At 31.6% G+C, this 64,921-nt stretch overlaps 2 protein-coding genes across 3 annotated transcripts; both read right to left on the reverse strand.

Annotated features, from left to right (window-relative positions):
* Positions 1-4,571: 4,571 nt before the first annotated feature.
* Positions 4,572-5,539, reverse strand: LOC115698896 (sigma factor binding protein 2, chloroplastic). Of its 2 annotated transcripts, XM_061102616.1 has the most exons (2): positions 5,051-5,539; positions 4,572-4,958 (listed from the first exon to the last, which is right to left on the reverse strand). In XM_061102616.1, exons 1-2 carry the CDS (start codon positions 5,376-5,378, stop codon positions 4,948-4,950), a joined length of 339 nt encoding a protein of 112 aa, XP_060958599.1. In that variant the 5' UTR covers positions 5,379-5,539; the 3' UTR covers positions 4,572-4,947. The 2 variants fall into 2 exon arrangements, with proteins under 2 accessions (XP_060958599.1, XP_030481958.1); XM_030626098.2 differs by having other exon boundaries at positions 4,572-5,536.
* A 15,765-nt stretch (positions 5,540-21,304) lies between these two features.
* On the reverse strand, positions 21,305-36,836 carry LOC115720044 (protein FAR1-RELATED SEQUENCE 11-like). The gene is made up of 9 exons (XM_061103253.1): positions 36,786-36,836; positions 35,939-36,010; positions 34,662-35,848; positions 34,430-34,557; positions 33,957-34,036; positions 33,428-33,904; positions 33,279-33,331; positions 21,544-21,695; positions 21,305-21,432 (listed from the first exon to the last, which is right to left on the reverse strand). The coding sequence occupies exons 1-9, from the start codon at positions 36,834-36,836 to the stop codon at positions 21,305-21,307; spliced, it is 2,328 nt and encodes a 775-aa protein (XP_060959236.1).
* Between the last annotated feature and the right edge of the window lie 28,085 nt (positions 36,837-64,921).

Raw genomic sequence — 64,921 nt, forward strand, 5'->3', positions numbered from 1 at the left:
CCTTCGCAAATGATAACCTTTTCCATATTAATCCAGGGATGTTACAAACTCCTGATTCCATCAATAAGTTCTCCATCATCCCGTATGACATGAACTTGTTAATGTTTTGGTCCATTTCTCAGATTCCATCATTATAAACAATGGAGATAAAGTTGAGGCTTTTGCCTTGCCATTTGCTTTAGTTTTAATTGTTTTCCCTTTCGAAACAGCTTCGAGGGCAGGGTCTTGTTGAGGCCCCTTTGCAGGTACCTCAACCCTTACCTCCTTAATGTTAACTCCCTCCAAGTCAAACTCGTCGTTCAAGTCAACCACTGGAAAAGAAAAGAAGGAAAGGAACCTAAGCAATTAAATACCCTATGTCTTAAGGAAAACTAGGGTACCAAAAAGTTTGAATGCAGGGTTATTTGAAAAGTTCATAAATGGAAAAAAGAAAAACAAAAGGCACCTATTTATAGAGAGAAAGCCAACTCATGAAATTCAAAATTAAAGGCCTAGATCAAGTTAGCCCAAAAGCACAAAATGATCGAACGATTGGGGAGTTGGAAAGACTACATTTAATGCTCATTGGAAGAATCAAGGCATCTAATCATCATTCACCTCAGGCCCCATGCATATTAAAGAGTTGTCACTTCATAACTCTACTGCCAGTTGTATTTCTCTGCAACGAACGCGCTTTCCATAGGCGTGTATGACTCACGAGTTTATAGAATACATGACACATAGGGTCTTAGACCTTTCAATTTTTAGGTGTCAAAAGATGCTTCTGCATCTCCAGAGTTTACCCACTTATCCTAGAGCATGCCCTAAAAATCTAGAGGGAGGCTGTAAGCTTTCACCACTCAAGAGTATAAGAACCTTGGGGGTAAATGTTATCCATGTTTTCTAACGAATGACATGTGACAAAAAATTAAAGAGAACAATCCAAATGATCACCGATTAAGTCTCCTTAATCGCAAAAGGTCATAGAGAAATTATGTTTGTTTGGGAAAGGTTTGATTTGGGAGAGGCACAGAGATTTGTTACAAAGTAAATGACCATCCGAGACCCGAAAGCCTTATCATTGCTTCTGGACTCGGAGAAAACCAACTTACCTATAAGTGCAGGCAAATACCAGAGAGCCATGCGAAGAGTCTAAGACGGATGCAAATTGCGCAAGGAGAACCGAAAGCCACTTGGAAGGTGAAAGCTGGATTGCTTTATGACGATTATTCTTTTATGACACGGAATCAGATCTTGTCCCTGTGTCAGAACATGGTAGTGCAGACACCACTCTCTGGATACTCATCTTTGTCTGATGGATCCTCTGAGCACTTTGTCCACCAAGTGCAAGCCTTTGCCCGACACGTGCCCTGCACCAACAATGGTCCCCACTATACAGATGATTCACCACACGAGGAAGAACCATCTTGGGGGCCCAATAGTTAGATATTTTATGTATTTTACCCCAATAGTGAGTGAGCTTTTTGCAGAAACCCTAGACGAGTCATGGTTATGCCCATGCTCGTACTTTATCCTATAAATACCCCTTTATTTCTACACAAAGGGGGGATCAAAAAAGAGATAGTCGAAGCTTTGTCAAAATCTCTCTAAGCTTTCTTCTTCATCAAGAGAAACCAAGAGACTAGAGTTAGTGTTTTTACTGTAAACACTATTGTAATACATTAGACAAGCCTTCTAAGGCTAATATACAGATTCGTGGACTAGGAACAGTTAATGTCCGAATCATGTAAAAATCTTTGTCTACTTCATTTATTGCTTTTATTACTTTGTGAGCTCTTATTTAACTAATTAATTTTTGAAAATCTCGATAAATACCTATATATAGGACCATCCATCTTTTGTAATAATTAATGGATCCCAAATTTCAGTCTAAATGACGCTGTCAAAATCTTTCTATATATTTTATCACTGTAAGAATTTCGATCATAATACAAGTAACTCGTGGATTAGCTTTTATTAACGGTTTGAACTTTAGGTAAAATTTGTGTGTTTATCATTTTTTTTTACTTTAATTTATTTGGGTTCATTATATTTTTTAAGTTGAATAAAAACAATAAACAAAAACTTGCATTATGCATGATTACACTATATCGTCGAACCAAAGTCAAAGAAATTAAAAAAAATAGAAGAAAACAAAAACTAGATGTTTTAGAGAAATAAGATATTTTTTTTAATTGAATAATATTTTCTTAACTTGTCTAAATTATTATGTAATTAAGACACACAAAAATTTATAAATAACTTCACTCAAAAAATTTATATTGTGGAATAGAGAAATGTTAACTGGTAATTTATGGTGTGAAGATTATAAAATATAACATATACTGTTTAATAATTATATAGTGGCAAGTATATGGTATTAGATGCATTAAAATGATTGAATAACAAAGATGATCTTTCAAGTTGTTCAAACAAGTTGACAACATGATGGAGCACATTTCCGAGGATCTGCGGTTTGAAAAGATACTAATTTTTAGATCTTAATCATCACCCACTCATTTATATGTATATATCACTCACTTTAGATTTATATAAATATATATACATAATATATATGGTATAGTTGTGTGGCTGCTACGGCACAAAATGTTGGATAGCTGTTCAAAATGGCAGCTCATACAGAAACGGAGACATATTCAGTTCTCGCGAGTTCTGCGTTGCATCAGCACGAGAGTTAACACATATTATTACTCTTAAATATACATATACATTACACATATATGGATGGTCCTTTCTTTCCAAAATTACAAGCAACATATATCATGCATAAATACGATGACTTCATTAGTTTTGAGTTCTTTTTCTCTTCATGTTAATAATAACCAGAAGTTTGCTCTCCTCGTAGACTGATGTATAACATATAAATAATTAACCTATTTAAGAAATCCCTGTTGCCAGAAAATAAATATACACAGAGACTAAGAAGATTAGCAACTTTAATTAAACACGCACACGAATCTGTGTATTTATGGAGATAGTGAAATAAGATTATACATAGTACTAATCTGTCTCGTGAGAAGAGATCAATGAAAACAGTTGAACGAACTGCTGCGCCATATATAAATATTTATATATAATATATAATATGTCTAGATACGCTTTTCATCGTTCTAATTAATATATAAATATGAATAATTGTTCGACCAATTATAATTTATAAATATACGTACTTGAACCATCATGATTCATATCAATCTTCAAAAGTCGGCCATAAAAATAGGGAATTATTAATTTCATAGTAATCAAATAAAATAAATGAATTTATGTACAATCTACATCAAAAATTACAAGTCATGTACACTAGTACAGTAGTACTATAACTATAGGCCTAGGGCTTTCTAGCTTGTTTTCTATTAAATCCTCATCTCCAACTTGTACATATATATATTTAGAAAAAACCGATATTAGTATACATATATATATATATTAATAAATATATATAGTAGTTATTTGTGTGTCTGACATATAATTTCGGATCATATTCAAAGGACCTAAAAATATCAAGAAATTAGGGCACTCCTAAGCTATATCTCTCTTATATATATAAATATTTATATATCATGATCATTGATCACAACGAGCCAAAACTTAAAGAGAAATGAACTTTGGAAAGTATATCAAGACAAAATGCTATAAATCCAAAAAGTCTGTCTTTCATAATAATTTCATCTTGCAAGTTGGCAAATTACTTAGTTAATAGATGTTATATATATAGAGAAACAAATCAATGAGATGAAAAACTAATTAAATCCATTTTCGATGACTAACCCAAAACTAACTCATAAATTAATAATTAATTAGCACCATATTAATTTATCGATAGACATAAACATTACTTATATATATATATACTAGCTTCTCATAACTATATGATAGATATCTACACATATTAGGACTAGGGCAAGTTACTTTATACGTTACATGAAGAGAATAATTATGAGTTCATAATATCAAAAAAGTTTTAGGCAAATACTCTAGAGTGAAATTCTTATTTATATATCTATATATAGATAATGTTTCAGTTTGTAAAACCTAATATATATAGATGCTAATATATAGCTCTTGGAAAATAAAACTTTTATTTCCTGAAGATAAAAGAGAAGAAAAAAAAGGGGTAAAAAATATCTTCATATATGCGTCCCTGGATTTTTTCCAGAGTCTTCGGTAGCCAGCCATGACAGCCAATTAAAAAAATAAAAAATAAAAAAAATTACTATTATATATACTTTTTCGTACGTATAGAACTCATAAATAATAATAATAATATTACTTAAAAGTAGGTATGAATATGATTGCAGATTTGCAGGCAAATGCAAGTTGGATAACACAGCAATCTTTAACCTTTATTGACATGCTCATTAATTTGTTCCCTCCATTTTTTTTCTATATTTCAATACACACAGTATATTTATTTAATTATCAAAAATAAAAAAAATGAAAGAAAGAAGAGAGATACGAAGAAACATATTTCTTGTTTATGCAAATAAATTTATGGCAAACGTACGAGAGAAGGGGGTGGGTCCCATTTGGATAAATCCATAAAAAATATTTACAATTTTTCTAACAGAGAATTAGGATATAAAACAATCTAATAAAGACCAGACCACATATATTAATTAATTGAGAGATTCATTCAGTTCCAAAATGGAAAAATAATAACAAGGGAGAATAATTAATAGAAGATAAGCTAATTAATTAAACAACATGATATCGATGGTTATATCACTAGAGACCATATATATAATTTTTCATTTCTTCCAAATACAAATTATACTGAAATGGGAAAATAATAATGCATCTGATCAACTAGCACATATATATATATACATAGATATATATATATATATTTAATTTACATCACAGCTAGCATCAAGGGTAGCTGATCTAATAACATCAAGTACTTGAGGAGAGTCATACCAAACAGTAGATGGAAATATCCCGGATAAGCTATCCATCATCTGGGGCATGAAAACGTCGTCGTCAAACATCTCATAATAAGAAGCTGTATTATTATTACTAGTTGGTGTAGTAGTACTAGTAGTAGTCGTACTTGAACTCTCCACCACAAGATCAACGTCATGATCTTCTGATCCCATCTTGGCCGTTGGATCTTCGGTACCATAGTCTTCTTCTTTGTCGGCGGCCTCAAACTTGGTGGGGTCTGGGAACTCAGCATCTTGCCCAGTGAGTTCTTGAACCAAAGCCCTAAACTCAGAGGCACTGGTCTTCACCTTCATTGGATTCGAGATATAAACTACTTTGACCGGTGGCTTTTGCTTGTTGATACTTTTCTTCGTTTTGTTGGGAAATTTTGTTGATTTTTTCCCTTGATGAGCTGTATCACTACTACTGAGTAGCTTATGGATATTATTTTCCATAATAATAATATATTTCCAAAAGGTAATATTAGAAAAATAATGAGAGATAAATTCAACTCGAGAGCTATTTAAGGATGAGTTCTTAGAGATTTCATTTGAGAATATGGTTTTTAAAGGAAAAGTGGGTTTCTCGGAAAGAAAGAGAGAGAAAGATAAAAGGAGAAAATGAAGGAAAAACCCAAAGCTAAGAACAAATTGAAAATAAAAAGAAATAGTGTACGATGTGACATTAATGTCCAATTCGCATCACTCGCGCGTGTTATTTCTTCTCTTTCTTTTATAACAAAAATATACCTAAATAAAATGTTTCACTTTAGTTTATAATTTCTTTTCCATTATTTATATTTATACTTTTTTTTTTGAAAGATATATTTATACTTTTTGAAATACGTAAAAATGCAATGTATTCCTCCAAAATTATTAGAAAATTATATAATATACTCCTAAAAATTATATAATGTAATATATAGTAAGTTTTTTAATTTATATGTATGTGAAATAAATTATTTAAATATTATTTTATAGATTGTAAATTATTTTATTTTTTAAAAAAATTTATCGAATGACCTTAAATAATTAAAACTTATATAAATAGATTAATTTTTTTTTTCTTCTAAATGTCGAAACATTAGTATATTCTTTTTAGGAATGTGCATTGTAGAGGCATTCAAAAATATTTGATATACTATCATTCTACGCTAGTTCACTAGTAACCTAACTCTCTAATACTTTTCTAGCCTCTATATCTAATCCTAATGTTCTTTAAATATTTATGAAATATATAAATAAGGTTAGACAATAAAGAAGATGGTTATTTCTAGAAAAACTCTCTTATGTATAATCTTAATAAAAAAAAATATAATTGATAATCATTTTTATGACGCCTATTAACTTAGATTGTTAAGTGATAACCAAAAAACAAGTAGCATATTACTATTTGTCCACATATTTGTTGACATATTAAAAGCTTAATGAGATGTATTTTTTTTTAAAAAAAAACTAAATAAATATTTAAAATAATAAGACAATATTAATTAACAAAAAAAAAATTATTTAATTAAATAAAAAACAAAAATAAAAATGTGAAAAAAAGCCATAACGCATTTCGTCTCATCTTCCTCACCATTCCCTTTCTAGTAAGTAGATCAACCAAGCTAGGCCAAACTCTTGATCTCCCCATCACCATCTCTAGCGACAATGGGTAAAGACGAGTTTGATAGGGAGTGTAAAAGAAATTGATTCAAGTGATGAGGTGACACAAGGGCATGATGGAAATAATCACACTTGACCTTCCTCAGGCAGTGTGGGATTGCACAGCTTACCCGGTATTTCTCTTTACGAATCACAGGACTACTGACTGTCACAATCAACCCCTCTTATGGGGTCTGACGTCCTCGTCGACCACACTTTCGGCTGGGTCAAGGCTTTGATACCATTTGTAACGCCCCTGCTTCAAGCTCCATTGGGCCCTTACACCCACTGAATGATGGCTGTTATACACGAGTACGTCACTCTAGCTTCTTCTTGGAATGATGACTGACCCTACAAACCAACACGAGAGTTTCTAGCATGCTTTGTCCTTACTCGCACGCTTCCTGAGAAAACTTCACAGGAGGTCACCCATCTTGAAATTACCCCAGGTCAAGCACGCTTAATTGGGGAGTTCTTTTGTGATGGGCTATCAAAAAAATAAGATGCACCTTGTTGATATAGGTAGTACCAATCAATCCATTTAAGCCCTATCCAACAGTGTAGTCCCATACCTATACAATCTTAGAGTCATCCCATTTAACCTTCCCCAAGTGGTATAGGATTGCACAGCTTACCCGGTATTTTCCTTTACAGATCACGGGACTACTGGTTGTCACAGTGCATTTCTTGGGATTCAACTTCATTCCATATTTTGGGTGATGGAAAAAGCTTATTCTAGATCTTCGCTATGCTCCATGGAGGTTTTTTACTTTACCAGCAGTCATCAACATAACCTTTCATGTTCTTTCCCAAAACATCCTTGAATATTTTATTGACCAAATGTTGATACATGGCTTTGGCATTTTTCAATCCCAAAGGCGTGACTGTATAACAATAAATGCCCTTATCTACCTGGAAGCTAGTATGGTCTTGATCTACCACGCGCATCTTAATTTGGTTGTAAATAGAGTATGCATCCATGAAACTGAGAAGCTCATATCCAGATGTGGCGTCAACCATCTAATCTATTCGGGAAAGTGGAAAACAATCTTTTGGACAAGCTTTGTTTAAATATGTGAAATCATTGCACATTCTTCAGGTTCCATTAGTCTTTGGGACCAGTACTAGATTGTCTAGCCAGACTGGGTAAGGCTTCCCAGAGAAAATCTATATTGGTTAGCTTGTCTACTTCTGCTTTTACTACTTCCACTCAAACTGGATCAAACAACCTTCTCTTTTGATGAATTGGATCTGCCTTTGGGTTTACGTTGAAAGCATGGCAGATTACATGATGACTGATTCTAGTCATATCAAAATGGCTCCATGCCAACATACCACTGTTCTTCTTCATGGTTGATATGATTTGTTGCACACTTCTTCTACCTCTTCCATTAGTTCAATGATTCTCTCCACCCCCATGTGTTGATCTAGTACATCTTCTTCCCAAACTACCCCTAGTGCTAGCTAAGCGGGTTCTTTGGGTTCAACTGGATTCTCTTCTCGGACTACGCGAACAGTTTTGGTTAAGACATTATAGCAATTTCTCACACTTTTCTAATTACCCTTGATTGTTGTAATGCTTCCAGTATCACTTGGGAACTTCATACACAAATGGCGAATAAAAGTTACACTTCCAAAGTCTACTAGGACAGTCCTAGGATAACATTGTAGGCAGTGGGACATTCCACTACCACAAAGGTATAGTATTTGAAGGTTGATACTATGTTACTTCCAAAAATGTCTCCATTTAGTGTAATTGGAAGTTGTATTTTTCCTATTAGAATCAATGTATCTCCGTTGAAGCCTTGACGTTGAACTGGACATGATGTTAATTTTGTTTCCACCAGACCTATGGCTTCAAAAGAAGCTTTGAAGAGAATGTTGACAGAACTCCTATTATCTACGAGAATTCTGGACACTCTCTTATTTGCAATTTGAGCTTCTATCACCAATGGGTCATTATGTGAAAAATACACATGCTTAGAATCATCCTCTGTGAAAGTTATTGGAAGATTTAACATCAGAGGATGTTGAGTAGATGTTTGTACAAAATTACATGTTTCATCTTATTCCATTTCATTTAGGTATCATTTTTGTGTGTTTTCGGTGCTTCCAGCAATATGTGGGCCTCCAAGTACTATTGCCATGTGGTCATCTAGTGGTGGTGGAGAAATTCTAGGTGGATATGGGTTTCTAGGTTTGGGAGCAACAACAGGTCTTGTCGTTGGGGTATTTTGTACCCTTTGAGGGACTTGTATAGATGGATCTTATATTATAGGAGCTTGCAGATAACCTACTCCCTAAGGAGGATTTATGGCTTCGGGTTGTCTTGGAATAAAAACCGGTCCATGTGCTACTCCTTGTTTGGGGTAGATAATTGGTCTCCTTACCCAATTAGATAGATTGTCATTCTAGACTAATCTTTTGATTTCATCTTTCAAGTAATCACACTAATTTGTTGTATGTCTAATATCATCATGGTATACACATCTTTTATTCGGGTCCCTTTTGTGTCTTCCACCCTTGTACATTGGCAGAGGCTTTCTGTAGTGGACCATATTACAAATAGCTTTGTACACATTCTCCCGAGTATCGACCAAGCTAGTATACTCAGAGTATCTGGATTCTTGAGTTTTCCCTTTCTTTGAAGATTTATTTTGACTTGGAGCTTTGGACACTCTCTTCCTCCAGGAATGCCTCACGTTCGATTTTAGAACTTCCACTTTTAGTTTATTTGTCTGAGAGCAACACTGTTTTCAGTTTGTGCCACTCCAAAGTTGAAAAAACTAGTTTGTGTAGCTAGTTTTCCAGAAGCACCTGATTCGTATACTAATGGAGTTGTGAACATACTATTCAAAGGATGAATAATGGGTGTAAAAAACTACAGATTTTGAGTTGTTGTAATGTTGGTGGCTGGTGATGGAAGTACACCATAAGCTTAAGCATAAGTGTCTTCTAAATTGATGAATCCCTGGGCTCTGTATAAAAAGTTAGATAAAGAATCTGCTCTTTTTCGTTGAAGTTATCCCTGTAGTAAATATCTAGTGGTTATTCCTGATGTTAGAGCCACCATCTTCATATCATCAGTAACCTTTGTCTTTATAGCAACATCCATCATAAGCTAAATATACTTCTTAAGGCTTTCTCCTGGCTGTTGCTTGATGTTTGTTAAAAAACTAACCTCCAAGTTGAAATCCTTTGCTGTTATAATTTTTTTTCGAACATTATCTGTAAATCCTTCCAATTATGAATAGATCTGGGAGATAATCTTTTCCATCAGTCTTCCACGGTCTTGGTCAGAGTTGAAGAGAAACAAAGGCATTTTTCATCCTCACTTGCCTTTTCCACTTGCATCATTTGCATCATTCTAGTGTATTTGGATAAACGGTCCCTGGGGTTCGTTCTTCCTTCATACAACTCCATATATGGCATTCTGAAGTGTTCTGGCAGTTGTGCTTCTATGATTCTTTCCACACAAGGTTCTGTGTCTTCGTCTTTCGAGTCAAACCCAATTCCATTTTTCTTCCAGGAGATGCTCTCCGTGATCTTAGTTAGCTCTTCAATCTTAAATTCCATGCATTGAGTAGTTGTGTCTTGAGACTCTCTTCTGCAAATTCGGTCATTGATGTGATTTCTTAAATCATCTCCACAAGGCATGACTTTCTCGTTTCTAGCATTTTCCCTCTTGGCATTTAGTCGTGCCCGGAGATTATTTTTTGAGAGACTTCCACTTCCATCATCTAATATTGGATGAACTTCCTCCACATCATCACTCTAACTAGTGGAATTCTCAGGATAATTCTTATCTTTTTTGGTGGAAGACTTTCGTGCTTGTGCATGAGACTTTTCCTTATGCACAATTTTGCCTTTAGAATCAGTTCGGTGACCTTGCTCCGAAGCATTGGTTCTTTTCTTTTTCTTATGACGTTGACTTGTAGGGTTTGCTCTCTTATGTTGATCATTAGGAGCAACTTTTTTGGAGGTTTCTCCTATTTTTCCTTTCTCTTTATCCTTAAGAGGATTATGGGAGTCAGGATCTTTAGGTTTTGTTTTCCCGACATTATTTCCATGAGGATTGGTATCATTAGTTTCCATCAATATTCTTATTTTCTCCTCCAAATATAGCTTCCAACATTACAAATTTATCCAACATCATTCGTGTGATGCCAATTTTTATTTAGCTTCTTCTATTTTTTTGGCCATCCTAACGACTTCAGGATCTGACTCAAGGTGCTCATCTTCCTCATTGGCATCATTATCTTTTGGATCCACAGGATCTGAGTCCTTAGACTCGTCTTCTTTTTCTCCTTCATCGATAGGATCATCATGAAGGTTTTTCTCATCATGCTAATCTTTCCCTTTTTGGCACGTGGTCACCCTAGTGGGATCTTCATCAAGCCTAGTTTTGGTATTTAGATCAACATCATCTTGGTAATGAAGATCAAATTTTGTTGGATGAGTACCATAATTACTAAACGTAATCTTAGATGGTATCACTGCTTTCTTTAGCTCTCAATGAAAGCACTAAAATATTTACCAAGTTTTTTAGAAAACTAATTATTAAATATAAAAGGTAAGGAAAATATAATTTAGAGAGAAATATATGAATAAGACACTCAGAGATTTATGTGATTTGGGCATTAATGAGCCTTAGTCCACGAGTCAATATTATTAAGTATTTTTCTAGAAAAGCTTAAGGGATTACAGTAAGTATGAGCACTCTATTCTTTGCCTGAGCAAGTATGTCAAGAATTTCTAACCCTTTGTATGAAAGATTCAATGAGTAATTATAGTGTTATAGAGATCATATTAGTTACCATTTTCGATCTAATGGGGAGTTTACAAATGATATATTGACTTTGGACTTATCTGGAAAGGCCTGACCTATGAAGCACCTTGTGCATGCTGACGTGGAGGCCTTATCACGAAGTTAACTGTTCATACTATATCCTATATCCATGGGTAATTAATGACATATTAATTATCTAATTTCTAATCATCCAGTTTTTCTTTTTAGCAATATCTTATTCTCTGTCAGAGATTTTGGGAAAGCAATTCATTATTTTGTGCGAGATAGTAACTGGAAAACTATATGAGTCTTCCAGATACACACTGAGGACCTCTTCCAGGTACACAGATATATACCCTTTCAGATGTTGACTTGGCTTGATAGAACCTTACCTGGGCGAGTTGTATATTGATATTTTCCCGGAAATCAGAATGGATCATAAATCTTGCCCGGTTTATGTTATTTGGGCCCACTGTTCCTTACCAGAAACACGGATAACAATATACTATAAGAATCCTAAGTTTTAATGACGACACTATTAGTGACGCACGAAAGTCCTCACTAATGGTGAGGGTATCAGTGAGGACATCAATGAGTCGTCACTAATAAAAACTAATTATTTTTTGTAAAATTAAACATCAATGGAGACATACCATTTTGAATGATGATAATTTCATTAGTAATTATTTTTTATGTTTTGAGAAATATCATTAACGACAAAGTCGTCATTGATGGACTGGGCGAGAACTTTTCCACTAAAAACATTATTGATGACAAAATCGTCATTGATGGACTGCCACATTGTAAGTGAGCAGGCCATCAATGACGACTTTATCATCAGTGATGCTAGGACGGAATGAATTTTAAAGCCCGATCCCCTTCATCATTTTATCAATTTCATTTTCAGTTTTTCTTTGTAAGAATCAATCCCCTTTACCATTTTGTCCATTTCATTTCATTATTTTTAATTCTAATATGCCATTGCAACCTCCTTCCTCGCCCTGACGCTATTGCAGGTGACTCACTTCATTTCATTTCAGCTATTTATTAAACTAATTTACCTTTTTATGTCTCTAATAAGTTGTTCTATCAATTATCAAGAAATTATAATCTAATACTCCGTTGTGGTCGAAGCCCCAGCCGACGACAGACCAATAGTTGAAGCCGCTCGCAAAGTTCCTAAACCACTGTCTGCTTTCGTCGAATTCTGTATCATCGATAAATATAATTTTTTTGCTCTCTTTCTCTTCTCATATATATAATTTTAATATTTTTATGTGTATATTTATTTGTAATTTTATTTATATATATATTTGATATCTATATATTTTGTATCTTCAAAATATTAATGCGCCAAAATTAGTATGTTTGTGTTTTTTTATTATATGTTATTTTTTTTAAAAAAAATAATATATGTTATTAGTATTTATATATAAATATTTTTTTTGTATATTTTTTAAAAAAAACAAATTTATTATAGCTTTGTGTAGTTTTGAAAAAAAAAACAGATAATATGTGATTTTTTTCCTTCTAAGTAGTGTTAATAAGTTGTTTGAATTTTTGTGTGTATATATGTAATTTTCTTGTGTCTGTAGAAATAGTGTGAATTTGTAATGTATTTAGAAATTTTTAGAGTGTTTAGTATAAATTTTAAAAAATTTGGATAGGTTAAAATGTTGTTGTTATGATGTCGGAATTTTGGTAGAATATTGAGACAATTATAAAAATATTATGTTAATTTGATAATTTATAAATAAGTTAGTAATTTTATAAAAAATTATTAAAAAAATTAATTTTAAAATGGATTACTATTAAATAATTAAATATTTAAAATAATTGATGCAAAACTAAGTAATTTAAGTAAGAAAATGTTTTGCATATTTTCTTAAAAAATAACAATAAATAATTACGTAATTAATTTAATATTTATTAAATAATTAGATTTTAATGCAATATTTTATAAATAAATTATTTAATTTCTAATTATTATTAAAATAAATAAAAGTATTATAAGTTTAATTATTTGAATGTTTCTTTGAGATGATGTTGACATCATATGGGTAGCAGATATATCTTGGATGATGGCGAGTTTGCATATGCCACCATACTACTTACATGATGTTCCTCAACAGCAAATTTCGAGAGATGCTAGTGATGATGATAACACTACTACAAATTTCTTTTTTAGTATTTTTGTTTACGTTTTATGAACTCTCATTTTTATATTTATTTATATTTTATGACACTCGCTTTTAGTATCTTAGTTTAATAATATTGTTATGTTTGATTCTTAATATTTGATATGAAATGTTTTAGCTTGTTATTTATGTTTGACTCTTGGTATAGTTATTTTGTATATTAATATTTAATACAAAATTAGTTAAAAATAAATATTTAATATAAATTAATTTTTGTAATAAAATAATTCAATTTGTAATTATTATTATTTAAAATTGATATGTATCAGTGATGATTTTAATATATAATAAATGACGACTAAGTCGTGATTGATAGCTAGTCTAGCATTTTTTTTAAAAAAATATTAGCATATTATTAATGATGATATTGTCGTCACTAATATTTATTTAAGTGACGACTTTGAATGTTGTCCTAAATACTTTTACTCACGAGTTATCACCGTCGACTTTTTACTGACAACATGTCATCATTGGTAGTCATCACTCACGAAAAAGACACCCGTCATTGATGAAATTTGTCCTATTGAAACCTATTTTTTCTTGTAGTATAATAATAGTATAAAAAATCATTTATTTGCATAAAAAATTAATTTAATAAATAATATAAAAAATTGTTATTTAATTATTGAATGTCATGTCGACATAGTATTAGACATCTTATAAATATGCCAAATAACAATACTCTATTAATAATAGTACAAAAAATTATTGAACAACAAAAAAAAAAAAAACCAAAGATCATTCAAAATTTGAAAAAATAGTAAGGATCATTGTTAAAAAAAGAAAACAAAACAAAAATAAAAATATCACAAGGACAAAATAACTTGGCAAAATCATTTATTTAGAAGACAGCAAGTATTTTATATGTATGCACGTACATGCATGCATACGTATATTATACACAAAACCCCATGCAGTACATATAAGGGTGGTAAAACAGGTTTTGACACGACACACGAACATGAATACGATATGGATTTTACGGATTAGGGTCGGAAAAATTCAACGTAGGTCAATAACGGGTCGACACAACTTAACATGAAAATAAAAACTGGTCACACACGACACGCACTGGTGGACCCAATGAAGGACCAGTGTGGGCTTAAGCCCATGCTAAAAAAAAATATTTCTTTTACTTCTTAACTAAAAAAAAATCTTTTAATTATTTTAATTGCCAACAACAAATGCGCAACAAAATGGGAGATCAATAGTTGAATGATAATTTGACAGTATATCTCAAAAAAGATGTATTCAATGCTATTGACAACGAGCTTATTATTCATCGTTTTCAAAACATAAAACTCGTCGAGGACAACTCTAAAAAATATGAGCTCAAAAATTGATATATTTGCAAAAATTGTAGTATATTGAGTATGTTATATATTTGGCTAATTAGGATTTTTGCTCCTTGAACTTTGACATGTACCAAATTATGCCCCTGAATTTTTAAAGTCGTTAAAAATGCACCCTGAATTGTTGAAATTGTTGGATTTAATGACTTTTGTCAAATTTCATTCAATTTTACTATTTCAAAGATTGTTCATGTACTAAACCATACTCCCAAACTTTTATATCTACCAAATCATGCCCTTCGAACTTTGATATGTACTAAATTATGCTCTCTGAACTTTCATCCATGTTAGACTTTTTTACTAAAATTGGAAAAAAGTCCTTAAATCCAACAATCTCAATAATTCAGGGGGCATTTTTAACGACCTTAAAAGTTCAGGGGGCAAAAATCTTAATTAGCCTATATATTTTGAACATCGTTTTAAATTGCTTTTTTTTTTCTATTAAAAGATTTTTAGTGTTTGATGTTTAATATCTTTTTAGTTGGGAATTGAAATATTGAATTGTGTTTTTCTTTATATTTACTTGTTTTTTTAGAATATTTTTACATATGAAAAAAATTTACGCCCACTCTCCAATTAAATTCTGGGTCCGCTACTGACGACACGATCCGCTTAACACAAATTTAACACGTAATTGACACAATTTTTTTAAATATAATAAAATAAAAATTTATTAATAATAATACAATTATATCGAAATATATATATTTAGCGATTTAATGTTAAGTTAAAAAATTTTAAATTTAATTTTCTTTAACATGAAATTAAAAATATTTTAAATTTTTAAATTTTAAATTATATATATAATACTATTTACACATAAATGTATACAAGCTTTCTAATAGAACTTAAATTTATTATTTTCCTCTACAATTTCAGTTTCAATAATAGTTAAACGGGTCACAGTGGGTCGACACGATTTTTTACGGGTCGGGTTAGGGTTGAGAAAATTAGCTACGAATTAAATAATGGGTCGACATGCTTGACACGAAATATAAAAGCATATCATATAAAATATGATCCGAATACGACAAGATGACACGTTTTGTCACCCCAAATAGTACATGACCATCTTCTTTCTCTAAATTGATCATTGCATGATACTTCTCATATATTCCAATTTATTATTATCTTTTAAGGGTATTAAATTTTTTTATTATTATTTTTGTTTTTGAAAGGGAGGGTACTAACTTCAAGTACTAATTTTTAAGAAACTTTTTGAGTCTCATGACTGAAAATGTAAAATTAATTATCTATACAAAGTAAACAAAATCAATAGCAGGAAAAGGTGGGTGTTCACACAAATTGTCTGCACCATACATAAAATATAGTTTAAAATCTTTAACAGTGATTATAAATTATAATTGTATATTTTTCAAATTGCATGGTACGATATAATTTGTAATTTAAATTTAATAATTACAATTTAAATCACACTGCACTACATACTATTATAAAAGTACGTAAACTTTTTTTAATTCATTTATATTAAACATCATATTGGTCAATCACTCATAACTGAGGAATATATATGAATTAAAAGAATTGATTGATTATATTAGGATTTAGGAGCACACGTATAACTTGCTCCGAGTTGATTATAATGTCTTGATTAATTGAAGGGCCAAAATTAAAAGGATAAAATGGATTTTGATACGGTACACGAATACAAACACAACACAAATTTTACGGATCAGGATCGAAAAAATTAGACGCAGATTAAAAATAAGGTCGACACGACTTTATATGAAATAAAAACTAGTCAAACATGACATGATCCGTTTAACACGAATTTAACACGTTTGACACAATTTTTTTAAATGAAATAAAATAATAAAAAATTATTAATAATAATTATGTAAAAAAATATATATTTAATGATTTAATGTTAAGTTAAAAAGTTTTAAATTTATTTTTTTAACATGAAATTAAAAATATTTTTATTTTTATTATATTGCAACTATATATACATAAATGTAATATAAATTTTCTAGCTAATAAAACTTAAATTTTTTATTTTTTTTTACAATTTTAGCTTCAATAATAATAAAATAAGTCAAAGTAAGTCAATACGAACACAATACAATTTTTTACAAGTTGAGAAAATTAGACACAAGTCAAAAAAAACAAATCAATACGTCTAATACGAAATATAAAAATAAATCACATAAAATATGACACGAACACAACACGTTGCGACTCCAAACTAAAATAAATGTTGGATGAAATATAGGAAGAAGCATACTTTATTTTGTTAAACCATAAAGCCAAATAAAAAGATAGTAAAATCAAAACACAATATATATTTATTTGGTAATGGGTAAATACTATTTTGGACCCTCTGTTTTATAAAAGTTACCAATTGGACCTTGTGTTTTGTTAAATGACAAAATAGATCCTGTATTTTCTAAAATAGTACAAATAGGACCCTGAATTGATTTTTTGTCAAAATAAAGTTTAATTATAATCCGATCTAAAAGTGCTATGACAAAACTGTTTACATTTTTTGTATCTGTTTGTATTAAGCATTGTCTTCAAGTTGGTTGTATTAAAAAAAAAAGTTGTCAAAAATTAAGCTCAGGGTCCTATTTTTACTATTTTAGAAAATACAGGGTCCATTTTGTCATTTAACAAAACACAGGGTTCAATCTGTAACTTTTACAAAACACAGGGTCCAAAATGGTATTTACCCTTTGGTAATAATATATTTTTTTGCGGTAGAATTGTGGTTTGAAAAATTACAACATGCACGATTTGACATAAAAAAAAATAGTTAAATTAAAATGCAGTGGAGTTGAATGCGAAACTGATAGCTACTACGAGCCGACTCTGATTAGCCGAGCTGATTTGGGCCGATAGACTGAATTACTTTTTGGTCACATACGTCATCGAGTCACGGATATATAACGTCAGCACATTGCTCTAACCTTTGCTTTCTTAGGAAGCCACGTTGCATATTACTCACGAACTCATTTTACTCTCCATCTTCTAAAACTCTTACATCCACGCTTATCTCAGCGCGTTTTAACACTCGCCAATTTTTTTTAGTATTTTTTTTGCAAAATAAAATCACAATTCACAAATTTGAAAGAAAAATAATTATTCACGCTTTCATTGTATTGTGGAAGCATTTCGGAATAATTTTATGATGTCATCTCTTATAAATGACATAACATAACATAATTCTTTTTCTTTTTTATTAAATGATGTATGATAATGTTATAATTTTGTAAGGGACGTACCATAAAGTTAGACCAACATCAATGATCAATGTATTGTCAAAAATTTAAGTTAGATTTGGCTAAAACAAAAATGAATAGTTTTTGACCCACATTTTATAATTATATAGAGAAAATTGTAATATAAGTTCTAAAAAAAATTATTCTAATGCAAATAAGTTCCTAATCTTAAAAATTAACAATAATAATCCACAAGATCTCCATATTTATAATTCGGTTAGTTCTTTTTCTAATGAATTGTTTACTAATTCAAAATGCTATGTTTTGATAAATAATTAGTCCAAATCGTAATTTTAATTTTAAATAATTTAAAATTAAAAAAAAAACTAAATAAATTATTTTATTTTTCTATTTCTTCTTCTTCACGCTGCCACTAAATTTTCCCTTTCTCTTTCTCCTTGTTCTATCTGTAGCATCCAAACCAAAACTAAGAGGAAGGGTCTCTTCTCTGTTTTATGCAAATGGATGAACCAAATCCCACGCCACAACCCATGTCCGCACCAGGTGCCACCAACCCACCTACCGTACCACCATTACAAGTACAACCCCTCCTCAAGTCCACAACCTTCGACCCAGTAACAACCTCTATCGTCCATGACAACTTCGTCGATCTCTACTCCTGAGTTGCCCTCCACAAACTCAAACCTCAATCCCAGCCTAAACCTCAACCCTAAGCCCTAAATTCAATTTCAATCTCACCAGTCATCGCTTGAACATGCTCACTCCATTCCCAACGCTGTTTCTAACCGTTCTTCGACCACATTTGTTCGAGCTTAGCAACACTCCCATTTCTAGCTCTTCTTCTTCAGTTGTTGTTTCGATTGGGCCTTCTTCTTCATCAACTCCTACGTTGTCGTCAATCTTTGCTCTGCCAATTCCCAATGTTGGGTTTTGGGGTGGTGCTTAGCTTAGCCATTTGCACTCAAACATTACACCAAACTGGGAATGCCCATACATCATTGAAGATGTAGTTGGAATCGGGGTTTATAAAGTAGCTTGGCTTAATGTCTCGCTAATAAAGAATCACTGTAACAGCGAGCACTTACGACCTTATCACTAAAAGTTTATTATGTAAATATTGTATTAATCTTTGTAATAATTGTTCATTATTCTGAATAAAAGTTGAATTTTTCAAGTAATTATAAAGTTTTATTTTCTTTAAAATTACTTGGGGGCATATATGTGTATAATAACTAGATTCTACCTAGAAATATATATGAAAATACTGAAAAATCCAAAAATTAAATTTTTTTCACAAAGAAAAGGATGATTGATTAAAAATTATCTTTGGACAGTATAAAGTCAAGAATTGAAAAATATTTTCTTTAAGAGAAAATTAAATTAGCAGTTGTAAGTGAGATTCTTTCTCATAAAGCAACAAGAAGCTATATGCGATCTGAGTAAATAACGGCTCGCATTATTATAGCATGTATTATAAACGAGATACAAATGTATCTTGAAAAATAATACACAAGCTAAAATATGAATAGGGAATTAACTATTCATACAAGGAATCAAAAATTATTAAAAATAGTTCTTAAAAGAACCATTCAAAATATTTGAAGTTTGCTTTAAACATAACAGATCGATTACAAATTGCTCGCAAAAACATAGCAGATTACAAAGTGCTTGGAGAAAATAAAGCAGATTATTAATTGCTCGCCTATTGAATAACAAGATAATGACATGGACATGCGTATAACCCCAAAAATATCCTAAGCTAAATTGAGAGAGAAAAATATTTTATTGTGAATTAAAATGCAATAGACAAATATTAATAACTCAAAAAAGTAGGATAAAAAGCATAAAAGTATATATATTAACAATGTTGGCCATCCAACAAAGTAAAAGTTTTACAAAAAATACCACAAGGGGCAAACCATTGTCTTAGCCTTAAGGTTATTATTTGAAAATTAAAATAAAGATGACTAAGTCTACATGGTTGGAGACTTAGTTGGTTCGTCTTCTTCTTCTTCTTCCTCGACCTCTTCCTTAGTATTTCCAATCTCATCCTTCTTGGTTTGCTCGCAGAATGCTTGCATCTCTTTAGCCTTGGCTCCTAGAAAACTCAAATCCATCCCAAGGTTGGCAAACCAAGCTCGATAAATAGATCGCTTAGCGATCGTATCAACCCTAGCTTTGGCATCAACTTTAGCTTCTTAAACTTTCTTATCAGCTTCAACCTGGGCCTTGTGGTTTGTCTCTTCAAGTTCCTTGATCTTTTTCTAGGCGACCTCAAGATCTACCTTGAGGATATTTTGTTGCTCCTCAACATCTTTCTTAACTCTTGAGATCTTCGACTGTGAATTGGTCCATTGCTTAGCTAAAACTTTGCAATGTTCCTTGGATTTGCAAAGCTCGACATTAAGAATCTCAATGTGTTGGAGACCTCTTTATTGTGCCATAAAGGATAGAAGAGATGTCTGCGAAAAGTAAAGTTAGAGGAAGACGTACAAGATAGAAGGTGAAATGAGTAAAAAAAAAAGAAAAATAGAAGAGAAACTAAAACTAAGCGACTGCATGAGGTCATAACTCCTTGTCACAAGACTTTGAAAGTTGCCCTTGTTAATTAAATCCCAATCACCTTGCCTAAAAGTCTTGTAATGGTGCCAGTTGTTTGTAGCATGCAGGGAGCATATCTGCGAGCCTTCTGTGCCACCATAAACAGGCAGGGGCAAGAAGGCTCTAGTAGTGCCATCTCGAGTTGAGATCCTGAGAATTTAACTTGATGAACAGACCCTAGGGCTTGTTCACTTGAGCTCGCAATAGCTGGGGGCAGTAGAGTTGCCTAGAGACTTTTCTTGTTCAATGGTGAGTTGTTTCGTGGCACGCTTCTTGTTGGCAGTCTTCTTGATTCTTTTTAAAGGTTCCTGAGTTGATCCCAAGGCAACTCCTATTAAAGTCGCGCGCTTCTTGGATTTCTTGATGGGACATGTAGGACTGCGTAACACGTCTTCGAGATCTAGATCCATGTCTGCGAGACAGATGATAAAATATCAACACTTGAGAAAAATAAACAACAAAAATGTGGAGAGATAATCTCCCACTCAAGAAAATTACCATAGTCATCAGACGAGGATGAAGAACCAAAATAATTACTAAACTCCTTAGAACCAGTTTTCATGAAAAGATCAAAGGGGTTTAGAGGAGACATGTCTTAATCTGGATGGCTTGCCCTATCGAAGTTAGTACCATATTGTTGGGCAATCTTGAAGTAAGAACTATTATAACTTAATTGGACATGGTGCTCAGAATACCAACTGTCAAACCTATGAGCAATTCGATCTACACAATTCCAAATGTAAAAGTTGTACTGAATATCTTTAAATTTAACTAAGGTAGTATGCTCGGCTCTAAGTATAGATGGGGACCTTCCTAAAGTACCAAAGTTTTTACCTCGGGAGGCATCATCTTCAGCTTCTCGAGGGGTTGTGCTCTTCAAATAGTAGGTACGAGCCACATAATCTCTATCTTCTTCATCAGCAGGAACTAGAACTCGTTTCCAGTCTGAATACTTTGGGACCTTGAAGTCTCCAGTAGATTGTTTACTGTCGAGGAGAGCATAAGCTTTCAAGTGTTGGGTTTTATGCCCTAAATAAAACTCTATTTCAATGTAATCCAGATTATTCAATATCAATAAAGTAACAGAAGTATTTTTCATTCATTTGTGTATGTTTTGGTTCACTTAATCAATTGTTTGTCTATTTGATTTATAAATTCATCCAAACCCCTTTCACATACTTGATCATGTTTATTGTGTTGTCAACACAGTGGAAAGTAAACATGACTATGTGAATAAAGTATTCCTAGATTTATCAGAACACTGGGTTTTACTAATATGACAATCTACAACAGAGTTTACTTGCATTTGGAGAAATGCTATGTTCTTTCCCGAACATTGGTTAAAGTAAAGCTCAGGTTGGATGCATGGAGTATGCATTGGAATGGACCGATATTGAACTTTGAAATAGATTTTTGAAACTTACCGTAAATATCTATTCAATTCAATATCATAAGTTGATCCTAGATCACATGATCGAAATCCTGATATGGTTAGGCTCAATTTCAAGAGTGTTATTCGTGTTCTTTGATTTGTTAGTTAAGCCTACTTTTTGGTCAGGGTAATACATACATTTTGGGAACACGGTAGTGCGATTGAGTGGGAGCGCTAACATAAATATGGAATCTATAGCTTCTATCTGGCGAATAGTAAGCAAAGGGTGATTTCCTTCGAGCTTGACCAAATGAGATAAATGATTGAGTACTCATTTCACTTAGTTGAAATATCATTTATACAGGGTTAAGTGTTTTAAGGATAAAATACATTGTAGGGTGTTACGGTAATTTAGTCCCTTTACAGTGTAAATCATCCATATAGAGGATCATTGATCACATTAGGATTATAACAATGGATAACTAATGATGTGTCTATATGGTGGAACATATAGAGCATTCTATATACTGAGAGTGCAATTCTGAGTTCTATGTGTGGATTCAACGAAGAATTAATAAGTCAGTGAATTTAAGTAGTAAATTCTAGATCTGCTTATTGGAAGCTCGGATATATAGACCCATGGTCCCCCCACTAGTTGAGATAATATTACTTGTAAGACTCAATTAATTGATTTTAATTAATCAATTATAATTCTCAAGATAGACTGTGTCTATTTGAGAATTTATCACTTATTAAGGGCAAAACAGTAAATAGAGATTTTGAAGGGCATATTTATTAATTATGAAACTTTAATTAGTTTTATTATTAATAAAATAAATGACAATATATTATTTGATAATTAATTTTAATTATTAATTAATTAGATTTGACATTTATGTGGTTGAACAAAGGAATTGGCAGTTTTTGACAAAACAGGAAACTATCAATGTAGGAAAAGGAAAGTTGGAAAAGTGGCAAGCCTTGTTTCCACAATGCCTAGGCCGGCCACTCAAGCTTCCTTTTCTCATTGATTTTTTTTTCAATTTTAAATGTCAATTAATTCAATCATAGCCCTGGGTGGTCTTCTATAAATAGAAGGCAAAGGCTTCAGTTTTATACAACACATTCACAACATTATTCTGACAGAATTTTCTCTCTGAAAATTCTCTCTGAGCCGCCACCCTCTATCTCTCTATTCCTTCACTGTTTCGAAATCTATAAGTGTTAGAGTAGTGCCCACACACATCAAGTAATACCTCAATCATAGTGAGGAAGGCTGTGTAGAATTCAGAAACAACAAAGAAGGACTATCGGGCTCAGATCTTGATTATACTCTGTGAAAGAAAGGAATCAAGGGTTAGAGATCTGAGTGGGAGGAGACATATATTCCGCTGCACCCAATGTAAGATTTCTGATACTTTTATGTGTTTAATTTTTCATCGTTTTAGAAGTTCATATCTAGGTTGTTAAATCAACATACTTGTGAGTAGATCTAAGTTCCTGGTAAAATAACTTGCAACATCAAGTTGTTCTCGTGCAATAAGAAATCAGCTGCTCGCAACCCAAAAGGAAGGATAAGAAGAATCCTGTGCCTTTTTTCAATTTCAGGAGTTGGATAGGCCTCCTAGTGATCGATGTCAATACAACACATAAACAAAAATAGTAAGATAAAGTCTATATTTATTGGATTAAAACTCAAAACCAAGTTTCTAAGAAAAGACAATACTTACGTATGATTTGGAATTTGATTTTGTTGATAGGAGAGAGACCTAAAGTCCAAAAGAATTCATCCTTGAACTCTTTTTTATTTGGTAGCCATACAATGATCCTATGATCATTGGTATGGGTTCCGAGGTAGTAAAAACAACCTGCTCCTCACTTCCTTGCGGGACAAGCATTCACAGAGTAAAAGTAAATAATTTCTAGTGGGGTTGGGCACTCGCACTTCAGAATATGGTATATAGATTTTAAACTGGCTAATATTCTGTAAGAATTTAGTAACAGTTAGAATGGAGCAATGCCGAGGTAGTTGCAAAATTCCTTGAAATAATCTTTAAGAAGGAGTACTGCTCCAACTCTTATATGTTTGAGGTTCCAAGCGCCTATCTTAGATGGCTCGCTAGTACTACAGCCTTCTTCTCTAGATACACGTTCATAGCAACTGAACTCCCCCTCGGTGACAGATCTAACTCGGAATCCTTGCTCATATCTAATGCTGCATGATTTTAATACTTCCCCAACATAAGATCCTATGGATCTAACTTTATACTAGATCAGTTCAGCCTCGAAGGTGACCGTAGGGTCTTGAGGGGTCTTTAATTTGCGAGCTTTTTGGGCTATAAATTAAAAATCTAAGTCACCTGGTGAAAAAGCAACAGTGACTAGAGGTAAAAATATTGGTCGCTAAGGGAATATCAATTAAATTTACAGGCTCAAGCCAAGAAGCTTCTTGCAAAAAGTGGTATCTACCCTCAATTATCTCTTGTAAGAATCGCCTATAATGGCTAGAGGTTTCATCTGGGCTGGTTCTAACGAGATGATCTCTAATTTTTACATCATTTATTTTAAGAATGGTTTGGGGTATATGTGTTTCAAGTTTGAATTTGATGGCAGAAATTTAAGGACAAAATAATTTTAAGAATTTTGAGATTGTGATTTTGGAACAAATTGAGACATATTTGTAACTAATAAAATCCTAGTTTCTAAAAAAAAAAGAACGCAAGCTCAACCCAAGAAAATCAACGAATCATATAAACTAAAAATTTTCCTAGCCCTAGAGTTATTCTGACAAACAAAATTAAATTTTCCAAACAACAAAATAATGTAGATAGAGAAACATAAACAAGGAAAATAAATTATGAAGAAAGAAAGAAAAATCAATAAGAAAAGAGAGTGTATCACTTACTGTTTTGATGAAAGTGTCTGGGCAGAAGGAAGCTTCGCAATCGAAGTTCTGAAGGTTGTAAAACTGAGTCTTGATGATTTCTAGAACAAGAATTGTAACGACCTAACTTAAGAAATGCCACATACAATGAATAAACATATACTAATCCTACTAAATTGGGATTTACTAAAGCCAAGAGTGAAAATTAAACTTTAAAAAAATATTGAATAAAAATAATAACTTGTAATTATTAAACTTTACAAACATCCAAAAGATCATATTTTATTTTGGGATCTCGTAAAACTTTTTCAAAATATTACAAGTAATTAGTACACGGGCACCTAAGCGACAAAAGTGGAGATTACAAGAATTTTCCCCTGGTAGACCCAACCCTCGTGGTCTAGCTTGGCCTGAACATGTTAAATGCACCAAAAAGCCCTCAACCTCATGGTTGATCAACAACTGACTTACCCCGCCAAGGCCAAGTAAGACAGTATAAAAAATAATATGAATATCAATTAAAATCACTTTAAGTATTGATGCCACTGTATCTATTGTCTATTTGTCATAGACCTATGTGTTACGCTCACATGTCTATTTATAATAAGGCCTTGGATTAGTTTATCTCGGTTTTATTTACCGAGTCTAACCTGATTATGCCTTAACCACATAATTATTTATATCAACATATATAGCACACTATTGCAATCATATTCACTTAAATTCTAGAGTAATAACCCTAGATCACATAACCGCTAAATTTTAGAGTAATAACCCTAATCTCAGTTTCTCACATAGCATATACAAAATAACATACAGGAGCACCATTGCACTAATCTCTATGTGCTAGTTTACTATCTTACCTGCTAATCCGAGTATGTGAAGATTCCAAATTCCCGGATGTTCTTGAGCAAGCGCTGGTCATCCTAGTCACACATTCCTAGGATTATACAAATAGAGTTAATTCCAAATTCATTTTCACACATATACATAATTTGAACTCTAATTATAGATCAACACATAGAGCCCAAAATGAGATTTCAACAAATATCAAGAACGTCCGAAACGGAGTTTGGAATCAAAAGTTATGGCAAAAACTAGGAAAATAGGGCCCTCATCGCGGTGCCTCCAACCTGCTGGAGCTCGCCACGGCGAGCCTTGCTGTGGCCGCAGCGACAGCTCCTGCTCCCCTCACAAAAACCCAATTTTTTCATGCCTTTGATTTTACCCAAACTCAAACCAAAAACCAAGCATAACTCAAAATTAACTCAACACAAAATTAATTCAACTTTAGTAAGAAATTGAGCTTAGCAAAAAGCTCAAAAACAAACCCAAAAACTCATCTTTGGAATGTAATCAAGGAATCAAGAAAGCACATAATCTTCAAGCTTTGAAAGTCAAAATTTCAAAGCACAACCCAAAAATTCAAAGTGTAAAACCCAAAATTTACACATCATAGTTCAATCCAAAGCCTTTCAAAACAACAAAGATGCAGCAAGTATAAACATCATAGCAAAAATATATCAAAATCACCACAATTCATTTAAATTACAATAACATGCAACTATAAACTTAAGAACACCAAGAACACCATAGAAAATCTTTAAATCCAGAAATTAACAATAGGCAAAAGGGATGAAAAAATAACTACATCAAGTTCCTCAAGCTCCAAGCAAGAACATGCACAAAAAAATCACACCAAATCCAAGCATTTTCTTCTAAAATTTAATTTGAAAACACAAAATGGAGAGGGTGAGAGAGAGGCGGTTTGGGGTGTCAAAACCTTGAAAATGACTTTCTATTTTGGCTGAAATGTTATTTTATTGAAAATAGATTATTTAGTTAAATGACTAAATTGCCCCTAAAGTACACATATAGGCATAAACACATTAAAGGGTAAATTTGTCATTTCTACTCACACACATATATCAAATAAATCATATATTCTCATTTAACACATATAAGCCATAATTAAATCTCAAAAATATATTTTGGGCCCCGAATCCGGTTCGGCCCAAAATACCCGATTGTGACTATACCGTGTCAACTTGTCAAAAATCACCTGCAGAAAGACAGAATAAACATATTATATAATAATATAGTCCATAAACACAATATACCATAAATTATAATTTTACCATTCTCAGGTCAAAATTACAAAAATTTCCCTGACACACCAATGGAGTCTTAAAATGTAATAAATCATAATAATTCCACATATTAAATCATATAATAATATAATTTCTCATTTACACTTAATTAACTTAGTTACGGTTGCTAATCCAGTTATTAAACTTTAGGGTATTACAAGAATTGTAATTGGATGATATGCATAGGAAAAATGTAAGAGATAGTCAAGGCATGCAAGATTGGGAAGAAAGTGGTAGAGATTTCGACGAAAAGCTCGAAGGTCTGATAGCTAAAAGTGGCGAAAATGATGTGCAAACTTCAATTTTATACCTAATAAGTGATCATTGTTCGATCAAAGGAAATCTGATCTAATGGGTGAGAACTATGCGAGAATGGAATGGTCAAAACATAAAATGGGTAATGATGTGCCTCGAAGTTTTGAACCGCCAAAAATAAAAGCATGCAATTTTTCAAAACAGGTTAAATATGATTATACCCCTAAGAGCATTTAAAAAGTTGTTTTTAATCAAAAAGTACTTTTTATTGGGCAATTGTTATACCCAAAATTCGGCTGTTCATCAGAGACTAACACGTGTCCTACAAAAGGAATATGTATCTACTTGAAGAATATAATAATTAAATGGCATTATTAAATGCGATTTAAATAACTCGTTCCAATTAATTAAAGTTGATAGAAATGTTCAAACTCGTTGATTACTTAATCATATGCGAGATAAAAATAACAACTACTAAACTAATATAATTGATGAGGCAATATGTCCATCTCGAGATAAACAGAGTATATGATAAAAGCTTACAAGATGAGACATCAAGAAGCTTGTAACTCATCGACCACATACATGAGCAAGGTGAAAATAACTACGCTCAAATCATCTCGCTTTTTATGCGACATAGTAATCATCTCGCATCATCACTACAATATGAGAGTGCTGCGAGAAAAATTATGTCTACACTAAGCATATTTTCCTCTAAATACGGAAAAGAAGGATAACTTATTCTCAGCGAGAAGCAACTTTCTTAGTCAGCATAACTGTTTTTAAGGATAAGGATAAAGAGCATTTGGGTAGCTATAAGATATTATACCATGTGTAAATAAATGAAACATGGAGAATGTCCACGTTTCATCAACAGTTGTAAATGAATCGATCCCAATAAAAATAACTGCCAACCTATACACCTATAAATAGGGATAGAATCAATGGGAAAAGGGACAGTAAAATAGAGAGAGAATTCTATTATTTATTTACTGAGATTTATACTCTGTATTAACATAATAATCCCTAATAATATGGACTCATGGAGTATGTAAATTTCAACTACACAACTACTTAAAATATCTTGTGTTCATTATTATAATTAAATTCTGTAGTAAATTTATTACGTAAAAGGCTAGATATTTGGTTAACGAATATCTGTGTTAACAAATATATATAGATTAAAACTGATATATTAGAGACACAACATATACAATATATGCAAGTTTTTTGGGATGGACATATATGATTGAAAAACTAAGAATTCTTCAAAACCTAGTGGTCGGATTCTCGCTATCTCTCATCTCTCTCACACGTAATAAATCATTCAACATATTAGATCTATAAGCCCTCTATTTTCCTAAATGTCGAGGCTGATTTGAAAGATCTGGTGTGAACTCTTCAACAAGTCTATTACTACTTTAGAATAGATGATCGAATTCGTATACGAAAAGAAACGAGAATCCCTTAATAGGCATCAAGAGGTAAAATTCTTTTTCATGCAGTTAGATTCAATTTATGCTAATTGTGTTGAGATCTTAAGATTTATGGTTCATAATAGATTCAACACAAATTTTTTTAAACCTGATCCTATTTTATGCTTCCACTGAAACTTTGATATGAATCCTATAAACTAACAAAATCAACCTCACAAGAACTATAAATAAACTATAAAATAACTAAAAGAAATTAGATTAACAACCACATGACAACTATATGAAACTATAAATAAAATATCTAAAAAGTATTTATTATTTTTACTGAAGATGTATTTTTATAAATAAAAAAGTTGAAAGTGTAAAAATAATAATTTTTCTATCACTACAAAAAAATCTTATTTTTTAGTCAGCACAAAACTTATGACTGAAATGAAAAAGTTGTAACTAATTATAAATTATTATTCCTATGTAGTGACTAAAAAGTTTGTAGCTAAATGTATTAATCACAAAAATTATAATATATTGTGACTAAATTAAATATGTTTCTAGTCACAATACTTGTAACTAAAACTAAATTAGTGACAACTTATATCTAATATTATATTTTAGTCACAAGTAATTTTTTTATTGTGATTAAAAGTTATATTTAGTCGTAAAAAATTTATATTGTGATTAAAAATTATACTAAAATTAATTTTTTTATAGTTCATGTTGATATATATTTTTGTAATTTTTCTTCAAACAATCATGTAAATTTTTCTAACAAAAATTCTATTATATATGTTGATGGTATAAATGTATAGGGAAATTTGAATATCTATGAATTAATTGGGGGATAATTTTTTCCCAAATTGAATACATATGAAAATTGAAAATATGTGACAATTTTATCTAAAACCCAATACTACCCCTCCCATAACTCAACCCCATCTCTCTCTCTTCCCCATCTCTCTCTTCGTCTATCTCTCTCTCTCTCTCAACCGACCGAACAACAACCCCCAATCCCCCTCACCATCGTCCAAAGCGTCGGCCCCTCACCACCGCCCAAAACGCCGGCCCCTCACCACCGTCCACAACACCGTAAACACGCACCGACGGAGACCCAAAGCACCATCCACGAACCGAACCCACGCACGCGCGCACGCCATCTCGACCGAACCCACGCACGCACGCTGGCCGAACCCCACCGGAGAAGAAGAAGGTCCGATGCCACGCAAAAATTTCAATTTTTGGGGATTTTTAAGGTCGGGTCCGATGGGCCCATCGGACCCCATCGGACGGGCATCGGGCCCATCGGATGGGGCATCGGGCCCCCGACTTCAAAAATTCAAAAAAACCCATCGGACCCCAAAAATTTGGCATCGGGCCCATCGGACCCGACTTCAAAAACCTAGAAAAAATGCCCCATCGGGCGCGCATCGGGCCCCATCGGACCCGACCCCTTAAAAGCCCAGAAAAATTGAAAAAAAAAAAAAAGAATTTTTAAGAGGGGTATTTTTGGGGTTTTGGAAAAGTGGTCATATATTTTCAATGTAGAAAAGTATTAGTTTAAGGAAAAAATATTAGGTATATGTAAGTATAGAAAATCAAATTTCCCAATGTATATATATGGAACACTTCTTAATGGGTATTACCCATGAATGGTTACTAAACAAATTTAACTATAAATATTAATTTTAAAAATATCAAACCATCGAATTTTGATCTAATAACGAATATTGAAATCAGAAATTTGAATTTCTATGCTTAATTTAACTACTTAATTAAAAAAGTATCAAAAAATATCTCTTTTTATACTATATGAAAAATATGTTCATACAAAAGTATTTAACTCAAACTTAACTTTTTTTTTTCTTATTTTTCTTGCTAAAAAACTTTTTTCTTAAAATTTTTTTTACCGATGGAACAACCTCAGCCCATATGATATAAAAATGAGATATTTTTTTAATTAGATAAAAAAATTAAGCATAAAAACCTAAAATTTTCTAATTTTACTCATTCATGGGTAATACCCATTAAGAGTGCACCCAGTAAAATTAGAAAATTTTGAGTTTTTATGCCTGATTTTTCTATCTAATTAAAAAAATCTCTCATTTTTATATCATATGGGCTGAGATTGTTCCATCGGTGGAAAAAAAAAATTTAGCAAGAAAAATAAGAAAAGAAAAAGTTAAGTTTGAGTTAAATATTTTTGTATGAACATATATTTGATATAGTGTAAAAAGAGATATTTTTTGATATATTTTTTTAATTAAGTAGTTAAATTAAGCATAGAAATTCAAATTTGTGATTTCATTATTCGTTATTAGATCAAAATTCGATGGTTTGATATTTTTAAAATTAATATTTATAGTTAAATTTGTTTAGTAACCATTCATGGGTAATACCCATTAAGAGTGCACCCATATATATACATATATGGGTGCACTCTTAATGGGTATTACCCATGAATGGGTAAAATTAGAAAATTTTGAGTTTTTATGCTTGATTTTTCTATCTAATTAAAAAAAATCTCTCATTTTTATATCATATGGGCTGAGATTGTTCTATTGGTAAAAAAAAATTAAAAAAAAAATTTAACAAGAAAAATAAGAAAAAAAAAAGTTAAGTTTGAGTTAAATATTTTTGTATGAACATATTTTTGATATAATGTAAAAAGATATATTTTTTGATATTTTTTTTAATTAAGTAGTTAAATTAAGCATAAAAATTTAAATTTGTGATTTTATTATTTATTATTAGATTAAAATTGGATGTTTTGATATTTTTAATATTAATATTTATAATTAAATTTGCTTAGTAACTATTCATAAATAATAGTGTTTCATATATATATATTGATTTAATTTAGATACAAATTTAGTCCCTTTCAAGAAAAAAAAAAAAAGAAGACAAATTTAGATAGTTTAGTAAAAAGAAAAAAGGAAGTATATAATTGAAAATAAAGACAAAAAAAATTAATACTTAGTAGGTGTTAGTGGCGCATTGCAACACATAAATTTTGGTCTGATGAAGAATCTGCTAGATTACTGCTTCCCAGTCCCCACGCATGCACGTGTTTTGACTTTTTTCTCTCTATAAATATATATCTATATATATATATATTTTTATATATATATAATTAAGTTACATATATGTAAAGATGATATTAATTAATGGGAGATTATATTCACACCCCTAAAAATTATAAATACACCCCATTATTAAATTTACCCCATTAAAAATTATTTTTTATAACTACACCCCATTTTATTTACCAAAAGGGTATTATTTAGTAAACCCCAATATTTTTTTTTTCAAATTATTAAAATAAGAAAATCCCTCAAAAAAAGGGAAGATTCGGTTCTCTTAGTTAACCAAATAATTATTAAAAGTCATCCCATTCAAAAAAAAAAAATCATTAAAAGTTATTGCTATTGTGGTGAACCTGACTGTAGAAAGAAAGCAATTTATTTGGTCTACCATTATTAGTATTTCTAAACATAGACTTAGTATTTGGGTCACACTCTACAGTTTTGACAATCCCAGGACAGTTGTGGACTTGATTTCTTGGAGGTAGGAGCTAAAATGAGAAGATCAAATTCACCCAATTTGCAAGTACTCTCTATTGGATGGCAAAGGAACAAGTCTATGAAAGTGTAGTGTGGAATTGTGCCTTTACCATATATTAGTTATATTTATGTTTTTCCTTGTTCTAAGAATAGAATTTAAGCATGAGGATGAGATAGATATTTAGAGAGTATGTATCCCAATTGAATTCATCGTTCTTGTCTCCTCTAAACGTTCTTTTTTTTTTTTTTTTTTTCTAAGAAGAGAACTAGTTTCTATCTATTTTCCCCACTTGTTTTCATCTTCATTGTTGCCCAACCTTTCCATAATTACAGACATAAAAAAAAAAACAGGTAAAGAAGATGGAAGAAAATGTGAGCTGTGAAGAATAACTTTACTATTTTTTTCCATTAAAAAAATAGAAATAATGGCAATATACACCGCCGGTTGCCCAATTTTAGAATTCTTTTACCCTTAGTTTACTGTGGTGAAATCATAATGGTTTGATTCTAAAAAGTAACATTTTTGTAACATCCTGTCGCTCACATCAATTTGTGGTGTTCAAAACCTCAAACAGAAGTGAGGTACTACATAATTAGCCAACTAATAATATTGAAACATAATATTTTTATTCTTCTAATGTGATACAAAGAATAATATCTTAGAAGATTTTTGCAAATAAAATCTTCAAAGCATTTTTCATCTTTGTTGTTAAATAGTACTTGGTTCTCCAAATCCCTAAAAAAAATTAACTGTCCAGCTCTCTCTAGTTAATTGATAATGAAAATGAAAAGATATTTCATGAAGTATCTAAATTAATAATCTCTTGTGTTGCTACTTCTTTCCCAACTAAGTCACGAAATGCTCTCATTCGTGTTGTATAAGGAGTTTGCCATCTTCCTGCACATGAATAGTGGTACCTAACCCAATTAGTAGCAACATGTAGTATTGGAGAATTGTTCTGCATGAATACCTGCACAAAACACATAATAAAATAAGGGGAATAATATACTACTTCATAAGATTAAATGATAAATTAGTATTTAAAAATTATAAATGAAATCTCTACCTCAATGAAGTGATTATTATTGACGAAACCAATTGTAATGATTTTGTGTAAAATAGCTGACAAAGGATTAGATCTAAGTGGGAAAAATAGCAGACATTGTTGTATTGATAAGTGCACTAAGACAACATTATAACGAGAAGCTATAATGTGTCCCATATCAGGCATGGTCATCCAATATTTGAAGCTTGGGTAGCTCTTAAAATATGATAAAATATGAAGTAGTTCATCCACTCTATCAGGACAACCATAAAGTAAATTATAGTCATTTCTATGAGAAACTAATTCACTCTTTAAGTCTTTTCTAACATGCATCGAACTTTCCTCACCCATGCCCATCAAGTCTGCAATAGCTCGAAAACCACAATTTCCATCACTTTCTACATCTTTAACAAAATGGATGTATGGTTTCAACTCACATGGTAATGACTTTAGATATGATTGTGAGTGTTCTGAGGTGTTCTGACGTACATCTTTATTCTTCGTATTCAAATTAGAAAAAAATAAAAGAGTTATCGTATTTAGCAGAAACATATTCAAAAGCAGATGGATCTCGACGAGTAGAATGATCAAACTTTGAAGGTGATCGACCACGTGTATTCATTTTCACCTCTGGTTCGACAAGAAAGGTTGTTGATGGTTCAACTAACTCCCTTAACTTTCTTTGTAAGTGTAATTTAGTAGGAATATCGACCTTTTGAAACCATCTAAGAAATAATTCAATCTTTGCATCACAACTTATTTCATTGGCTTCATTTTTGGTAGATTTTACCAAGTCAAGCTTCCTCCAATAAGAGTTTATACATGCTAAGGGTATAGCTCGTCCTTCTAGGGCACATGACAATCCATGTGTGCGACGAATAACACACCCACAAGCATGAATATCAAATCCAACCTAATCACATCGCTTTGACTCTTGAAATACCTTATTATGGCACATCTTGAAATAAATCCTCTCAATTCTTTGAATAATGTAGGCTTAAAATTATGTTGAACAATACAAACTTTTCTCAAACGACGCTTTTATCTCTGTGTGTTGTAGCTCTAGTAAATTATGTATTGTACCATGAAGTCTCAAAATTTCCTGTGATGAGCGTAAGTATCTCTTTAGCTTTGCATGTGCACTTTCTACCCTGTATAAATAAAACAAGATAAAAATAAATTAAATACATTTTAAATAAATATTTATATACAAATGCACTCAAAATATAATAATAAAGGAAGATATAATGTATACCTATTTGTAGTAGTAGTGCCAAAATGCATTACTAAATTTGTCCATGCAGAAACAAATTTTTCTTTATATTTATTCAACCACACATCTTTGACATAATCAATTGCTTGTGAATATCTACCATAATTTTCTTCAAGTGCTTTGAGTCTCTTATTATACTCACTTTCTGATGATGATAAAGTGAGTATGTTCCTTTCAGAAAGAAAATTATCCCACTTTTCTTTTGACTCAAATTTTTTTCGACATTTAGTCAACACATTATTAGATATATGATATCGGTACAAAAGATGTTTTGGAGCAGGGAAGACCTTTTCAATAGCATTGATTAACGCTAATTCTCTATCTATGACAACTACTTTAGGAAGAAAGTCAATGTCCATCATAGTTTTTAGTCTATCCAATGCCCATGTGTAGTTATCCTCTTCATCTAAATCAAGAAAAATAGACGCAATAGAGAATGTGTATTCAGTCGATGTCACTCCAACAATCTCTAACAAAGGAAGACGATACATGTTAGTCTTGTAAGTGCAATCCATAACTAATACATGAGGAAAAATATGAAGTAAATCAACTCCGAATGGATGTGCCCAAAATATATCTCTAACTGTATTAGTATCTTTTTCATATCTATGCCACTCGATATAGTTATGCTCACTTAGCTTTCTCATCAATTGTTGCATTTGGGATTTGCCTGCCTTTTCTCGAATTCTGTGTTTTTGTCTTGCATTGTATATTGTCCTTATCGTTGAGACATTACATTTATTTTTTTCTTTGATCACGGCTAGAATTTCTCTTGGCATGATATTACACTTTGACATATCAACTAATATCTTTGTCTCTTCCAGAGTCAACCTCCCGGCGAAAGAATGTCCTTCGAGATGTTTTGTAATTGAATGGTTATGAAATCCACACACGACTGTGAGTGTCCAATCATCAGCTGTTGCTAATTTTTGTGCACTCAATAAAAATGGACAACCACATTTTTTTGTCGATGTTCTCCTATTAATTTTTTTCTTTTTTCCTTCAATTGTCTTCATGTGTTGTCGATAGCTGCCACTCCTTTCACAAGCAAATTTAATTCTTGCTTTTCGACTTTCACCTGAATCAGATCTCTTAATTACTATAATAATTCCATGTTGCTTTCCTTTATCTTTGGTCCATTCAATAAGAGATTTTCTCGAATGAAAAATCTACATAAAAGTAATAAATGGAAACAATTAAAACATAAGCATATCTTAAAACTTGTGAGCAAAATATAAAAAATAAATATTTTATAGTACCAAATTTGTTGAAAAAATGTCACTAGAATCAAATTCTGAAGAAGTATTATTGCTTACTTCAACTTCTTCTTCCTGCAAAATATAATTCCAATTCCATAAATATTAATATCTTATTTATTTTCATTCAAACAAATAGTGATATTAAATTTAATGATTTCAATGTTAATATTTACTTCAGCACAAAAATAATCTGTATAATTAGACTTGATGAACTATGTGAAAGTAAGCGAAATGACAGTTGTGCCCATCAAAGCTCAACGTTTAGTATGCTATTTCTCAAATTTGAGAGTAAATTTGCAACACACAGACTTTTTTTTATAACTTTGCCACTATTGAAAGGTATATATTGTTTGATGTCTAAAGAAGCCTATTTAACAACTGTATCCTATGCATACATGAGCTAACGTATTTTTCAAACATTTCATCAAAAATATATATAAATATATATATATAGTAAGATCTCACTGGCACAAGAAATGAATAAATAAATTATTCCATGGCATATCCAATATACACACTTTATTAAACACTAAATTTATTTCATTGAATAGTTAAATTCCATTAAGGAGGGACTAATAAACTAAAGAAGTTGATTTACAAAGAGAATGGTGTATTTTATATTTACTGTGTTTTCCCAAATAACAAATAACAAATAACTAATGAGTATCTTTTTCAAAAAAAAAAAAAAGAGAGATGACAAATGAGTCTAAGGGGTTCGAACTAACCAGTTTCATGAGTTAGGCACATTTTCAATTACTTTTTAATTCAATTCCTCAATTACAAGAAATAACAACAACTAATAAATACTTTTTGAAAGATATATATATAATAATAATAATAATCTTACTTTTGTATTAGAAGATTGCTCCATTGATAAAATTTCCAAACTCTCTTCCATTGATGAATGATTTTAGTTTTAGGGTTTAAACTTTTCTATTTTGAATTATTTTTTTTAAAAGATTTTAACATTCAGTTATTCTTTTAGTGGTGGGGTGCACTTATTAAAAAATAAAAATAATTTTTATTAAAAATATCTATTTTGGTAATTTTACATAAGGTTAAATATGTAATTATATTTTAGGGGTGTAATTATAATTTTATGGGGTGTAAATATAACTACCCTTAATTAATTTCTGTTTACTGTTTTGTTTTAAAACAACCACATATATAAACATGATATTTTTAAAAAAATCAAAAATCTTTTCTATACATATAAATGATATGATTTTGTCCGGTTATTGTACTTTTACGGATTGTAATCTGTAACGTACGGCAATCGTATTAGATGGGGGAGTTATTTGATCTGACGGCTGAAATTAATTTAGGGGTAATTAGGGTTAAAAATAGGGTAAATACCATTTTGGACCCTCTGTTTCACAAAAGTCACCAATTGGACCCTGTGTTTTGTTAAATGACAAAATGGACCCTGTATTTTCTAAAATAGTACAAATAGGACCCTGAATTGATTTTTTTTGTCAAAATAAAGTTTAATTATAATCCGATCTAAAAGTGCTATGACAAAACTGTTTACATTTTTTGTATCTGTTCGTATTAAGCATTGTCTTCAAGTTGGTTGTATTAAAAAAAAAAAGTTGTCAAAAATTAAGCTCAGGGTCCTATTTTTACTATTTTAGAAAATACAGGGTCCATTTTGTCATTTAACAAAACACAGGGTCCAATCTGTAACTTTTGCAAAACACAGGGTCCAAAATAGTATTTACCCTTAAAAATATCCTGACACTTATTTAATGTACCTTGAGATTCATCTAATATACCACGGAATATATTCTGAGAAAGTACATCACGGGACAAAATCATATCCCTATAAATGTATGATGTATACATATTTTTGTTGGGTAATCTAAATATGAATAATTTTATCTTTTTGTGATTTGTTTTTATCTTTTTTATTAAGCTTGATTTCTTTTTTCTTGAGTCCAATTTTTTAGGAAGTTATATTTTTTATTTATGAATCAAGAAAAATTATATTGTCTCAACTTGTATTTACATCCTAATAGCACTCTTTGAGTTTGGAAAACTATTTCAAAACAACCACTTTCTATCATTCGGATAGGAAGCTATATTATAGTTTTAAAATAGTAATTTATATAAGGGTGACTATTCAATGGTTACATTTTTATTGTAACCATATGGTTACATTTTTCTTTGACCTGTAATAGCAGGTTACTAATAGGTAAACATTCCTTTTTTAGAATTAATTAATTATAATTAACTATTTTCTTAAAATAATTAATTAAATATTTAACAAGACCTCTTTTAGCAATTAATATTTATAAATAATTTTTTCTATTTATATTTAAATCCTTACTCTAATTATTTTAACAATTAAGCCATTTAATTATAATATTTACAATAAAATTTATTTTTTTACAAAAATTAAACTTCTTTTTACACAAATTAAAATTCTCTTCTTATAATAAATTTTTAAATGATATTTAATTATTTTGTTACAATTAGATGAACTAAGTATGAAGCCTCAAGCTAATCAATCGATAACAAGTGTAGCCATTTTTTTCTAAAAAATTCTTCAACTTATTTCACTTTTTACTTTGTAAATATTTAAATAAAAAAATTAAATAATTAAGTGTAATAATTTAAAATTAAGATTACAAGTATAATAAAATTTAAATTATGAAATTATATGTGTATAATTTTAAATTATAAAAAGTTTTGCTATAAAACTTTAAATAATTTAAGTGCAAAAAAATAAATTACTAAAAGATCCTTATATAGTAATAAATTACAAAAAATTAATTAATAATTATAATTAATTTAATTTTCAAATATAATTAATCTTAAAAGTTTTATAAGGAAATAAATTATTAGGTTACTTTCAGGTTACAAGTTATTTATTATTTATTTTTATTTAATTTCCAAATTAATCACAACCATTTAATAGTAATCCAATGGCTTAAAAAAATGTAACTATAATGGTTACAATAAAAATGTAACCATTGAAACCTCTTCCATTTATATAATTCTCTAAGTGTTTATTTAGTATACTATATTAGATTATATTATATATATATATATATCTTATATTATTAATAATCGTATATTTATATAAATATACAGTTTTGGGTGATTCTATAATGCACCCCCTTAAAAAGGGATGTATTGATGCACCCTTAACTTGTTTCGGCATCCAGAAAAAATTTTAATCTAATTTTTTTTCATATTCATGTACGTTATAGCTATTTAAGATATCTTACAAAATTTTGAAAAATTCGAAATAATTTACAATATAGAAAATAATGTTCAAACAATCTATTTTACACGCGTATAAAATAAAATAGTCACGCGTGCAACACACTGTTTGAACATAATTTTCGGTGTGTTAAACTTTTCCAAATTTCTTAAAATTTTGCAAGATGTCTTAAATAACTATAACGTACATGACCATGAGAAGAAATTTGATTAAAAAATTATTTCGGATGCTAAAACAGATAGAGACTATATCCATTTTAAGGGGGTGCATTGTAGAATTTTCCTACAGTTTTTAAGTCAATACTAAAATATGTAACCATATAGTACTATCTATATCTATATATATATAATGAAGAGAATTATGGAGCGGTGACGTGACACTCTAAAATTTTTCTAATTACTTCTATCTATTCTCTCTTTAATTTTCTCATTATTAAATTCTTTATTAGTTTCATAAATATTAATTGATATAAAATATATAACTCTATTTATTTTATTCTTAATTCTCTCATTCTTTTTTATTTTTTATTTTTTAAAAATAATAACATCAAACCTCACATACACATCACGTTTTTGGCCTTTTTTTTAATTAAAATATTTAAAATCTATATGTATATATAGCACAACCCATCTTTATTTCTATTTGAAGCCCTCTAACCCTTAATATATAATTTCATTCTCATCATTCTTAATTGGTGTAGTTTGACTCAAATTATTTATTTATTTATCTATATTTGTAAAGTTACAATTTCTTTTTGGGTGATTATTAATCATGGGAAAAGGAAAGTCTTGGTTGCCAAGTTTTGAAAAGTCTTCTTAAAGAAGTTTTGGAATGTCTTAGTCCACAAGTTGTCTTGATGCCCAAGTTTTATAATTTTATAAGTATATGTTTTGTGTGAAAGGTGTGTGTGGAGAGAAAAAAAAATAGTGAGTTGTGAAAAAGAGAAGTGTGTGAGTTTGTTATGTGGTGAGAGTGAGTAATAAGCAAAGGGTGTATTGAGATTTGAGTAGAGAGATTGAGATAGAGATTATATGTAATTTTGAAGTGATAAGTGAAATATATATCTTACCAAACTAAGTAAATTGTTTTGCTTCGTTTCTTTGTTATTTCCCTGCGCTTGAAGTTTATTGTTTTTCCCAACTAGTAGTATCAGAGTCAAGGTTCAGATCAACATAGAAAATATTATAGATGGTGCCTTCCACAAAATTTGAGATTGAACTTTTTGATGGGAAGAATAATTTCAGCTTATGGCAGAGTACGGTGAAAGATGTGTTGGTACAACAAGGGCTCCTAAAGGCACTGCTGGGAAAGAAACTTGAGAGTATGACTAATGAAGATTGGGAAGAGTTGCAGGCAAAAGTGGTAAGCACTATTCGTTTAAGTTTGGCTCCTGAATTAAACTATAGTGTATTGAATGAAACATGTCTATCTGAGTTATGGAAAAAGTTAGAAAAGCTTTATATGTCAAAATCCCTAACAAATAGATTATATTTGAAGAAGCAGTTATATGAATTAAAAATGGTTGAAGGAGAAGATGTTAGGGATCATATAAACTAATTTAATAAGTGCATGACTCAATTGTTAAGTGTAGAGGTTAAAATTGATGAAGAGGATCAAGCTATTATTTTGTTGGCATCTTTACCAAAATCATATGAGACATTAGTGACTACACTTTTGGTTGGAAAGACTACTTTGATTGTAGATGAGGTATCAACTGCTCTTTTAGAGACAGATAGTATCAAGCAACCAAGTGGTGTGTCTCATACTGATCAAGCTCTTGTGACAAGGTCAGAATCAAGTCGTGGTAGGAGTACATCGAGAGATAGATGTGATGATAGAAGAGACAATCGCGCTCATTCACGCTCTTCGAGGGAAGTGGAGTACTACTATTGTCACAAAAAGGGACATGTTAGGCAGAATTATGAAGAGTTGACCAAGCATCTTGAAGCAATGAGGAATCAAGAATGCGAAGACACATCAGGTTCCACAAATGTTGTTGGTGAAGGCTTTGAAAGTGACTGTGATGTTCTCTCTGTCATAACTGATGAAAATTTTTTTGACTCTTGGATTTTGGATTCTGGTTGTTCGTTCCACATGTGCCCGTATAAGGAGTGCTTTGACACTTATAAGGCATATGATAAATGTACTGTTTTGATGGGTAATGATTCTAGTTCTAGAGTTGTTGGAATAGAAACTATTAAGGTGAAGATGTTTAATGGTATTGTGAGAACACTGACTGATGTGAGACATGTTCCAACATTGAGGGAGACGTTAGGCTTTGAAGTTTTGAATCCTTCTTATAAATTAAGCCTGGATGGAGTTAGAGCTCATGCCCAACTCCTCCCATCTTTGGCGAGTGGACCGTGCTTCTGTTCTTTGAGGAACCAGTGAATGGGCCTTGTTTCAGTATTGGGCCTCTGAGATAGCACATTTATTAGTCATCCTGAAAACACTGATAAAAAAGAGAATAAGGGATACATATGTCAAAATACTAGGTAGAATATCATAGAACCAAGTAGTCTCATTTTTCATTTGTAGTATACATCTAGTGAATCCAAATGCAACAAAAACCAAACATACACCCCAAAAATAATATATATATATAACAAGGATTTAAAGTTTCTATTAAAGTATCATTTTATCTTAATTGTTTACCTAGCGTAGAATACGAGTATTACATGTGGCAAGATAAAGCATCACTTTAATAAACTTGGTGGGTACATACAATGAGTGGACATAAGGACCACACACTTGAAGACAACTGGTGGTCGGCAAAAAGGAAACGATCAACATTGTCCTTGCATTACACATTCTTGCCCGATGAAAACATCAATTTAGGAGAAGTAATCACAACTTCAACTAGGCTCATGAAATGAACTCTAGTCGGTGACTGACGAGAGCATATACGATCCAGATCCGGTAAATCAGCTTCTAATCCTTAAGGATCCGATATTCATTCCCGGCCTCCAGATTATTTGTTATGATCTTTCACTAAGAAAATATTCTTTATTTATTGTCATTTATTATAATTGATATGAAACGTCCATCACACAAAGTGAGGACACACAAAAATTCATATAGCACAAGCACTAATAAAATTTGTGTACTATCTTTTTTACACCAGGGGTGACCCTAAGTAACTATAGACCTTAAGAATAAGAAAATCATTGGGCCCTCATTGAAGAAATATATGATATTCTCAAAAATTAGTAAAAAATGTGTGTATTTTCAAAAGATTTTTTTGGGGGCCCTAGGCAAAATGGGTTCTAGGCATAGGCCTGACCCATCTTAGTCTAGGGCTGCCCCTGTTCTAAATTTGCAAAGCTCGTTTGAATCTTGTTTATATTATTCTAGGTATAAACTAAGAAATTTATAAAGAAGCGAAGATAATTAGACTATTACCATTATAATTAGTACAAAACCTCTATAAATTCTATTATTATATTATATTCTTTGCTCTTTCATTAATTATAAAATCATTACTATTGTACTTGTGACTTCATGTTGTTGGTTAAAAATGGAGTCAACAAACATCATATTTTATGAGAGAGAAAAAGTTAACCATTAATGTCAAACTCTATGAAACTAAATAAGAAAAGTTAAATAAAAAAGTAAAAGACATTTGCTACTATTAGGGGTGTTCAAATATCCAATTTAAATTTTATAGTGCTACGAATTTTCTTTTTTTCCTCCATTTTATCCTTTTCTTATAAATTCTCTTTTTTTTATAGTTGACCTAATGCAATAATTAATATAGATTAACAAATAATAATGTAAGATTAATCACTACAAAAATTACAAACTCTTAAAATTTTTATTTAATACAAAAATTACTCAATAATAAAAATAATAATAAGAAAAAAATTATTTTCACTCTAGTATCTTACAAAATAAAAATAATTATAATATTATTATAGAAACTTGTTCAAATTTTAAAAATTTAAAATAAAAATTGTAAGAAAAATATGGCATTACAATACTTTGATGTAATAATATACTTCCAAAATGCTATAATAACTTTGTTGTTCAGATTAATTATATTAATTATTATTAAACTAAATCAATGATTATAATTAAAGCTGATTTTTTTTTATATCGATAAATTATTGCGTATTTTATAATATATGTTATGCTTTTTTTGAAAAAAGCTAATATATGTTATAAAATGGAGATATTTGTTGTAGTGAGATTTAAGGGTGTAATTAGCGATTGATTATTGAAGTCTTTTTCTTAATGAAAATATTTAAATTGCTATAATTAAATTATAAATAATGAATATAATATATATATATATATATATATAATGAGGAGAAAATAGAAAGAATAGATAAAAAAAAAATAACTTTCATGTTATCATGTAATAGGTTAAAAATAAGAAATATTAATTTAAAAAATTTAATTAATAGTTATAAATATTAACTATTAGATTTGATTCAATGGTTAATAATAAAATACACATTCATAAGTAATACCTATTAAGAACATGCCCATATATATAGGCAACCGATTTTGTGTCCATTTTGAAAATTAGAGATTGTATTCTGTTGTACTGTATAGTGGGTCCTACGTACTTTATTATTTTTTAATATTTTTTTTGTGTTTTTTTAATTTATTTGACAACCAGTTGTAAGTTTCTTCACCATTAATCAATTTTCTTTTTTAATTTAAAAATAAAAAAGTACAAAAAAGATTTAATCAAATGACAGTTGGTGGTAGTTAATACTACAGTAGTACTGTAGAGGGTGGGTCCATGTTGTCGGGCTGAGGTTATTTTTGTCTTTTCAGTCCTTCATATTTTCTATGTATTTGTGCGGTGGTAGTGGAGTACGTTATATCATGTACCGAGTACATTTATAGTTTCTGCATGATGTTTAGTAAAAAAAGAGTACAAAATATCATGTACCTAGTATGTGCCTTTATGTTTTGTAGTACATTGGTTAGAAAAATTTCTTATAACTCATGAAATTATGTGTTGTTATATATTGAGTTTTGCATATGTATATTTGTTTTATTTTAATTAGGTTTTAGATAAAAATTATCATAGAAATATTTTATTTTCACCTTATAAGATTGGTTTTTTTACGTTAAATAATTTAGTTGTTCATTAATAATAATTTTAAGATTTGTTCAAGATGAGATAATTAACTTAAACACCTCAAGCATAACATGAAGTAAATAAAATTAGGATATTTGAAGCAGTGATTTGTTGGAAGTTATGTTACCATGATCTAGATTTACTAACATGTATCTTGATTATAATACTATAATCTAACACCCTAAATATGAATTCCTAATATGATGAAATAAACACATATAAAGTTCAGAGAAATTTTACATTGGTGGAAGCAAAATATAATGATTCCTTCTGTTCAGATTTCTAGCCCTTGATTCCTTTCTGTAGCAGAGCATCAAGATCTGAACCTGGATCTCCTCTCCTTCAGTTTGGTTGGATTCTTCATAATCTTCCACACCATGATTGAGTACTTGACTTGATATGAGTGGGTATGTACTCTATCACTAATGGCTCAAAATTGATGACTCGATATGGTATTGTATGTCAAACTGACTTAATTCTATTGCCCATTTCAGGAGTCTCCCTGATGACTCCGGTTTTTGTAACACTTGACGAAGAGGGTTGTTGGTTAGTACCCTTATGGCCTGGACCTGAAAGTATGGTCTTAACTTTTGGGAAGCAATTAGCAAGCAGTGGGAAAGCTTTTCAAGCATAGGATACTTGGACTTCGCGCCCAGCAGTCTCTTGCTCACGTAATATACTGGAAGTTGTACCTTTTCTTCTTCTCACACTAGTGCGGCACTTAGGGCATGATCAGACACTGTGAGGTTCAAAAACAACAGTTCTCCTTCAACTGGTTTGGACTGTATAGGGGCCTTCACTAAATATTCTTTTAGTTGCTGGAAGGTTGTCTCACATTTTGCTATCCACTCAAACTAGTTATTTCCTCGAAATACATTGAAGAATGGTATGCACTTATCTGTAGAATTGGAGACGAATCTACTAAGTGTTGTTATTCTTTTTGTCAATTTCTGAACATCTTTGTGTTTCCTGGGTGAAGGAATATCTACAAAGGCTTTGATTTTTTTCAAATTTGCCTTAATCCCTCGAGAGCTAACTATAAAACCTAGAAATTTCCCTGAAGAAACTCCGAAGGTACACTTCTTTGGGCTTAATTTCATTTTATACTCCCAGATAATGGCAAAGGCCTTTTCTAGATCTTGGTAATGGCTTTCAGACGTCCTTGATTTTACCAACATGTCGTCGGCGAAAGCTTCCATGTTCTTCCCTAAGACATTCTTGAACATCTTGTGCACTATTTGCTGATAAGTGGCTCTGGCATTCTTCAAACCGAATGGTAGGACCTTGTAGCAATAAATTCCCTTGTCAGTTTGGAAACTTGTATGCTCTTGATCAGCTATGTGCATTTTTATTTGGTTATTACCGGAGTAAGCGTCCATGAAGGTCAACAACATAAATCCTTAAGTAGCATCAACCATTTGATCAATGTGCGAAAGCGGGAAACAGTCTTTGGGACATGCTTTATTCAGATCTGTAAAGTCTATACACATCCTCCATGTCTCGTTAGGCTTTGGGACCAACACTGGATTGGAAAGCCATACGGGATACAGGGCTTCCCTCAGGAAGTCCATGTTTGTCAACTTGTTCACTTCTGTTTTTACCACCATCGATCTTGCCGGATCTAATGGTCTCCATTTTTGCCGAACTGGTCCGGCATTGGTGTAATACCGGAATTAAGAAAAAGGATTAGCAAAGCCCTAAATAGATAATTATGAGTAATTGATGGAATTATATTATTATATAGTTCACTATATGTGAAATTATATGAATTTTAATATGTTAAGACCCCGTTGGTGAGCCAGGGGAATTTTAGTAATTTTGACCCGAGAAGGGTAAAACGATGAAATTAATTTAATTACGTGCTTAATAGAACTATATTATGATATAGTATGCATGTGTTGTCTTTTCAGGTGTGTTCTGACAGGTTGGCGCGGTATAGTCACAACCGGGTATTTCGGGCCGAACGGGGTTCGGGCCCGAAATGCAATTTGAATTGAATTATTGGCATTTTACTTATGTATGAGAAATCTGAATTCATTTGAATGTATTTGTGTTATGTGAAATAACCTAAATGCCCTTGTTTGGTTTGTTGTGTGTTGAATGGCCTTAAGGGCATTTTGGACCTTTGGCTTTATTATTGGATTTGTTAAGAAAAGAGGTTTATTTTGAGAATTAAAGGAAATTTCTGGAGTTTTTCTCCAGCCCTAGCTGAAACTCTCTCTTTCTCTCTAAATTCATTCTTGTTCTTGAATTGTTGGTTGAGTTTGGCTTGGAATCAAGATTGGTGTTGAAGGCTTTTGTGCTAGAATTTTGGAGGAATTGAGGTAGCTCTTTTACTGAATTTTATTTGAGATTCTTGCTGAATATTATTGTTGTAAAAGCATGAAATATGATGTGGGTTGTGTTTATGAGTTTGTGATGCATGTTCTTGGTTGTTGGGGTTGTCTTGAGCATGCTTAGAGCTTTAAATTCATAAGTTTGTATGGGTTAAGTTTGGGCAGAAATTAGAGGATTTGATTAGTGTAATTTTCTGTTGTTGAGCTCTGAAATTTATTGTTTGAAATTGGAGTTCAAGCTCTTTTTAATGGAAGTTTGTTTGAGATGTAGCTCAAGTTAAAGCTTTGATTTTTATGGATTTGCAATCTGAAATTATGGGGTTATGATGTTGGATTTTGATACTTGAGCATGTGTTTTAAACTCCCTTTATGATGATTAAAAACCTATTTTATGGTTTGGGAGTTTTAGTTGTGAATTGGGGTGAAAAGATTTGATTTTTCTTGCTGAAATCGTGTTCTTGCTGCTGTTTTTCTGGGTTTTGAACCCAGATGCCTCGGCATGGTATTTAGCATGCCGCGGCGCGCTCATTTCTTTATGGGCAGATCCTTTTTGCAACTTCAAATGGCCATAACTTTATGATCCGGACTCCGATTTGGGAGTTCTATATACCGTTGGAAAGCTCTTTCCGAGCTCTATCTGAATATCTGAAATTTTAAATGCCATGTGAATATTTTATGAAAATGAAATCAGGGGTTAACCCTATTTGTGAAATCCCAGATTGTGTGACTAGGATTACCGGCACCTGATCAGGAGCACCCGGGGATTTGGAATCTCTATCATTGCAGGACATCAGGTAAGACAGTGATTAGCACATAGAGTATGCGCAGTGGCGCTTATATTGTGAATGATATGCATGAAAGTTTAGTAACCGGGATTAGGGTTATTACCCTAACATGAGCGGTTTAATAGCCTAGGGTTATTACCCTAGTGGTATATGTTGTATAAATATTATGCCATGTTGGATAAATGTATATATTGAGATAATGAATTATGCGCTTAAGGCATAATTAAGCTAGACTCGGTAAACTAGTACCTTGAGTTTAATTTTAATGCGGTCTTGGGTTATTACCCTAGAACATTATGAAAGTAAGAAAGTGTTAATATATGGTAATATTATTAATCCGGTGAAAATATGAGTTAGGGCTATTACCCTAAGATTTTATATGATGTGGTAAATATTGAATGCATGCGGTTATGTTAAGCGTTATGTGTATAAGACATAACTAGGTTAGACCTGGTATATATCACCAGGATAAACCACCGAAAGAACGTAATGTATGGATTACGTATATATATAAGTAGGGTTATGCGAGCAAGACATAACCAGGTTAGGCTCGATAACCAGAACCGAGGTAAACCCTACTAAGGCCTTATTGTAAATAGACGTGTGAGCGCAACACGTAGGTCTATGCCACGTAGACATAAATAGGCATGTGAGCATAACATGCAGGTCTACAGTAGATAGACCAATGGTGCAGTGGGCACCATTAGTTATGTGTTATACATATTGAGATTAAGGGTTATGCGTTCAAGGCATAATCAAGTTGGACTCGGTAATCAGAAACCGAGATGAACTATTCTAGGGCCTTATTGTAATTAGACGTGTGAGAGCAACACGTAGGTCTACGCCACGTAGATATAAATAGATGTGTGAGCGCAACACATAGGTCTACGTCACGTAGACATAAATAGGCATGTGAGTGTGACATGCAGGTCTGTGACACACAGACATATATGAATGGCATTATTGTTTAAATAGTATGATGAGCATATTATTATTGTTATGTTATATACTGTCTTGCTGGACTTGGCTCACGGGTGCTCTTTTGTGCAAGAAAGGGTAAGGCATTAGCTGATCAGCCATGAGTTTCAAGAGCAGGGCGAGGAATGTACATGTTCATGCCACTTCAGACCAAGCGGGTTATAGGTCTAACAGTGTTGACTTTTGTATTCTGTTTTGCCGCTTAGGTCGGCTAGAAAGAAAGAACTTGTAATAAGTTTGTAAATATTTTTGGGATCCCAACTATTTTGAAAAAAAAGTTTAAATATATTACAAGTTTATTTTCAGTCTGTTTAATATAAAATTTTAAATTCTGCGCTGTTTTAATTAGTAATCCCGAGTAGGGGATTAGGATTCCATAAGCATTTTGGGTAGCGTGCCTAATTATTTAGGGCGTTACAATTGGGGTCTATGTTTAATGCATGGAAAATTGACCTTTGGACTGATAGCAATCATATCAACATGACTCCAAGCCAACACGTCATTATTTGCTTTGATCGCGGGGACAATCTGTTCTTTCACTGTTGGAGGCAAGTTCTTCCCCACTCGAATGACTTTAGTGGGATCTTGATCATCAATACAGACTTCCTCTACTTCTTCCATGGGTTCTATGACACATTCCACACTGATTCATGGGTCAAGCTCATCTTCTGGGACTACCCCCAGTGTGGTCTGGGAAGATGTTCTGGCATCAGAGTTATTTCTTTCTCGGAACATGAGGCATGTTCTAGTTGAGACGTTGTAGTAGCTCTGCGCACTCCGTTGATCTCCTCTGCTGGTTCCTATGCTTCTGGAGTCGCTGAGGAACTTTAAACATAGATGTTGGATTGATGTCACTGCTCCAAAATCCATTAAAAATGGCCTCCCCAGGATGGCGTTATAAATAGTTGGGCAGTCGATGATCACGAATGTGCTGTATTTGAAGGATGTTATTGTGTTCCTGCCAGGAACTACTCCATTTATGGTCATCGAGAGTTGTATTTTGCCCATAGAAATCAGCGTATCTCCATTGAAGCCTTGTAATTGTATTGGACAGGGTAATCCTATAGCATGAAAGGCTCCTTTGAAGATAATGTTCACAGAACTTCCATTGTCCACCAGAATTCTGGAAACTCTCTTATTGGCTATCTGAGCTTCAATCACTAGCAGATCATTATGTGAGAAATACACATGTCGCGCATCATCTTCAGTGAAGGTCATGGGCAAGTTCTGTTGGAAGTTATTTTACCAGGATCTTAGATCTACTCACAAGTATTTTGATTTAACAACCTAAATATGAACTTCTAAAACGATATGAAATTAAACACATAAGAGTATCAGAAATCTTACAGTGATTGCAGCGGAATATATATCTCCTCCCACTCAGATCTCTAACCCTTGATTCCTTTCTGTAGCAGAGTATAATCAAGATCTGAGCCCAAAAGTCCTTCTTTGTTGTCTCTGAAATCTACACAGCCTTCCTCACTGTGATTGAGGTATTACTTGATGTGTGTGGGCACTACTCTAGCACTCATACATTTTGAAACAGTGAAGGGATAGAGAGAGAGAGAGTGGCGGCTCAGAGAGAATTTTCTGAGAGAAAATTCTTTCAGAATAATGCTGTGAAAAGGTTATACAGTTGTGTGAAACTCTGAAGCCTTTGCCTTCTATTTATAGAAGACCACCAAGGGCTATGATTGACATTTTGAACTGAGAAAATCAAAGGGAAAAGGAAGGTAAGTGGCCGGCCTAGGCAATGTGGAAACAAGGCTTGCCACTTTTCCAACTTTCCTTTTCCTACACTTGATAGTTTCCCTTTTTGTGAAAAATTGCCAATTCCATTGTTCAACCATATTAATGATAAATCTAATTATTTAATAATTAAAAATAATTATCAAATAATACATTATCATTTGATTTATTAATAATGAAACTAATTAAAGTTTCCTAATTAATAAATATGCCCTTCAAAATCTCTATTTACTGTTTTGCCCTTAATAAGTGCTAAATTCTCAAACTGACAAGTCCATCTTGAGAATTTTTAATTGATTAATTAAAATCAATTAAATGAGTCTTACAAGTAATATCATCTCAACTAGTGAGGGGACCATGGGTCTATATATCCGAGCTTCCAATAAGCAGATCTAGAATTTACCACTTAAATTCACTGACTTATTAATTCTTCGTTGAATCCACACATAGAACTCAGAATTGCACTCTCAGTATATAGAATGCTCTATATGTTCCACCATATAGACACATTATTAGTTATCCATTGTTATAATCCTAATGTGATCAATGATCCTCTATATGGATGATCTACATTGTAAAAGGACTTAAATTACCGTAACACCCTACAATGTATTTTATCCTTAAAACACTTAACCCTGTATAAATGATATTTCAACTAAGTGAAATGAGTACTCAATCATTTATCTCGTTTGGTTAAGCTCGAAGGAAATCACCCTTTGCTTACTATTCGCCAGATAGAAGCTATAGATTCCATATTTATGTTAGCGCTCCCACTCAATCGTACTACCGTGTTCCCAAAATGTATGTATTGCCCAGACTAAAGTGTTAGGCTTAACTAACAAATCAAAGAACACGAATAACACTCTTGAAATTAAGCCTAACCATATCAGGATTTAGATCATGTGATCTAGGATCAACTTATGATATTGAATTGAATAGATGTTTACGGTAAGTTTCAAAATCTAATTCAAAGTTCAATATCGGTCCATTCCAATGCATACTCCATGCATCCAACCTGAGCTTTACTTTAACCTATGTTCTGGAAAGAACATAACATTTCTCCAAATGTAAGTAAACTCTGTTGTAGATTGTCATATCGTTGAAACCCGGTTGTTCGATAAATCTAGGAATACTTTATTCACATAGTCATGTTTATTTTCCACTGTGTTGACAACACAATAAACATGTTCAAGTATGTGAAAGGGGTTTGGATGAATTTATAAATCAAATAGACAAGCAATTGATTAAGTGAACCAAAACATACACAAGTGAATGAAAAATTACTTCTGTTACTTTATTGATATAGAATAATCTGGATTACATTGAAACAGAGTTTTATTTAGGGCATAAAACCCAACAAACTCCCACTTGCACTAATATAAAACAAATCAGTACATTTCAATTAATCCTAAATTCTGACGGTGCTTTTCGAATGAAGTTACTGCCAAGACTTTGGTGAATGGATCAGCCAAGTTATCCTGCGTATCCACTTTCTCCACCAGTACATCCCCTCTTGCCACATATTCTCTGATAATATGATACTTTCTTTCTATGTGCCTACTTCTCTTGTGGCTCCGAGGTTCCTTACTGTTGGCTATAGCTCCAGTGTTATCACAAAACAGGACTAGAGGCCTTTCCATTCCAGGAACTACACCAAGACTGGTGAAGAACTTCCTAAGCCAGACAACCTCTTTAGCTGCTTCATCCATGACTATGTATTCCCGCCTCCATGGTAGAATGCGAAACCATGATTTGTTTAGCACTTCTCCAAACCACTGCTCCACCCCCAAGAGTAAACACCATCCCAGATGTAGATTTCCTGTCTTCAAGACATCCCTGGAAATCTGAGTCTGTATAGCCTAAGGGATTCAAAGCACCACCCTTATAGACTAATACATAATCTCTTGTACTCTTTAAGTATTTCAAAATATACTTAACAGCATTCCAATGTACCCTTCCTGGATTTGACTGATACCTGCTCACGATTCCAACTGCATAGCAGATGTCAGGTCTAGTGCATAGCATAGCATACATTAGACTTCCAACTGCAGAAGCATAAGGAATTTTTGCCATGTCTTCTATCTCTTGAGGATCAGTAGGACACTGTTCCTTAGATAGACGGATACCATGTCTAGAGGGCATGTTTGCCCCTTTGGTATTGGTCATGGAAAATCTCTCAAGAACTTTGTCAATGTAAGTTGTTTGAGAGAGAGCAAGGGATCTGTTCTTCCGATTTCTGACAATCTGAATACCAAGAACATAGGCTGCCTCACCCAAGTCTTTCATGTCAAATTGAGTGTCAAGCCATTCCTTGATGTGAGTCATTTTCTTGACATTGTTTCCAATGATCAAAATGTCATCAACATAAAGGACCAGGAATACTACTATTTGGTTTTCCTTGAGTTGGTAAACACAAGGTTCATCTTCATTCTGATGAAAGCCGTAGGTCTTGATGATCTCATCAAACCTTTTGTTCCATGAGCGAGAAGCTTGCTTAAGCCCATATATGGACCTATTTAATTTGCAAACTTTATTCTCCTGCCCAGGAAGAACATAACCTTCTGGTTGCTCCATATAGATGGTTTCTTCAAGAAGCCCATTAAGAAAGGCTGTCTTGACATCCATTTGCCAGATTTCATAATCTAAAGCGGCAGCTATGGAGAGAAGAATTTGGATGGATTTGAGCATGGAAACAGGACTAAAAGTTTCCTCATAGTCCACACCTTCTCTTTGGGTATAACCCTTGGCGACCAGTCTAGCTTTGAAAGTTTCGACTTCGCCTCCAGCACCTCTTTTCTTCTTGTAGACCCATTTACATCCAATTGGACGAAAATCTTCGTGTGGTTCTACATATTCCCGTACTTTGTTCTTTTTCATGGAATCCATTTCTGAATCCATACCGGCTGACCATCGCTTCCGTTGCGGACTTGCCATTGCCTGTTTATAGGTCAATGGGTCGTCATCAATACCGTCACCAACGACCATATTGATTTCACCATCTAAGCCATAACGAGATGGTTTCGTAGAAACCCTCCCACTACGACGAGGAGCGGTGACTTTCTGAACAGGAGCTTTAGTAGTAGTTTTCTCAGTTGCTACAACTGAGGGAGTGGGATGTTCCTCTTCTTGAGTAGAAGAAGATGGTACATTTGAAGGAACAGTATCTGTGAGCATTTCCTCTAATACAATTTCACTTTTCGGTTTGTTGTCTTTCATATAGTTGTCTTCAAGGAAAGTAGCATTTGTAGAGACAAACACTTTGTTTTCCTTGTGACTATAAAATAGTCCACCCCTAGTCTCTTTAGAATTTCCGACAAACATGCCAACCTCAGTTCGCGATTCCAGTTTGCCTTCTTTCTTTCTTAAGACGTGAGCAGGGCACCCCCAAATCCTATAATGGCGCAAACTAGGTGTGCGACCATTCCATAGTTCGACGGGTGTCTTAGGGACTGCTTTAGATGGAACAACATTTAAAATGTCGTTTGCCATTTGAATAGCATATCCCCAGAAGGACGTAGATAGAGTTGAGTAACTCAGCATAGACCTAACCATTTCTAAGAGAGTGCGATTTCTTCTTTATGCAACTCCATTCTGCTGTGGAGTGCTAGGGGCAGTATATTGGGATTCAATTCCAAGTTCAATTAAATGATCTTTGAACTGCATATCCATATATTCTCCACCCCTATCAGTTCGCAAGATCTTTAATGTTTTACCTAATTGGTTTTGAGCCAAAGCATGAAATTCCTGAAACTTTTCAAACGTTTCAGATTTCTTTTGCATTAGGTAAAGAAAACTATATCTAGAGAAATCATCAATGAAAGTGACGAAATACTCATAACCTCCTCTGGCTTTTACATTCAGCGGTCCGCAAACATCTGAATGTACTAACCCTAGGGGTTCTTTGGCACGCTCTCCCTTTGCAGAGAAAGAACGTTTGGTCATTTTACCTTCTAGGCAAGACTCGCAGACTGGCAGCTCTCCTAAGACGAAATTTTTCAATGGACCGTCTTTGGTTAGCCTATTGAGTCTATCAAAGCCTATAGACCTAAACGTAAATGCCATAGATAAGTTTGATCATCATTATCAATCTCTTTTCTCTTAAGGCTTCTAGGTTTAGCTACATTGAAAAGTTCAGTATTTAGTGAGATTTGAGTATCAGGTCTTAAAACATAAAGCCCTCGTTCCATGTTTGCAACACATATATGAAATCCATTACGAGAAATTGAACAATTTGAACTCGAAAAATTCAATATATAAAATTGTGTCTGTAAACATGAAACACTAATCAAGTTTCTACTAAAATTAGGAATATATAAAACATTCTCTAAAAGTAAAAACTTCTTAGAATTAAACTTGATTCGGGCTGTTCCTCTTGCTTTAACTGATACCAACTCGCCATTTCCAACTTTAAGCTTTAACTCATCTGGGTGAAGATTCTCCCAAGTTTCAAGCAGCTGTAATGAAGAACATACATGGTTAGTAGATCCAGAATCAACAATCCAGGAGGATTTGTCGTTCTCTAAAACACATGATTCAAATACAAAAGCATCACCTTCGTTTGAATTGTCTAGAAGCCTGGGACATTGTTCTTCTTTATGTCCCTTTCCATTACAATTCGCACATAGAACATGATGTCTGATATTTGTACTTGAAGAAGCAGCTTTGTTAGAGCCCTCATGCTTAATCTTCTTCCTCTGATTAAAGCTTGCAATGCTAGGAGGTCTCATTGCAATCAGATCCCGCTCATGGGCCCTCAACTCAGACTCGAGTTTGTCCATGTCGGAGGAGTTAGGATTGTTCAATAAGTAATATAGAACAAAACTGTTATACTCCTGATGAAGACTATAAAGTATGAGTTTTACCCATTGTTCCTTTGATAAATCAATTCCTAGTAGATTTGCCTTTTGGAATTTCAGATTCATCAACAATAGGTGCGAGTTAATGCAACTACCAGGATGCATTTTCACACTATTGAGTTCTTTTGCAAAGATACTAACTAGGAGTGGATCGGGATGAGGGTTATTCATATTGGCACTACAACATATCAATAAACAGAAGTAAGGTTTTGGTTCTATAAATTCATACACAGGTTCAGAAAACAAATAATCACTTATGTTATAAAAATACTAAATCTAACATAGTTTATTTTCCAAGGTTTCCAACGAACTGATACAGTGTCCCGTTTAGGCGAGAGTCAAAGCATCATCCATTGAATAGAGTTGTCAATTCATCTAAAATGTCAAACATTCTAGCAACCTTTTATTCGATCAAGATTGGAATTCAGCGTTGTCCCGTTTAGGCGAGAGTCAAGGCAATTCTATCTTATGAGCTTCTACCATTGTTTCGTATTCTTGTAAGTCTTACACAGTCGCCACCATTAGGGTGGACATGAACCATATAAATAAACCTATAAGAATACTTATCTTTCGAGATTAAACGGCGCTAACTTGCTAATGAACGTTCCTCCATTAGGGAGGATTACTCACTAAAACAATAGTTATGTAAAACCAACAATGGAGATCGAATTTCTCTTGACTAAAGCTCATTATTTAAACATGTATTTTGTTTAATCATTTATATTCCATATCTCAATAATGAAATATTACAAATTAAAGTAAAAACTTTAATTAAATTTCAAAAATGGAATAATTTTGAAAAATATCTTATTTAAGTTGTTTAGAAAATCTAAATACCCAACTTAAAATATTCTTCAAACAATGACTTAATTAAATATTACCAATTAAGTAGTAACCACTTAATTTAGAAGATATTCCATTTTAAGTTCCCATATTTAGAAAATATCAACTTAAAAAAAATATCTAAAGAATCTCAATAACCAATTTCCAAAATTCCTCAACTTAATTTATAATAGGAAATTCAAAAATATTCAAATCTAAGTTGATTTGATAGATTTAACTAAATCTCAACTTAAATAGGAATATTTAATGAAATTATAAAATTAAGATTCAGAAAGAATTTATATGGTTATAATTCCATATTTAATTAAAACAAGAAAAATACATATAGCTTTCCAGAATATGACTATTCAAACTATGTTTTTCTTAAATTAATTTCAAGGAAGAATGAAATTAATTATGTTGCTAATCAATCTTTTATTAGGTCAAACTAATATAATTAACCTAGCACAGTTATCCAAATCAGGCAAATGGGTCTTCACAATTGGGGTTGTTCATGTGAGGGGGAGCTGGGTCCAGTATGTCGCACCCACTTCTAAGGCTCCCATCTCTCACACAAGGCCCAAAAGAGAGGAATTTAACCTTAAAATGAATAACTGTTATTAATTGAATAGGCTCATAACTAAATGAGCCTAAATAAAATCTATCAGTTATGATATTTTATTTAGCAACAACCACCTATATGTATCTATAATAGAAATTAAACATATAGGCTCACACAGGCATACACATTTGGATGGATCCTATCATGTTGCTAGGTCATACACAGATGAAAGAAGTTTGTAAAAATTACCTATTACAAATTATTTACTTGATCTATCGTCAATTGAACCTTTGGTTAAAATTAGATCAACTGATCTATCATCAAGTTAACCAAGGCAATTTAGATCAAGCAATAATAGGTTTTAGAAAACTTACAAACAATCTAAAACACATACTCCTGCAACAAGGTTAGATTTGGATAGTTGGATGTAGGATTTATTTAATTTTAATCATTTATTTCGAAAAATAAAAATAAAATTAAACCTACCATTTTGAAAAATTAGGTTTTGGGTAACCTAAATGTCATTTCAAAATAAATTGCTAACTTTCCTTTTAAATTTCATGTTATTTAATAAATTAAATAATAAAATAGAAAATGGTAAATACATACCCTTTTCTTGTTTTACAATTTAATTTAATTAAAAAATAACAAAATTTAAAAGTTAACAAAAATACCTTATTTCCTCTTTTAAAATTATCGTGATTATTGTGATCTTATTTTAATTAAGGTCAAGTTACCAAAAAAAAAATAATATCTGACCTTAAAAAAATAAAATAATCAAATTTTAAAGGAAATAAGAAAAAGGTAAGCAAAACTTGATTTTTTTCTATTTTCAAAATCAAATTACACTAATATCTAAAATTAATTTTAAAAATTAAAATTAATTTATTTCTGATAATTAGATTTGAAATTTGAAAAACAAAAATCAACATACAAAGCTACACAAAAAATCGGAATTTAATTCCATGAAATAGCATGAAAAATCGAAAAAATTGGAAAATTGGATGAACTGTACGGATGGCATGCTGTGCATGGCCATCCGCGCGCGGATCCAAGGTGCATGACCGAGAGATCACGGCGCAGGGAGGCTGCAAGCAGCCATTCCGCGCGCGTGACCTGTTGCTCGTCATCCCGCTTTTTTCCAATTTTCAAAAAATCATAACTAATTCAAATTAAATCGAAATCGAGTTCTGTAAAAAAGTAAATTGCTTAGAATTTTCCAAACTATCCAACAAAAATAATTACAGAATAAAAACAGTAACCATTTTTCCCAGAATTCACAAACAACATTCAAACATCAATATGACACTAAAAGCAACATGATACCATCCAAAAAACAAGCAAATCGTTTTAAGTCCAAATTTCTTGCAAGCAAATCAATTACCATGGCTCTGGTGCCAGTTGTTGGAAGTTATTTTACCAGGATCTTAGATCTACTCACAAGTATGTTGATTTAACAACCTAAATATGAACTTCTAAAACGATATGAAATTAAACACATAAGAGTATCAGAAATCTTACAGTGATTGCAGCGGAATATATGTCTCCTCCCACTCAGATCTCTAACCCTTGATTCCTTTCTGTAGCAGAGTATAATCAAGATCTGAGCCCGAAAGTCCTTCTTTGTTGTCTCTGAAATCTACACAGCCTTCCTCACTATGATTGAGGTATTACTTGATGTGTGTGGGCACTACTCTAGCACTCATACATTTCGAAACAGTGAAGGGATAGAGGGAGAGAGAGTGGCGGCTCAGAGAGAATTTTCTGAGAGAAAATTCTTTCAGAATAATGTTGTGAAAAGGTTATACAGTTGTGTGAAACTCTGAAGCCTTTGCCTTCTATTTATAGAAGACCACCAAGGGCTATGATTGACATTTTGAACTGAGAAAATCAAAGGAAAAAGGAAGGTAAGTGGCCGGCCTAGGCAATGTGGAAACAAGGCTTGCCACTTTTCCAACTTTCCTTTTCCTACACTTGATAGTTTCCCTTTTTGTGAAAAATTGCCAATTCCATTGTTCAACCATATTAATGATAAATCTAATTATTTAATAATTAAAAATAATTATCAAATAATATATTATCATTTGATTTATTAATAATGAAACTAATTAAAGTTTCCTAATTAATAAATATGCCCTTCAAAATCTCTATTTACTGCTTTGCCCTTAATAAGTGCTAAATTCTCAAACTGACAAGTCCATCTTCAGAATTTTTAATTGATTAATTAAAATCAATTAAATGAGTCTTACAAGTAATATCATCTCAACTAGTGAGGGGACCATGGGTCTATATATCCGAGCTTCCAATAAGCAGATCTAGAATTTACCACTTAAATTCACTGACTTATTAATTCTTCGTTGAATCCACACATAGAACTCAGAATTGCACTCTCAGTATATAGAATGCTCTATATGTTCCACCATATAGACACATTATTAGTTATCCATTGTTATAATCCTAATGTGATCAATGATCCTCTATATGGATGATCTACATTGTAAAAGGACTTAAATTACCGTAACACCCTACAATGTATTTTATCCTTAAAACACTTAACCCTGTATAAATGATATTTCAACTAAGTGAAATGAGTACTCAATCATTTATCTCGTTTGGTTAAGCTCGAAGGAAATCACCATTTGCTTACTATTCGCCAGATAGAAGCTATAGATTCCATATTTATGTTAGCGCTCCCACTCAATCGTACTACCGTGTTCCCAAAATGTATGTATTGCCCAGACTAAAGTTTTAGGCTTAACTAACAAATCAAAGAACACGAATAACACTCTTGAAATTAAGCCTAACCATATCAGGATTTAGATCATGTGATCTAGGATCAACTTATGATATTGAATTGAATAGATGTTTACGGTAAGTTTCAAAATCTAATTCAAAGTTCAATATCGGTCCATTCCAATGCATACTCCATGCATCCAACCTGAGCTTTACTTTAACCTATGTTCTGGAAAGAACATAACATTTCTCCAAATGTAAGTAAACTCTGTTGTAGATTGTCATATCATTGAAACCCAGTGTTCTGATAAATCTAGGAATACTTTATTCACATAGTCATGTTTATTTTCCACTGTGTTGACAACACAATAAACATGTTCAAGTATGTGAAAGGGGTTTGGATGAATTTATAAATCAAATAGAGAAGCAATTGATTAAGTGAACCAAAACATACACAAGTGAATGAAAAATTACTTCTGTTACTTTATTGATATAGAATAATCTGGATTACATTGAAACAGAGTTTTATTTAGGGCATAAAACCCAACAAGTTCATCATTCTTTACCATTGAGCAGGTGACTTTACTAAAGGACAAGTTTTGCCCTGATTTAATTCATACAGATATCGCTTCTGTACATTTTGGGTGCTTCCGGCAACGTGTTGTCCACCTGAAATAGTTGCTAGATGACCATCTAGGCAGGTAATGCGGCTCCAGGAGGATACAAATTTCTAGGGCCGGGGGCCACTAGCTTTTTGCGCTCCTAGAAGGACTTGTGCATTGGGAGCTTGTATTCTAGGAAGCTGAGAGTTACCTACTCCTTGAGGAGGATTTATGGCTCCCTGCTGTCCAGGAACAAATAATTGCCCATGTGTGACTGCTTGTCCCGGATAAATGATAGGGATTCGCACCCAATTGGTCAAATGTCCATTCCGTACCAACCCTTCTATTTCATCTTTTAAGTAGTCACACTCATTAGTAGTGTGACCAATATCACCATTGTACTCACACCTTTTGTTTTGGTCTCGCCTATATTTTTCGCCCTTGTACATTGGCAGAGGCTTCCTGTAATGCCCCATATTACAGGTTGCTTTATACACATTCTCCCTGATATCAATGAGACTTGTGTACTCGTGTATCTCGATTCTTGAGTCTTACCCTTCTTCACGGACTCTGATTCGGTCCCTTCAAACTCTTTTTACTTCTTGAGTGGGTCACATTGGACTCTGGAGCTTCCGCTTTTTGGTGAATTTGTTTAGGAGCGGCACTGTATTCGATTTGTGTAGCTCCGTACCCGAAGAAACTAGCCTGTATAGCTGGCTGTACGGAAGTACTTGGTTCATATGTTGTGGGAGTAGTAAAAGTAGTTGGTGGAGGATAAATGGAGGGAGTTACCACTTGCAAAGGTTGTGCATGAGCTGCTTCGGCGGAAGGGGTAGGAAGTACTCCATATGCTTGGGCGTAAGCGTCTTCTAGGTTTATAAACCCCTGAGCTTGTACTAAGAATTCACATAGTGTCTGCCTTTTTACGCTATAGATCTCCCCACAGCAGGGATCGGGTTGCAAGTCCTAATGTCGGAGCCACCATTTTCATATCATCAGTGACTTTTATTTTAGCAGTTGACAGTTGAAGTTTCCTTATTTATAAGAGAAAACAAATAGGGAAATCGGAAGGGTCTTCCGAGAATACAACTCCTTTTCCCTCCGGGCTCGTGATACCAGAGTTGTCTTCTAGGTTTGGTTTGTCGAAGGTAGAAGGCAATGTGAGAATGGAAGTAAGATAACACCCAGAGGGTCCTATCTAGGTGGGGTTGGCAAATTTTATCCCCGATGAGGGTTCCACTAATGAGTCTTAAATGTCAACTTGAAGGCCACGTGTGACACGGGTTTACCAGGTTTCGGGTTGGCGGGTTTCGGGTTCACGGGTTTCGGGTTCAAAAAAATGAAACCAAACCCGGAACCGAATAGGGCACGGGTTGGCGGGTTGGCGGGTCACGGGTTAGCGGGTTTCGGTTGGTCGGGTTTAGCGGGTTGGCGGGTTGACCCGGTCAACTCAGTCAACTCGGTCAACTCTTTAAAAAAATTAATTTTTTATTCAAATAATTAATTTTTTTATTTTTTTTTATTTATTAAATTAAGCATATATAATATAACAATTTGTTCATAGTATCTACTATTGAAGAAAAAATGCATTAATCAATCCAACCAACAAACAAACAACCTATTTATCAAAGATTCAAATCAAACTTCATATTCATGTTCATGAATCATGATAAAAGTGAAAACTAAAATATTTCAAAATACATACATATCCAATATCCATAGTCCATAAAAATCTAAAGTCCATATTATATATATAAAAATAGTAATAAAAAAACATATATATAATATATTTATAAATTGGGTTGGCGGGCGGGTTCGCGGGTTCAACCCGAAACCCGGTACCCCTAAAATCTCAACCCGCCAACCCACCCGAAGGGTACCGGGTTGAACCCAACCCGCCCGAAACTTTTTTAAAAAATTTTTTTTGCAGGTTCACCAGTTCGGGTTCGGGTGGGTTGCTCGGGTTTGGGTCAAACCCGCTCAAAATGTTCAGCCGACGTGTCCAATCCCAAAAATGCGGATAACACAAACTAAATAAGATTCTTAGGAATTTGAAGTTTTTTTTGTCATGAGTTGTGTGTTTTGTTTTATTTGTATCAATTATTAATATTTTTGTCCTTTTTAAAAATCTTTTTTACTTTTTTTTCAATAAATTTCTCTCATTTTTTTAACTCCATTTTCTCTTTGAAACTATTTTTCTTAAGTCTTTTCTACATTTTTTTTACCATCTTTTTTTTCTTGATTTTTTTTTTTCAATTTTTTTTTCTTCTTTTTTTAAGCTTTTTTTCATATTTATTTATTAATAAATATATAAAGTGTAGAAGACTATACAAGTATACATATGATGTTAATCTTTTTTGTGTTGTTATTTATTATTTTTTATAATTTTTTGTTAATTATTATTTTATTTTTTATATAAACTTTGCATATTCGTAGATAATAATAGAACAAAATCATATGAGATTGTATTTATGACGACTGATGATATTAACTTCAATAAATGAATCTATACTACACTATGTGTTTGTTTAAACATAACTTTTTTAATATTTATTTAAACATAATTGATGAAAGTAAGATACATGAGTATAATCCATAAGTTTTGACGAAATTAAGTGACTGTGGCACGTTCTCCACACTTAGTATATTTATATATCTTCATATAAAAACAAGTGTAAGTAATTATCTATTTTTAAAAAAAAAAAATAAAAGAAACATGTAAATTATTATAATTTATTAGTAACATATGAAAATGTTTTAAGGTAGCGTGTATCTGCTAACCGCAAGTAGGGGTCTTTAAAAAAAATTAACAAATCATCCAACCTAAATAAATCACTCAAATTAAATTGGATAAACTGATAAAAAATGTAACCTGAAATAACCCAATGAAAATCTAAACCTCCTAATGAATATATTGGTTAGATTAAAAATAATTCTAAACCCGATTAACCCAAATAATCTAAACAAACCAATTTATGTATTTGTTTTAAATTAATGTGTATAATATTACATAAATTAAGTTTATTAGTTAAATTATTTTTATTTATAGTTTGAATTTTATATTGTTTAATTAGAAATTTAGACTTTATAGTTAATAATTTTATTATATTTAAATATTGGAGTTGAAATTTAAAATTTACACCAAATCATTACTTTATTTTCTTCTATTTTTTATTGAATGTTTGTTTAGTATTTGAATGTTTATTCAATTAATAGTTGTCTTCTATTAAAATTGTTAAGATTAATATTTATACTATTACAATTTTAAGCTTAAAATTAAATAATATACTTTTAATTTTATTTAAATACTTAAAACTAACAACAATAATTAGAAAATAAAAAAAAAAAAAAAAAAAGGTGAAGATAAGTTCACCCAATAAAACCGACAAAATTATTGGGCAGATTAATTTTTTTAAAAATTTTTGATTGAGTGGATTACAATTAAATATCTACAACCCAATATTTATATTTGGTTTGTAAATATATACTATAATTCAACCAAATTGACCCATTTATACTTCTACTAGCAAGAAAGACTGCATGTAGTTCCACTTCTATTATAGAAGGACGAGGGATTTCTTGTAGGGCTTTTTTCATAAATGTACAACAAAAACAACATAATTACAAAAAATGTGCAAAAAAAAATTATTTTAAAAACTTATACATTTTGAAAATTTATTACATGAAATCATACATTTTAATCATTAAATAATAAAATATGTTTATTAAAACTTAAAATAAACAATTTCGTAAAATTAATTAAACAGTTTTATAAAAATAAACAAGTTAAATATTTTTTTTATTAAAAGATAAATGTTTATTATCTATTTTAGTATGAATTATTATAATTTAATAAGATTTTATTTAATAAAATACAATATCAAAATTATAAACATTAATGTATATAAATATAAATCAATACTTAAAATTACTAAAAATAAACATGACACATAGAGTGATATAATAAACATATGTGAATATCATTATTTTGTTTATTAAATTAGTATGTTTAATAAATAGAAAACAAAATAAACATATATATACAAAGTACTTTATATTATTAGTATGTTTATTATAATTGTAAACACATTTCAAAAAAAAAAAAATTATAATTGTAAACATAAAAATAGACATAGCTAATTTATACTAAACAAAAATAAGTATATTTTCTTTCTATTGTTTCTATATATTGATTATTCTCTAATGAATTAGTGAACGAATTTTCTATTGAAGTATAATTCTTACATCAAAAAATAAATAAACAAACATAACTTTATAAACTTCAAAAATTATTTAATTAGAAAAAATAAACATGACACAACAAACAAAGAAAAAGATAAAGATAAACAATTTTTTTATATATATATTATTTATTTTTTAAAAAATTACTAAAAAATAAAAATAACACATATAGTGATATAATAAACCTATGTGAATATTATTATTTTGTTTATTAAATTAGTATGTTTAATTAATAGAAAATAAAATAAACACATATATAAAATGTTTTATATTATTGGTATGTTTATTATATGGAAGAGGTTTCAATGGTTAAATTTTTATTGTAACCATCATGGTTACATTTTTTTAAGTCATTGGATTACTATTAAATGGTTGTGATTAATTTGGAAATTAAATAAAAATAAATAATAAATAACTTGTAACTTGAAAGTAATCTAATAATTTATTTCCTTATAAAACTTTAATTAAGATTAATTATATTTTAAAATTAAATTAATTATAATTATTAATTAATTTCTTGCAATTTATTACTATATAAGGATCTTTTAGCAATTTATTTTTTTGCACTTAAATTATTTAAAATTTTATAGAAATTTTTTTTATAATTTAAAATTATACACATATAATTTCATAATTTAAATTTTATTATACTTGTAATCTTAATTTTAAATTATTACACTTAATTATTTAATTTTTTTATTTAAATATTTAAAAAGTAAAAAGTGAAATAAGTTGAAGGATTTTTTAGAAAAAAAATGGCTACACTTGTTATCGATTGACTAGCTTGAGGCCTCATACTTAGTTCATCTAAATGTAACAAAATAATTAAATATCATTTAAAAATAATTGATTATTTAAAAATTTATTATAAGAAGAGAATTTTAATTTGTGTAAAAAAAAGTTTAATTTTTGTAAAAAAATAAATTTTGTTGTAAATATTATAATTAAATGGCTTAATTATTAAAATAATTAGAGTAAGAATTTAAATATAAAT

This window comes from Cannabis sativa, chromosome 8 (genome assembly GCF_029168945.1).
Source record: "Cannabis sativa cultivar Pink pepper isolate KNU-18-1 chromosome 8, ASM2916894v1, whole genome shotgun sequence".
Taxonomy (NCBI): domain Eukaryota; kingdom Viridiplantae; phylum Streptophyta; class Magnoliopsida; order Rosales; family Cannabaceae; genus Cannabis; species Cannabis sativa.

Coding starts and splice junctions, on each gene's coding strand:
- LOC115698896 (XM_030626098.2), bottom strand. CDS start 5,378: ATGGAAAATAATATCCATAAGCTACTCAGTAGTAGTGATACAGCTCAT.
- LOC115720044 (XM_061103253.1), bottom strand. CDS start 36,836: ATGGAAGAGAGTTTGGAAATTTTATCAATGGAGCAATCTTCTAATACA. Junction 35,849..35,938: donor ACATTTTTTCAACAAATTTG/GTACTATAAAAT, acceptor ACTTTTATGTAG/ATTTTTCATTCGAGAAAATC. Junction 21,696..33,278: donor GTTGCTACTAATTGGGTTAG/GTACCACTATTC, acceptor TCTCCTCGACAG/TAAACAATCTACTGGAGACT.